The sequence below is a fragment of the Gambusia affinis genome, linkage group LG10 (assembly GCF_019740435.1).
Source record: "Gambusia affinis linkage group LG10, SWU_Gaff_1.0, whole genome shotgun sequence".
NCBI classification, from domain to species: Eukaryota; Metazoa; Chordata; class Actinopteri; order Cyprinodontiformes; family Poeciliidae; genus Gambusia; species Gambusia affinis.
The window spans coordinates 20,563,584-20,635,672 of NC_057877.1; the positions used below are offsets into that span (position 1 = coordinate 20,563,584).

The 72,089-nt window shown below is 37.0% G+C and overlaps 1 protein-coding gene across 1 annotated transcript; it reads right to left on the reverse strand.

The window, feature by feature from the left end:
- Positions 1 to 327: 327 nt before the first annotated feature.
- On the reverse strand, positions 328 to 51,123 carry exoc2 (exocyst complex component 2). The gene is made up of 28 exons (XM_044129703.1): positions 51,053 to 51,123; positions 39,741 to 39,898; positions 37,663 to 37,839; positions 36,777 to 36,900; positions 33,977 to 34,090; positions 32,206 to 32,330; positions 25,814 to 25,894; positions 24,198 to 24,343; positions 22,361 to 22,442; positions 22,148 to 22,250; positions 19,564 to 19,682; positions 15,231 to 15,344; positions 14,865 to 14,989; positions 13,222 to 13,290; positions 12,965 to 13,122; positions 12,743 to 12,864; positions 10,871 to 10,932; positions 9,895 to 9,975; positions 9,673 to 9,732; positions 8,796 to 8,857; positions 8,640 to 8,709; positions 7,586 to 7,702; positions 5,103 to 5,244; positions 1,861 to 1,916; positions 1,631 to 1,753; positions 1,304 to 1,365; positions 931 to 990; positions 328 to 844 (listed from the first exon to the last, which is right to left on the reverse strand). Exons 2-28 carry the CDS (start codon positions 39,856 to 39,858, stop codon positions 751 to 753), a joined length of 2,766 nt encoding a protein of 921 aa, XP_043985638.1. The 5' UTR covers positions 39,859 to 39,898; positions 51,053 to 51,123; the 3' UTR covers positions 328 to 750.
- Between the last annotated feature and the right edge of the window lie 20,966 nt (positions 51,124 to 72,089).

Consider the following 72,089-nt stretch of genomic DNA (forward strand, 5'->3'; position numbering starts at 1 on the left):
AGGGCAACACAGAGGCTGACAAGACAAACAACCATTCACACACACACTCACATCTAGGGAGAATTTAGAGAGACCAATTAACCTGACAGTCATGTTTGTGGACTGTGGGAGGAAGCTGGAGAACCCAGACAGAACCCACGCATGCAAAGGGAGAAAATTAATATGCTGTTTATGCTCATGATAGATATGTGTAAACTTCTAGCTGCACAATATGAAAGACTCATGTTGGAGGAAGGTTAAAGGCAAAGCGATAAAGATGTCACATCTTAGCAACTCGACCTAGAACAGATATTTTCATCTGACAGACCGTTCAACTTCAAACCATTATGGAGTGTAGGTTTCTTTTATTAATGAACATTATGAACTACAGCAACTTTTCATCCTTTAAATAAACCCTGATAGTTTGGTCTGAGAGGAGACATCCAGCCAATGATCCAGTGCTTTCTCAAACACTCAAGATCTCCACATGAACTAATTTATGGTCAGGCATGATTAGCATAACCAACACAGATGGGACTGTCCTGCACAGTAACAATGAAATCCACTCATTTTGTTTCTTCAAGATTAGATTTACAGACATTTGTGTTTATCATAGTAAAGCAGAAATTGAAAGTGATGCAGAGTAAAAGAAAACAGATATGAGTAAACTATAAAGCTACAAGAGAGAAGATAATAGCTGCGGTTTTAGATGAGTGCACACAGGTTATTACAAAAATAATGCAGGGTAGTGGAGAAGAAGGTGGACTTAGATTATCTCTTGATGGGCTGGATGTTGGAAGGCTGGAAGCAGGTGAGCTGGAGCTGCATGCTGCTCTTAAACTTGTTCAGCTGCTCCTCTAGTAACCTGGAGACCAAAACAGACACAAAGTGTGTGAAATCAGTCTGAAAACTGTTACGGATTTACAGAAACGGTTTCAGAATTGAACTCACTTTTTATCAGCCCCGCTGTGCAACTGAGGGAGCGAGTCTAACGCCTGCTTGAAGCTGGCGCTGAAAAAAACAAAACAAACACATTTTATAAAAAAAAAAGTCAAGTCGACTTAAACTTCATTACCAGAGAATACAGTTCAGGGCGAGTCTATGCATGTATCCTGACATGCACACTGACCTACTTACATGAACACACAAGACACACCACACAGCAGGCACACAACAGAACCAGATTACTTTCACTTCCTTTCCAGAACCCACCAACTAACATAAATAGGGATTGTAGGTGAGGGATGTGCGACTGTTAGGATTTATGCCTGTGACATGCACGGCTATAAATCACTGGCTATACATGTTTGAGGGCTGTACTCACTTGCTATCAGGGTTTAGGTATGCGGCCACTGCGTCTCGCAGGGCGCTGAGCTCGAGTCGAGCCTGGATGTGAAGCAGGGAGGGGTAAAGGATGGTGGTGAGAGGTTAGGTTTGAAAAAAACAAACAATAAAAGCCAGAGAACATGAAATCTAGCCATCATGGCCAACTGACAGCAGTTGGCAGATGAACTGAAACGTGGTATTATCAGAAACGACTGGTAGATCCCCCCACAAATGTGGTGTTGACTTATGAGTCAGGGTCTTACTATATGACTGACAAACAGCTAACCCTGTATTTGTGAGAATGGGTGTGTATTTTAGTGTGTACCTGCAGGGCTCCGTTCTTACTGAAGGACGACACACATTGCATAAGGCGACACATCTCGTCCGCTACAGATTCCACAATTCTTGACAATACGCGGGAAACCAGGTCCTTAGAGACGGTGAAGACCTGTTGCAGAAAAAGTTGAGTTTCATAAAGAAGTGGAGACAAAAAAAAAAGAGTTTGTGGTGCATAGGGGAAAGAGGGTCAGTGGGTGTGAGCAAGAGCGTTTGTACCTCAGCGTGGACGGCTATGATGTTTACAAGAGCTTCCTTCAGGTAGTTCCTTACACCTGAGGGAGAAGGTAGTAAAAAGTGAAAATGGGATACATTATGCAAAATATTGCAAAAACAATGAATACAGAAATAAAAATAACATGCAGGAATTAAAACAGATAAATAAGCTTTGATATAAACCATTTTATTGCAGCACTAGCTAGACTCTTTGGGTCAATATTCTGCTGGAAGGTGAAGCTTTACCAAAGTCTAAAGTACAGTCAGGATCAGGTTTTCTTCCAGGACTGCCGTCATTTTAGCTTCAACCATCTTGACATTAACCTTGACCAGTGACCTTGGTCCTGCTTAATGAAAGCAATCCCACATCATAATACTGCACCCTGTCGGACGATGTATTCAGGGTGACTTGCTGTTTTATTTTATTCCAAACACAGAGTTTCACACAGAAGCACAATCATAAATCCTTGTTTGGCATGTTTCTTACATGGCTTGTGGCCGCCTTTCACCATTAGTTTTACTGCAACCTAGATACCAGATCTATGCTGTGCATGACTACTAATTGTCAAAAAAATTCCATCTGAACAGTGGATCTCTTGAACTCCTCCAGAGTTTCCATGGGCCTCTTGGCTGCTTCTATGAGTAATGCACTCTTTTCAAATTCAGATGCACACCTGTGTTTTTAGGGTTAACAGTTTTTTCATTCTCTGTTTTTAGATGATGATTGAATATCCACAGAATATCACAGGACAGAAAGGGTTAGATCACTTTAGGTCATTGTTAGGATAACCAAACCCTACTTTAAACTTCTATACAACTTCATCATTGATCTGTTTTATAGGATCCGTTATATTTTATTTTATTTTGTGGTTTTATTCATATAGTTTTTGTAAACTATGTCCAAAACCACATATTACACTTTTTCTTCCACTTCACATGTATAAGCTGCTTTGCATTGAATCGTCATATTAAAAAAAATCTGTAAAATACATCCTTATTTTAATGTAGTTACTTGTTGTAGTGAGACCAAATGTGTAAAGCTTAAAGAAATATGATTTATTTCGCAAGGTTCTGTATTTAGCAGATTCTTCCCAAGCAAGTAGTGAGACTGAATTTTACTATTTCAAATGATTTAAGCAAATGCTCTTAACAGCTATGCACCACAGGAAGTTGCGGGGACGGTAATGTCACAACTATCTTCTAGCAAAGTAACTCAGTAAAGAAGAACAGAGAAAGGATCAGCACTATCTCAATATCTAAGACCCTGACACCGCTTTTAGCAGTTGTTTTGACATTTTTGTGCTAGGCTTCCTCTGAGGTCAAGATACTAATATATAAACCCCATAACAATGTTCCACTTTGTTATTCAAAAATAGAACAAAAGTCAGAAGAAAAACACACATTGCACTTTGAAAATTGTAGTTGCTGAAGAAGGACAGCTATCAGTTTTAGTAAGAGCTGATGAAAGTAGAATTACTCGATATAGAATCTTACAATGGTGATAATGTTGGTAAATGTTGGTTGAGATGATGATTTGAGTTGTGACATACGCCTATTTTATTTAATTTCTTCCTCATTTGGTGCTTTTCACTAGCAGTTTGGTGAAGCATACCAGTCTGTTCTGCACCAAAGCCCCCCACAACATGAAGCTTGCAAGCTTTCACTTTTCCCTTCACAGGTAACAATGGCCAAGCAATTAAAATTTCCTCTGATCAGAGCAGAGGACATATCTCCATAAATTACTGTATTTAACCTAAAAGCATTCGCAACCTTTTTATGTTACTTTTGCAGTAATGGTTTCTTCTTCTTCGAGTGGCTTTCCAGCTAATGCTGAGGAAAGACAGGATTCACTTTGGAAAACAACTTTCCATTTAACTTCAGCCAGTATCTTCACACTGCCTTATGGTTTGTTCTGAGGCTGATACGTTTCACACTAAAATATTCATATCTGGGACACAAAAGGTGATGTGTTTACAAAGCCATGATGTCATCATGTGGGCTTCCCCAACCTGTTTATATGCATATTAATCTGCGTATGTACAGACTCCTGACTGAGGAAAATTACTTTCTTATTACTAACAATTTTGGTAATCAAACTAACCTAAAATACAAAAAGTTCGGTCTCATTTGTCCTCAGTAAATGGGGAAAAAAGGGTTGTATATTATTTTATACCCTGTATGTTACCTAGTTTTAACTACATTCCTACATTAGACTGTTTCGCTCTGGTTAGGCATGCAGAATTGTTTTGGAAACATTTAATAAAGATTTGTAAATATCAGGTATTCAGTTGACTTACAATAGTTTGTACTGACACAGTTAATAAAAAAAGACCTTAGTTTACATATGGATCCAAATAATCTTACGTTTGAATTACCAGTCCACGTGACCAACTGAGATAATTTAGCTTTGAATGCATTCATTTTTCTCCAAAAGGAGCTAAAACAAGCAGCCAAATATGTAGAAGCAATGCATAAGAAGCTGCAACTGCAATAGTGTTTTTGCCAAATTTTTGTCTTTGAGGAAGATTCAATGCGGTTTGGGGCCAGGGGTTAATGTGCAAATATGGTAGGGTGAAAATATAACATCCAGTGAACTCTGACAGCGAAACAGCCAAATGCAGCAACAGAAAGAAAGTACTGAAACCGGATTTTTAATGCCTTGCAGCACCCCACACGCTTACAGGAGTCCCACACAAAGAGCAACAAGTGAAAGTCTCATATCCTAGAACAGTGGTTTAGTGTCCAAAATGTTCCGCTTTCACATGTGGCCCAGGCATACGAAGTCTTAGAGGCTGCAGAAAACCAGTGCAAAGCTCAAACTTGTCATTAGGAAATTTTGTGTCTGCATCCCACCTGAAAAATTCAATAGACTCATGTTGTCTCATATCCTGTGTTTAAGGTAAACCACGTATTTTACATTCTTATGTCACCTGAGTTTGGAGCTCATCTTGTAACAGAAATGTCAAAGTAAACCTTTGCACACACCCACATCTCCAACATAAAGGCCATGAGAGCTTCAAGCAGAGCAGAAGAATGATGTTTACAGTAAGCCATCAAAGACTTGTACTCCACACATGACACATGTGAACCACAAATCTAAAGATCAGAGCACAGACAACAAGTTCTCAAGCTACATGACTCTTGGCAGCTCATGAATGATGCTGGGTCAGTTGGTGGTTGCTCTGGGTGAATTCCCAACTCTTTTAATCCTGACTTTTATCAAGCCAAAGAAGCTTATCTAATACCTGAAGGTGTCTGGCAGTCTCTCCAGTCGAAGTATCCAGCATACATGCCGGGTTCCAAGGAACCGGCGATTGGATCGGCTCGTCTCTCAATGTAAGCTTCAAAAAGTTTGCTGTCCAACTCCCGAACGGCGTCTAGACTCACCTGCAAGGTTACAGACAGATGGAAATAAAGCACACTGACTATGGATCAATTTTAAAGTTGAAGTTCAGCAATGGAGCAGACAGTATTATCACAAGATCATAAGACAAAAGAAAGCTCAGTAAATGGCAATGATCTGTCGTGGAACATTGACTGCAACCTCTGTAGAGATGTCTAGTTGGATGTGTAGACAGAGACAGAAGTTGGATGATTGTGATGTGATGCGTTTTACAAAGACCTATTTGATATTTTCATGTTTTATAATTTTTAGCCATTGTGTATGTTATGATTTATCATGTTGGCTTCTTTTGGTGCAGAATTATGATATAATGAGACATGACAGTTCAGTCTGAAGATGCTTTGAAAAGAATAGGATATAGATCAGATTTAGTACCACATACTGAAGTGATTGATTCATACTGAATTTGAACTTTCAGAGAAGAAGTCAGATATGGGTCACATATGCCTACTTTGTGAAGGTAGCCATCCCCTCCTTCTGCTCTACAGCAGTGATTCCTCAGTAACTGAAGCCCTGCATGTTTCAGATGCGTCTCTGTTCCAGCACACCTGATACAAATGATTGCATGACCTCCTCTGAATGCCATCAAAAGCTACAGAATCCTGATAATCACCCACTTAAATCAAGTTTGAAGCAGCAGGAATACATCTAAACCATGCAGGACAATGGTTATGGTTGGGAACCACTGTTCTGAAGTTTCACGTATAAAGTATTATACTTTATTTTATGTAGGTACATATAAAATATGTTTTTTGCAGATTGTAAAACGGGTATAAAAAACCCCACACATTAAACTGAAACCAAGCTTAAATGGGAGAACAAATGGGAGATTTGTTTAGATCTGTCTAAACAAATCTCACACACCATTCCTGCCGATTTGAGCTTTGTACTTTGACTGGGCCAAAACAAAACCTGGATCCTTTTTAGTGATTGTGTTGTAGATTTGTTGCTGTAATTAAGATCATTGTTCTGATAATTAACCAGTTTGGACCAAGCTTCAGCTGTTGAACAAACTACTGCTGGAATGCTACAGACTGAATGACTGCAATTTAACTAGAACTGCAAATCAAACCCACATCATCTCTTTTCCACCACTATGCTTGACAGGTGGTATGAGGTGTTTGCCGTTTGGTTTTCTCCAAACATTACACTGCGGTTCATTCAATACAACTTCGCAAACCAAAGTCATCCTACTACATTTTTTTTTAGAAAACATGGACTTTCTCCTTCAAATATTCCAATTTCTTTGTTAGTTTTTCATCACGAGATTTAAGATTTAACCGAGTCCTGCAGAGTCGGAGATATTTTGGTCATTTGTGTCTGTATTGCATGGTCTAACTTTGGGGTGGATTTACTGGAATCGAACAATTTGCACATGTCTAAAATGTTGTCCATCTTCTCAGTGTTTACTGTTCGACTTCAAATAGTTGGGAAGTGGCAACATAATCCTCTTACAGCATTGCTGATATCTATCCATTCTAGGTTTCCATCCTGCCAAAACTGCCCATTAGTGGAGGTCAGATTGATGATGATAAAGTGATGAAAACTTTGCTGCTACTGTTTCATTTTAAATCCCATTGAAGCTGTAAAAGTGTACTTAGTTTTTTGAACAGCCATTGCTTTTTAGCCGTATAGTTTGATAACTAATCTGTGTGAAATGTGTTGTGTTTTGTAACTTGAAGCTTAGATTAATGTTAATTCCTAATTTTTACTTATGAAACAAGTAAAATAATGACATTTTATCTGCAAATGCTTTCTAACGACTAATACGATACTATCAAAAATTATATATGTGACCTGTGGATTTTATGAAGTTATTTTTGATCAGAAATATGCTAATGATGATAACATTCTACACAGAGCAACAATTTTATGCCAGATGCAAGTTGGGATTTTTTTTTCACCAACACTTTCAGAGCTATTTTAACTTTTAAGAGCAGTCTAACACCCAAATCATTTTTACATTTTAATGAGGCTCTAACTTAAGCTTTCAAAGAAAATAATGATCAACTGTTTTTACTGGAAAACCAACCGAACTTTTATTTTCTTTGTGATTCAGCCATTAGTCATTGTGTGCCATTGTGTGACTGTCTGAGTGAGTGAAGAGAAAATGGTGAAAATGAGCTTTAGAGACAATGACATTCACAGTTTTTGATTAAGAGTCATCACTCTGCTGAGAAACAGAACCTTTTTGATCAGAGCTTTGTTGTAACAAACACCTCAGCAAACCACTTGACAGAATAACAGCATGAATGTATGAGTACAGAGCACGTTTGCTGCAGTTGATGCCTATCCTAAACAGGAGCCACAGTTTTGGTTACTGACCCGATTGATCTTCTCTGTCCCTGTCAAGCCGTGCTTCTCGAAGTGGTCGGCCAGGTTCAGGAAGGTGTGCCGTTCCAGGTATTGGCAGTTACTCAGGATGATCAACAGGCGCTGCTCCTATGCACAAAAGAACCCTAAGTTTTAACGTCCATGTTCTAGAAAGAAGCCAAAGACATTTACCGTACTTTACACTAAAATTGGAACATTCTACTCACTTTTCATTCATCTATCTATCCATTTAGTATGTATTTATCTGGACAAAATGAATCGGTACTTATTTTTTAATAATACAAGATTTGTTGTTTTGGATTAATCTTGCATGCAACAAGCAAGATTGTCAACTTAATAAAATCTCCTTCCTTCACTTTGTTTTTAATTTTAATTTCCACAAACACAATAACCTTCCAAAACAGTACAGATGGAGATACAAATTTCTTAAATAATCAAAACTAGTTCTTAGAAACAGAGAGATGACTGAGTGATAAGCTTGTAGTGTGCCAACCACAAAACGTGGTGTCACTTGCAGACCGTTTGTTTTTCATGCTCCAGCAATAAGAGGCTACAGTGGGTTACAGAAACCTGATATCTATTAATGGCTGTCTGGTTTACATCCTCACATGCTTTTTAGCAAGTCGTTCTCAAAACAAAAACATCAAAATACTGTATGAGTGAAACTCTGGTCATTCACCAAAGCTCCGCTGCCAAACTCCCGCTGCTCACATCGGGCTGGGGAAACCCCTTCTGCACCTTGCTCCATTTCCCTTTACCAGAAGCACCCCGTACCCTGCTCTTCCTCCCAGCCGCCTCCCCTGCGTTTTACCCCTCCACCAACAACTCAACCAGGTTACAGGAAACAAGGACGTATCTGCTGCTTGTCCACAACCAGGAAACAGCCTGATAACATTTTGTGGTTCCAGTGACTGAGACATGTGTTTGTCTAGTTGGGTTACACAGCGAGCCCACGCTTGGGTGATGCTACCAGGCGCAGGCTCGCTATAGGACTTGAGGTTATTAAATACAGAATGCTTGGTAAAAACTATAATAATCTGCTTACAGATGTCGGAATGAATCCCTCCTGGATGCTGGAAAACCGATCAGGAGAGGATAGGTCCACTGAAACGTTGCTGAACAGAGAGGAGACATTTCTTTTTCAAAGCAAACCACAAAATGAACTAAAAGACTGAAAAAAAGAAATCTTCAAAATACTCACTGAGATACATCAAAGTCTTCATCCGCTTTCATACTCAGCTGCTCCAAACAGTTTATAAAAACCTAACGTGAACACATGGAGATCCACGTCACTTCCACAATCATCAAAGTTGTGAAATTCAGTCTTATAAGCTTCTATGAATGAAAATGACCGTGTTGTCTTGAAACCAAAAACTGTTGGAAAAAAAAAGATCTGCACATTGAAAAAACAAACAAACAAAAAAAAAAACTGAGGAAAGTTCTGTTTTCATTGTATGGGTTTTGTCTCCATTGTGTCAATTGTGATTTCAAATTAATTCAATATGGTGGAACTGGTCAATACTGTCAACAAAAGTTGATCTGTGTGAACAGCTAAGGGTTGAGAAACATCCATCTCAGCAGTGATTGGCAGAAGCGAGCAGAAAAGACAATAATAATATGGTGTCACGTAGAAGCTTATACTTTATTTTAGATTTTCCATTTTTATCACTTTATAACCATGCTAGGTTATTTATGGGTGCAACCTGCAGGTTGGGTCTATAGGGAATTTCCTTTTTGTAAATTTTTATAAAAAAAAAAAAGACAAAAAAACATCTTCAGTATAAATATTTTGAGAAAGGAAACGATGTCAAGGATTCATGCAGATGTATGTAAATCTATACATGTATGCACAACTGTGGACATACATGACGTAATAAAAACACAAAAATGCTTTTGGCATGTGTGGATTTTGTTCTAGAAGATTCAGAATAATGAAAACTAGAGTGAGGTTTAGCCAAAGCGCACACAGTGATCTGTGGCTCCTATATGGAAAACTTCCTCAAGTCATTCAAGAAATAAGTCTAATAAAAGTAAGCATGTGTTACTGAGGTCTGCAGATGTTTTCTACCACATTTTACCTTCATGATGCTCACGCTGAGCTGTGCTGCCTTGTCCTGGACCTGGTCTAACTGCAGAACCTGACAGATACAGGAATTAAAGTTTAAAGTAACTAAATCAGTGGTTCTAATTAGTCAAGCACAGACATAAATCTGTCAAATGGAACTTTACAGAATAAAGTGACCTTTGACCTTTTGCTTTGAAGGATTTCAAACTTCGCTTTCACTCATTTCAAAACCTACATTGATTTCTCCTGCTTTGATTTCCAGCGGCTCTTTCAGTGACTGCAGCATGTGGACCAGGCACTGTTCAAACTTTGAAGGCTGCAAAAAAATATCAAAGACAAAACATGCGAGAATGACTTAAAATGTTACTTTAAAATGAAAGAGTTGGTACATTATTATGTAAGGGGGAGTCAGTTCTCTTTTCTTCAGCTTGATCTGTGATTTCCACTGACAGTGCTTCACAACAAAATACGCAACAAATAAACCATGATCATCTTGTCTCCTCTACACTATGTGATGTAGATGCTCAAGACAGTTACGATGCTGCAGAGTCAAATTTGACGCTAGGATACGTTGGCCTGTAAGGTGTCAATGCACTGTAGCTGAAAAAAAGCACCTGACAGATACTTGCACTGTTAAGTCCTATGGATGTAAAAAGGATTTATGCATTTTTTTCCTTTATCTTTTGCATTTCTGTAAACTTTATGGACTTAGGACACTAATGTAGATTTTTCCATTACTTAAATAATGAGAGTTAGCCATTTTGTCTTGAGCAGAATAGAAACGTTAGGACATCAACCATAATAAAGTCTATAAAAATAGAAGATAAAATGAGGTATTTCTGGAAGAATTTCGTAAAAGATCAGACAATCACAAACAGGATGATATATTATTCTTATTGGAAGATGATTGTATAAAATCTATTTTTGATTTTGCAAGCAACAAAATGACTTGATTCAATTCAAAGCCCCTGAACTAATCCTAAAAAGAAATGAGATCTGATTTAGATAAGATTAGCTTCTGTTAGATATAATAAATAAATACAATTTTGCAATATTAAAGAACAAACAAACAAAAAAACAAGGTAATGTTTACAAAGTAAAGAAGACTGTACTGAATTAGGGTTGGTTTTACCTAAATGTTTGCGGGAATATATCTTCCACGTTTAGTTGTGTAAGATTGAGCACTGCTTGGTGTGGTAACTCGTTCTTACCAGACTGGTGATTCCCTCGTTATCTACAACCCAATCTTCCTTTTCGGCAAGTCTCTTCACATCTAAACGGGGAAGAAGCATGCAGAAATGACTTCAAACCACTGAACAATTTACCGAACAAAAATCCCTTATTTACAAAGACCGATAATAAACGGAGACAATGTTGTGTATTTCTGGAAAAAAAACAACAAAAAAAAAAAAAAACAGCCGATGTCAAAGAAAATCTACCTTTCTGCAGAGACCTCAGTTTGTTTGGTGTTATGTGACATGGGTGTAAGGAGTTCAGCGAAAACCAGTCACTCTTCTCAAAATGACCATACTTAACCACAAGTGAAACTGAACATGTCTGGTTTTGGTCTCATAACACTTTCTCCATTATAACCCTGGAGGCTGCAGGAGGTAAAAAGATCCTGACCAGCAAGAAAATCAATACAGTGAATTCAGATGGTCTATTAGAAAATAAATGCTGAAGAGTTTTTGGAGATTTCTCTTACTGCTTTACATAAATCAACAGTAATTTTCTTCACTTCTAAGTAACTTCCTTAAATTCTGCCTTGTATTTTGGGTCTACTGTGCACAAGTGTTATATGAAAATGAGAAAAAATTATCAGTTTTTCTTCAAGACTTTCTTGCAATAAAGTGTGCATTTATACAGTGATTTCGCCAGATGTGCAACCTTTATTTTATTTTATTTTAATTGAAATACATTTAGTGGAGAAAAATCCTCCAGTGTTATAAACTAAGTCAATATTGACAAACTAGTTTACAGACAGAGGCCACCAGATTTTTATTCATAGCCTGTAGGGTTCAATTTGTGTTTGGCTCTCTCACAAGGTTCCATTTGAAAGACAAACAGGTCCGCAGCATCGCAGATCTCCAGCCATACTGAACTGTGGGCAGAAAGTGCTTCATCCTCATGAAATCCCATCTCCATTGACTGATAAGGATGCGCAGCTCATTTTTCTTACAAGTGTCCTCAAAAATCATTAATCACTGAGATAATTTGCTGTGATGTTTGTTCTCAACACTCTCATCCTAAACGTTCACTGAGATGAAACCAAGTTGAAGTTCCAGCATTTTCTTCTTTCAGGACACTGGATCATCACTGACCCATTATCCATGGCTGCTGCTTTTAAAAGATTAGTTGTTTTGCACATTTGATTTCTAAGTATTCCATCACATACTCTGAGTCCGCCAATTTGATTTTTATGCTTTTTTTTGTTTCATTCCTCTTTTAAAGACATGTATTTAAAACACTTCAGCATATTTCTTAGTCAACATACAAGAATCCCATTATAATCTTAATGTTTTGTTTGAAACTGATTTGCAAGTTTGTGCTGAAGGACTCCTAAAATATCTGACTTGTCTTAATTGGCGGGTGACTTGTACATGCAATGTTTCCTGCAGTAGTTTTTTTAAATAATTGTTATTTTTATATTCTAATTTGTGAATTTAGACTCATGTAGATAACTAAATGAGTTCATGAATACTGTTCCTTATTTTGATCTTAAAAACATTAAAATAATAATCAAGACATTTCTCAACTTGTTTTGGAGGTACTTATCTAGAATTATATTAGTATTGCTATAATACATTGCATGGTGTGATAATTGTGATTATTAAAAAAGAAAAAAAAATACTGTTCTAAAGTTTTGTTTCAGGGGTTAAAGTAAAGTGCACATGTGGACAGCAGCTGAAGTAAACACTGGAGCAAATTGGCAGCCCATAATTCAGAAAAATCTGCAAAGTGTAATAAAAATAAACTCTGTCCTCTTTCAGAGATGAAGCCGACATGATCACATGCAGATGGTTTAATGTGGAATAGTTCCCCATTCACTTTCCACAGCTTCCACTCAGCGGACAATGTCTCACCTTCTGACGTGTGGAGCAGAGTCACCATCAGGCAGTGGACCCTCAGGTCCAGCAGCAGATCCTGGATCACCTGCAGCAAATCATTCGGGATCTCCAGAGTGGACAGCGCCTCGTGACAACCTCTGGGCAAGACGCACCAACATCATCAGATCAGATGACCACAGCCAGTCATTAACAAAGTGGCGGAGAGGAGGTAGATGTTAAAAAACTTGGAGTGAGAACCTGACAGTGTGGATGATCTGCGTGAACCAGGCTCCAGTCAGCTCTGTCTTGTCCTCCCAGCCTCCATAAACATGAAGCTCTCCTTGCGGTAGAGTGGTGGGCAGCAGAGCGCCACGGATAAGCTTCACAAGCCTGTTTGTCAGCTCCTCAATCATTTTCTACAAAAAAGAAAAACATAACAAACCAATAAAACATGTAGAAGCCAGATAACAGACCTTACAAAAGAAGCTTAAGTCTAAGTGAAATAAGCTTCATACTTTGAAGTCATTCTGTCTCTGTCTGGCGTTCTTCTTGGACTTTTCCACCTGGCCAGATTTCTCTCCAGTCTGAAAGGAAAAAAAAAAACAAACAACAAAAAGAGTTGTCCAGCTTGAAAAGCAGTTAACATAATTTTCTAAGGTAGGTGAGGAGACTTGTAAGATGGTGAAACATTTTCTTTTTTCAAACAAAGATAACCACTAACAGGAAGACTTCATCAGTATGGGAAAATATAGCGTTTTACATAATTTTGCATCTGGAACAGTTTACAGTGTTTCCAAGGATATTACAGAGCCTATTCTGGTCTAGATTTGTAAACATCCTTTGAGGCACAGGTTGGGGAAAAACCTGGTAATGTTATTGTTCCTGGAAACCCTGCAAAAAATGGCAAGCCCGTCACTAGACATGTATCCCTAGCAACATCCTCCAGCTGTCACTGGAGAATCACAAAGCATTCTCACATCAGAGGCGTCACAAATTTACTTAAGAAAACTCAGAATCTACAGGTTTAACACTGAGTGGGTGAAGATTAACACCACACAGCAACCTGAACACACCATGAAACATGGTGGTGGCAGAACCATCTTATGGGAAAGCAAGTCTTTAGCAGGGGCTAGAAAGTTGGTCAGATGGATGAAAAATTTGCAAAAGCAGAAGTTAATTAACTCTGCTGTTATTTTCACATCTCAGTTGTTTGCAGTTTTTTTTATTTCTTGTAAATAGTCTGATGCACCTGGATGTGCAAGATGTACATCCAGGCACATCTTGCACATTTTTCTTGTCTAAATTAACCAGCAAAGCTGCATATTACTTTTGATCCGAATAGGATATTTTTCTCATTGTTATGTTTTGAATTTGTCATTATTGTAGGGTATTTTATTCTTATTTTCATGCATATATTTTATTTTTACATTTAGGTAAATATGCATGTTCCCCTTTACCTTAAGAATTTTTTTTCCACTATGGGAACAATTTTTTTTCATTCTGTTTTAAATATATCTGACTACAATAGGGCTGCACAGTGGCACAGTTGGTAGTACTGTTGCTTTGCAGCAAAAAGGTCTGGTCCTGGGTTCAATTCCCAGCCTGGGGTCTTACTGTATGGAGTTTGCATGTTCTCCCTGTGCATGCGTAGGTTCTCTCCAGGTACTCCGACTTCCTCCCACAGTCCAAAAACATGACTATTAAGTTAATTGGTCTCTCTAAATTCTCCATAGTTGTGAGTGTGAATGGTTGTTTGTCCTTTTTGTCTCTGTGTTACTCTGCGATGGATTGGCAACCTGCCCAGAGTGTACCCTGGAGATAGGCACCAGCACCCCTCCCAGCCCCAATGGGATAAAGGTGTAAGAAAATGGATGGATGATTCAAATATGCAGAAGAGAAAAACTGCAGGTTCTTTGCGGTACTAGCAGAAAATAAATGACACACACGTCCCTAAGCCAACATTTAACATTTTTAATAAACTGTTGACTGATGTTTAAAGACTCAAATTTTGATGCACTTACAGTAATAGTGCTATTTGGTTTTTAAATCTGACCTGCAGATCATGGTCCAGAGCCAAGGTGAAAATGGCCTTGGTGCATCAGTGAAGCAAAACTGATTTTTTAAATTATTCTTTCTCTTCTCACTCTGAAGTGTTTACCTCACTAAAAAGACTTCCATTGACATAGGAGATCCACAGCTTCCAGAAGTTTGGCAGCTGACCGATCACCACGTCTGAGAGTTTCTCCACAAACTGCACTTGCTGTGGGGTTTCAAAGCGCCACGCTGGAGGAAAGAAAAGCTTATTATTCACTAAACTCAAAGTCGTGTCATGATGTGGGTAACTACACAACAAAAACCTTCCTGGAAGACAAACAGTTTTTGTTTGTGGCCTTACTGTACTTGCTGATAAGAGGAGATTCCCCTAAGAACTGTATGTGACAGAAAGTGTTACACACATAAACGTCGGTGTAGCAGCAGGGAAGCCCCTCTGCGGCACCTTGTGTGTGGGTGATTTTACACTCACTGCTGGGCCGCGGCGACCGCAGACTGCCCCCTCTCTTCAGAGAAGCGGAGTGGCCGAGCCTGCCGAGCGCTGCCAGACGGGTATCCCCCTCGAGATCCAGAGCGCCGGCACCCACTGATCCATGCAGAGACGAGAAAAAACAACACGTGCTTTAAATAGCAAATAATCAAATGAGCCATATTCCTAATTCCACATTCCTCGATAAGCTGAGCAGGTTTTCACACCAAACAATCCTTCCCTGTCTTGTCTTTATTTATGTTCCGATCCAGACCCGCAGCTTAGAGATGTCCAAGTTCTGTACAAAGTATGGGGTCTGCAAGTGCAGGGGTGAAGTGGGTTTAAACTCTCCACAATGTCCTCAGTTACATCCAGCAGAAGACATCCACTAGATGGCAACAGAGAGCCATGGAACTGCAACAACGGATGCAGCTTTGAGAGGCAGGCGCACAGTCCTATCTCATGAGGTGACATAACTTTGGTGAAATTAATCTGGAAGAAAGCTTAAAAGTAACAGCAGGAGGGGTGGAAGTTGCAGGACAGGAATGAAAGTGAAAGAGCAGCAGACTCAAGAAGGGAGCAAAGCTGCTGCAGTGAAAATGAAACTCAGGAGAGGTTCGTGCAAACGCTGCAGAACGCCTACATGGAGTTTGTCTAAACGATGGGAGACGGATGACCACATTTCCAAAACATGTGTCTGACACACACATAGAGAGAGAAAAGTACTCCGGTGACTCATAGACTAACTGCAGTGTGTTAGCAAGTATTGAGAAATCCCCCAAACTGAGCAGCAACTGTGGTTTAGATGGCTGTGCACACAACACAGCAGCCTAGAAAATGTAAGGAAATTCTCATTTGAGTCAGACTATCTGTAAACATATCTCTAACACACACACGCACACACACGCATCCACACTCGACCCACATGGAGTAGCACAGAGTCTTTCTTTCATGTTTTCCCTGTCTTCTTACAGGCATAAAGGCTGCTGTTGTTCCAGGTGTTGGCTGTGGATCAATAGGAAACATGGAAGTCTGCAGGACTCAATCTGTGTTTGCACGACAATATTATGTAGTCACTTCTCAAAACGCAGAGGTTAGAAATTGTGTGTGCTAAATATAATGCATGCATGCCTTGTATACTTCCCATTTATGTTTGAAGCGTGAGATCGCTGATGTTCAACTCATTTGTCTCAAAATGTGTCAAAATATTTTTGTCACCTAAACTTTTCTACATTTTAAAATGTCATAGTTGGATGCTTCAATATATGTTATTGACCACAATAAAGAGGTTCACAATTATAAATCAGCAGGAAATTGTATGTTTTAATTAAAAAAAAAAAAATAATTAAATCAGAGTGTAATTGCATATGTATTTACTTTGACACCCCTAAAAACTCAAAAAAGAACTGACATGACTGTGTGACGGAACCGACCAAGAGGCCACGATCGCAACTCTAGCAGAGTTTCAGAGAAACCTTTGCCAGGACAAATAATAGTTTTGCACTTCACTAGCTTGGCTTTTATAAAAGCTGGCTTGAGTATGCATACCCTAAACACACAAGGAAGTGTGAATGCTTTTCGTCTAAGGGGCAAGGAATTAGCTGGGGTTGATGGAAAGATTCATGGAGGTAAATGCAGAATACCTCCACCTACATCTACATCTTTTTCTGCTAGAAGCTGAAAAATATGTAAGACTGGGGTGGAGGCATTAAACTAATAAAAACATCACACATTTTAATGTGATAGACTGACAACCCTTCACCCCCTATCAGAGTCTGAGTATTAGCACACAATTCTTTTTAGGTTTTAATTATTACATGTGAAAATCTCAATAAAAGGCGTTAAAGATAGGAACCGTCATCTTGGCAGAGCAAACTCACATATCATTAAACTACAGGCCAAGATTCCTGATCAGGAGTATTGATGTTGAGTACAGAAATATTGTTTAAGTAGCTCAGTTTATAAATGACTTGGGCCGACTCGAATCAGACGGCAGCAATGGGGTTTGCTGGAAGTGTTTAGTCATATGAAAGCAACTTGTGCTGCTCTGCTTCTTCACATGTCAAAAAACTTTCCCGTTTATTGCTTGATAAAGATGGATGGCTGGATCTTGCATTTAGAACAATTCAGCGAGCGATTAATGGGGCGATACAAACACCAGAACAGCCTTTGGTCTCTAAACTTGACTAAGAAGCAAAGGAGATGGAGAAAATGACTTCAACTACTGTCTTTACAACTGACCCATCAAAGACAAATAATGATCCCCGCCACATGTGATTGAATGTGATTCAAGGCGGAAGAGGAAGCAGCCAGCAGAAGGGATGGTGGAGGCACCGCTCAGTAGAGGGTTGAGGACGGTGTGGGGGGGTGAATGTGGCAAGGTGAGCGAAGCGTGGAGGAAGACTGGGGTCAGGGGTGTGACGTGGATGTGGTTTTGAGATGATGGCCGCTCACGCACTGGCTGGGTGGAGAGACGTTTCAAGAGGTTTCTCACAGTTGAAGAGCGAAAAGAGGAGATGGTACACAGCAACCAGGTGTGTGTGCGCGTGCATGTGTGTGAGAGACAGGAAGAGAGGGGAAAAGATGTAGTGTTAAGCAGGAGAGAAAAGGGACTTATTACCTCAAGTGTTATAATACAGATTCCTATCAACTTAAAACAAAAAAAAAAATCTAAACCAAGAAGAAAATCTTGAAATATTTCATTAAACATAAAAACCTTTATCTAGAATTTCAAATGTGAAAAGATGGAATAAAAATAAATATGTTCAGAGCACCGGCCTCCATGTCAGTGCTCTGACATGGAGGCAATAATCAGATCATCAGACAAAGTCTATAAAGTGAGTGATTCTTATTCATAAGGAATATGTTCACATTAACACCTACCTAACACCTTCATGCTAATCAATAATGTACTTTTTTTTAAATTGAAGACCCCCAAACAAAGCACACTGCAAAGTACACTCAGGTAACTATAATTTTTTTTTTTTAAAACAAAAAACACAGAAGATAGTGGGTCCTTTTACTCATGAGTTTAGGATCCAATTGACTGCATGGTTCCTAGTCAGTAAGTTATACACACACATATTTACAATTAAAATTAATGCATTTTCATGTTGCTTTAAAACTTTAGGCTCTAAGTTGCAGTAAAAGAGGATGTTGCAGCTGTGGTCTTGGCTGGTTTTAAGAACAAATCCTGCATCTTTTTCACTTCAGAGAACAAAACAGGACTGAGTAAACAAAGCAGAGACAAAGACAACACCAAGACGTTGAAAATCACATCTATATTGCAAAGAAGAGCTGTTTCAAGAATTAAAGCATTATCACAACCATCCTAAAATCATCGCCAGTGCTCTGACATGGAGGCAATAATCAGATCATCAAAGTCTATAAAGTGAGTGATCCTGTGAAACTGCAAAAGCGATGCAATCACAAATCTGGATGCATCTAACTTTTGTGCTGGTGCACCTAAGAAAAACATCAAGTGCACTAGCGCAACCAGTTACTCTAGAGTCGAGAGAGGAAGAACTTTAAATCTAAACAAAGTTTGTTATAACCAGAGTTGAACTTACTGTGCATTGTCCTACAGATTTTTTAAATGCCTTTCAGTTAAACCTCATTTAAAAGCTAGATTCTAGAAAAAAGAATATTCCATAATGTGTACAAATTGGAAAGTCAGATATAGGCTTTTCGAATCATTTTTTGAAAAACTCCACAATTTCTAGTATGCAAGTTCATTTTTGTCTGCCATGACATTTAAGGTGAATAGGCAAAAAAATAAACCAAACCCCAAATCAATCAAGCCAGAGCCCCGGAAATCTCTGTTACCCTTAGCATTAGACATGTTTACGTTCCAGTTGGACAATGTGAAGCAACCCCCTCTCTAGCAGTGTTTTTCTGCATGTACGTGTCTGAAGTGTGGTCGGAGAATCGCTGGTCTTCCTGAGCGGACAGTTTCACATCCACATTTTTCTGCCGGCTGATTTTAACAGAGGAACAGCTTAATTGGGGTTAATTGTTCCAATCCATCTGTGAAGCTGTGTGTGAGGCAGAAGGCGTGAGTTTGTGTGTGTGTGGCAACATATCAGGCCCTGAAACCCAAATCCGAAGCCGGCGCTGCCTTGCTTTCATCTTATTCATATGCTGGTGAAAAAATAAACACGCGAACCATGAACAGAACGGGGTTGGGAGGGTGGTGACGAAGCGGGAATGTGGGCAGAGGGCTGGAGTGACGGAGGTGCAGCTGGATTTCCCTTCCTTCTGTTACTTCTAGGCTCAAAAGACATGATTGGAAATGCAAAATATGAGGCTAAGACTAATATTATGTGCCGTTAGTCACCTCTTCCACCGCTGAGGAACTCATCTCTGCAGTTTTGCATCAGCTGCAGGATCCACTTGTGTTGAGCGTAGATACACTGCCAGGCTGGGTCCCCTGGGGCATGTAGGTCTGAAAGGTACCTACAGGGCAAAAACAGACAGGGAAATGAGTAATAGAAAATAAAACTGACTGAAGGAATTATGGATGAATTGTTGTGCTAATCTCCCAATGGATCGCTCCCTAATCTAAAAGGTTCTACCAGCACGTACTCAACATAAGAGCAAAGAAATGTATTTTAATAATGGTAAAATAAGGTAAAGTCAGATTAAATTGTTAAAAGGAACTGGTGAACTATTGACTTTCCAGCCTGATTACCCAAACCTTTGAAGTGTCTTTATGTCTTTATATAGATTTTATAAATAGCCTGCATACTGTTAAAACCTTTAAATGGGGGATAGACAACATTAAGCGTTACAAACAAAATTTTATTTTGTGAGGCCTGATATTGCCATGAACACATATTCAATCAGAAAGAAGCATTCTTTGAAGAGGCATGAAATTGAAAGCTTGGCACCCGTAGTGGTAGATGAAAAAAAAAAAGAATAAGAGATTTAATTTGATTACAAGTAAATGAAACATTTTACAACTAGACCAAAACAAAAATAACTTCACATCAGCTTTATTTGCCAAGCTTGTGCACAAAAACAAGGAATGTGTCTTTGTTTCCACTTTGGTCTCAATGTACACACATAATAAAAAGAAATATAAGAATTTGGTGGGAAATAAAAACTTTTTTTTTTTTTTAGAAAAAGCATTTGGAAAAGTTTTTATTTTTTTATGCTTGAGAATTAGCAATATATTGTTGCGTAATAAGCATTATGGTCAAGACATATTAAACAATACAGACAAATAAAAATCCAGTAAAAAGCCTTATGATCCTGCAATAAAATGACAGATGCTGACACAACTAGTTGTGTCACGCTGTAGGGAAGGAAAAAGGACACAAAATTAAAACAACTAAACTAGTTTTTGTTTTGAACATAGTGACATAAATAAAATAATAACACAAACTTAAACTTAAGGAAATACTAAAACACTTGCATATATATATAACTTATATATATAAGAAAAAAAAAGTGAAATAAGAGTGTATAAATGCCAGTAAAAAAATAAGTATAACTACAATGTAAAAATTAATCCATAAGTAAAATAAGAAAAAATATGATATAATTATAGTTGACATTTTTTATATTAAATAGAAAAAAACAATGAGGAATATATGTAAAGATTTCACTGGAGATAATTTTGTTTCCTGATGTTTCTGTAGATTTCCTACATATGCAGAGTAAATTTTGCAATATTGCATCAAAAGTAGCAAGTAATTTTAGCTACAAGCAGTCTGTCCACAAAATTATAAAAGACTTTGCTTTTGGAAAAGAAATATCCAGTACAGATGTGCAAAAGAAATGATCAGGGCCAGAAAATTTATTTCAGTCTTTTCCCCCTTAAATGACAGCAACATTTTCATTTTAAGCAAAAGTAAAAATATCTTTCTTCCTTATGAAGTAAATTATGTATCTTATCAAAGAAAAAAAGTAAGTTCTTTAACAGTTCTTTCTAATGATAGAATGAAAAATTTAGCAAGCAAAGAATCACACAGTAGATACTATTTTTACAAATAAATAAATAAATAACAAAAATCAAAGACCTATTTGTATTTAGCAAAAATAATTCAAGAGGAAAATTTTTTTCCGTGACTAAAATAAAACAACGTTTTTGTAAATCCATCCATGAATCAGGCATTTAGACTCTTCTTTGATCATCTGAACTCCAGTTCATCCTGGTAATCCTAATTCATCTCTAAGGAGATTTGATTTCCCGGACGTCCATAAAGCGTCCTCTGGGATGTCAGATGATTCCACCTCTGAGATTTGGCCTCATTTCTTGTGCCGTCATCCAGCAAAACCAGCTGCTCGTTTGTTTCTCATTAAGTGGCATCTTTTTAAAAGTTCGAGTGAGACCCACACGAAGAAATGCACCCAGCTCCCACCCTGCACACGAAGAGTAAACAGGAGCTGAGTGGGCGTTAGGAGCTGTGCCTAATGCACCAGGATGAAAGATGTTACCATGTGGTCGGGAGCTGGTCTCTGTGATCCTGACAGGTTGGTACTAACAATAATAAATCGGCACCGACCGCAAGTATGAGCGGACGGTTAGATGGAGGGAAAAAAAGGAGGGAAAGAAAGGCGGAAAAGTTAAGGAAAAATAGAAGCAAAAACAAGAGGACCACGTAAAAGAAAGATGACAAGATTCATGAACAGAAGAAAGTGAGAGGCAAAACAAATAAAAAGTGGACGTGGATAGAGGTTGAAGTTTTAGTAAACAAAGATAAACAGACATAAAAGTAACCAAAATGTGAGCAAGAACAAAATATAAAAGATTTATCATGACTTTGTATTGGATATTTTGAGGTTGAGCACAAAATAATGACTGTTCAAAGCACAAGGGCAAAGCCTTTGTGTAAAAGAAATGAAAGGCTTCAGACACACAGAGACAGACAGATGATGAAGAACAGTCAGCGAGGATTAGACAACTGAAAGGAGACCTGATGTATCTCTTTTGGTCGAGAAGAGTTGACGGCGTCTCCAGCAGTTTTTCCAACAGGAGGTTTCTCAGTGCTTCGACTCTGGTCTCAACCTCAGCGTAAACTGCAGCACAAAATGGAAACAGCTTTTTAACATCAAATTACTTTGCGGCATTTATTTGTTAAGGCAAACCTCCCCCCCCCAGAAAGTGCAGAAAATGTTTTAGAAAAAACCTTTTTTGAAAACTGCAACTTCAGTATTTCCGAAAAGAGATTTGGCTTTCTCGTAGTCATTGATCACCACATCGTAATCTCCCTGGGAGAAAAAAAAAAAAAATCAGTTATAAACGCAGCATTTTGATCCTACTAACTCATTAATCACAACACCCACAGTGCTAAAGTATCTAAAGCTCCACCTTTTGGTTGAAGTCACCCAGTCTGGACCTCAAAACAAATACACAAGATAAACTGAGGACAGACGGAGCCGAAACTGTATGAAAAAAGAGTTGAAACCTGTGTCTTACTGGCACATGTTTTATGCTAAATGTGAATTAAAATAAAGCCAGAAAATGTTTAAACTTTTAGGATCAATCTTCAAACAAAAGTGGTAAATATAAATGACCAGGCGAGGAAGCTTTTATTTCTCTATGGCAGACTTTGGAAACACTAAATACAAAAAACTTAAATGTAGCACAAAAATAAATGCATACATTTTGGAATATTATCTGTTAGCAGTTAAAATTGTTACAAGCGGACAAGCCAGCTCCCAAGGCATTTGATGGTTAGCCGGCTATCTCACCTTCCCCCTTGACTGCTTCATGTAGATTTTGTTCTCATAAAAGGTTCTGCAAAATTACAGAATCTACTAAAAAGATGATCTAGTGTCATGCTAAAGGTGAGTAATCACAATGCAAACAATTTAAATTTCAATCCCAATGTTAAAGAAAATGCACAGTGTTTTCTGAAGGTCTTGTGTTCTTTCGAGTCAAGAGCAAAACATCTGTCAAAAAACATATTACCACATTTTAACTTCCTTAACAGAGCAAGACCAATAAGTAGGGGACAATTCAGCCTTTGTTCAGGAAAATATAACATTTAAAAGTGTCACCTCCTTGTTTGGCAAAACAGTCGTCACAATAACAGTTTCTATACATGGTAATCTCCTTCATCGAAGTGAGTACCTGTGATTCAGTTTTTATTTTATCATTATTATCTAAAAATAATTGTCTATGTTTAGTGTGATGTTTCCATTTGCCTGACAACTTTACTACCGATGACCAAAAAAAGACTCAGTGAAACATTACATAGTTTATCAACACAAACATGGATTTGGCACATAAAAATTATTTTTACAGTGCAAACTTGTATTTCGCTGGGCTGACAAATATTCCAGAATCTTGAATGAAATCACTGTAGTTAATCCCTGGTTCAAATTCTTGGCAACCAGGCCATGTCGGTGTGCACAGGGCCTCAATGGTGTTACTCACTCATGCTCCACACCAGACGCAATCTTTCCATTAATCCACCACAGTTATGCTACTGAAGTATTTTATATGTTCAAACCCTCCTGGGAACCCTCGTGATCTACCAGGAACCCAATGTTTTTAAAACGTCCTTGACAGCTTTGCTAAGAGTTGTTCTTGCATATCTTTGATGACTTTAATGCCTTGTTTAGTAATTGCAGATGTAACAACAAGCAGGTTTCTCATCTGAATGGCAGATCTTAAAGCAGTGGGATCACCACTCCCAGTGAAGACACTTAGAACAAAATGTTAGATGAAACAAGCACCGATATTGGAGGATTTTTTCTAAGGTTGCACAAGACAATATCCTGGAAAGCAATGAAATATATTTAAGGATTTCTTTCTTTTTTAAAGCATTTATTTTAATAACTTGTAATCTCTGTTCTCTAGAGAGAAACTAGGATAAAATTTTCATATATTCTAGAGCAGGTATGCTGAGGGGACACAGCATCAGCATGCTGGTGCTTAAGCAATGATCAGGTGGGTTTAATTTTGCATTTGGCACTTTCTGTCTACATGTTGGGATTTGTCATGTTCGTGTAAAGTACCTTCTGAATGTTACGTTCTATGTTGAGCGGCAGGTTGAAGAGAAACTTGAACCGTTGCAGCACGTTGAGTGCATTGCGTGTGGAGTCAGCCTTGTCTTTCCGTCCGAGGACCTCCTGGAAGAGAGTATCGGCAGTATCACTCGCTCCTGCGAAAAAAGACGGAGTGAGAAAAAGCTATGAGCGAGAGTGAAGGAGGTGGGAGAAAATGAGAAACTGGGATACTGTATAAATAAATGTTAAACGCCACATTTCCCTCATATTCCCGGTCTCTGGTTTTCCTCTTGCTCTGGATGTTATTAGACAGAAAAAAAAGAGGAGTAGGAGCAAGAACTACACTGCTCAGAAGAAAGTGACAACTATCTCTTAGCGTACTTGGTGGGACTTGAGCAGAACTAAGGGGCTTCGTGGGTGGCCTCAGCTGGGCCGTCGGATAGAAAAAAACAAAGTTCTTCTATTCAAAACAAACCCCCACACCCACAACAAAATCCCTGAAGGAAAAACAGCAAAAGGCTGAGTAAAGACTAATATCTAACATTTTTCACTCACCAGTCTCACTTATTAAGGAGCTGACATTTAACAAGGCTGATTTGTGATTGGCTGACTGGTGCTGTGTGTTTGATGCTCAATGTTTTGGAGGGGGGAAGAACGAAGCTCTATTTCTGCCGTGCCATGGGCCTTTACGTCCGGGTTCGGAGGGATGAAAGATATGTCCGGCTAAGAGATTTATTTACTCTTCACTTAGGGAAAAGGGCCAGCTTATTGACCTCACATTAGAGTGGCCTCATTATCATGTATGACCTACAAGGGTGGGACACAGGGTTTGATGAGGGATCAGCTTATTAAAGTGGGGAAGATCAACAGGGCACTGAAAGAACACACACACGCCCAGGTTACAGTTTTCACTTATCACTCCAATTTTCTGGCACAGTCAGTCCGTTTTAGTTCCCTTTGTCTGATCTATTCTGTTCTAGAGTCAAATAGATTTATAAATCTATTCTATTATAGACTAGAATAATGTTATATCCTCCTATTAAATACTTTTATATTGTATAAGGATTCTGAATAGAATAGATGAATCTATCTATTCTATTCAGAACGCAAGAATTCTCAGTTCCAAAAGGTAACTTTAAAAGATCTTTTTTGAGCATGTATGTACTGATTTTATATTTTTTATATTTATATATAGTTAAATTATTGCTGATCTCTCTTGTCGGCAAAACAAATCTGCCTAAAGTCACTTTACCCATAACAGAAATTTATTTTTAAGTGGTTCTCTAATACTTACATTTAAAGGAAAATAGATGAATATAGATACAAATGGCTAAGAATATGTATAAAATTAATAAGCACAATTTAAAACATCAATTTGAAAACAGAGAAAAACAAATTTACTGAACAATAAGGGCAAAATTTCTACATAAATAAAGTGCAACTATAAAAAATATGTGCAACTGTAGGTTAATTTAAAAATGTGTATGTGTACCTGGAGAAAAACTTAAAAAAATAAATAATAGTCTTTGGACCATCTCGACCATCTACCAGGTAGATTCTACCTGGTGTAAATTTTTAAACAATCATCATCAGTTTTGCTCCACAAAATTTAAAATCAAACGTACGATTTAGGATGTTTTCCAGTCGCTGGGTCATCGATCCCTCAACTTTCTCTGTTCCATCCGATTCCAGTCTCTGGTGGATCGCTGGAAGAGTATTAATAATTTTAATGACTGAAAATTATAAACATAATTACAACAGACATATGAAAATTATTTCTGTTTTCTTAACTGCAGTGGGACACATCACCAAAGATTTGGACATTTTTAGCTTCAGGAACTGAAGGTAAAACAACAAACGGGCTCTGCCTCAGTGGTAGATGTGAGATAACCTCACTGGTTCTCCACTCACAAATGCTGCTATTGAAACCATCAGTGACTGTTCCCACACTGCCAGGATGTGACCTTGCACTGGCCTGGATCAAGTCGCCCATCTACAGCCATTAACAGCACAGTTTGGTGGTTTTGGGACATTAAAGCCCTTTGACCAAGAGAGGGTAAATATGAATGTAAAACGTCTCATTTGTTTGAAAAAATAACACGCTTTTATGCCAAAAGTGACTGCGGCAGAGAGGAGAATGAAAGGGGGGCAGGAACCCTCTGATGGCTTGTAGCCATCACTTAGCATGAAGAGCTTCATACCAGAAAGAGAGTTTGAAAAAGGCGGAATGAAGAAAAAAAAAACTAAAAAGGGTGAAAAAAGAGGGAGAGAGTGGTGGGGCTACCCCAGTGAATAAATAAATGGTGTTCAGTAGTGGGCAGCTGGGTGCTGAGAGCTCAGGGCGAGTTTATTGACAGAGTGGCAAAGAGGTTGGGAGGCTTTAAAAGACAATCTCTTGCATACTTGTACAGCGACATCATCGTGAAGAACTATATCTAAAAAATGAAGACGGCAAATAAACATTTACACCAAATAGCTTTTAATTAACTTTAAAAAAAGAAGGAGAAAGGGAAGATTTCCATAAATAAATAAGGCTCAAATCAGACAGACAGAAGCATTACTGAGACACACTGTTCAAACACACTGTGCATAATCAGTAAGGACGTCACTACAAGCCAGCAGTAAATGTGACTGAACGCAGGTTAGGACGGAAATAAGCAGAGATGGTGCGTGTATGCAGGATTGATAGGGCCAAGAACAAAGGATGACACACACACTGCAGGTCTGCTTCATGTCTCCAGACTGCCCTTTGCCCCACTGCCAGCTGCCTGTCCTCTCCCACCGAGAGGCCTGATGACGTTACAGTTAAGCTAAACATCAGGTCAAGATCCGGAGAACACACGAAGGCAGGTCCTGAGGAAGAGCCGCAGCTCCTACTCCGCTTCCTGGAACCGTTCAGGGAGGGGGGAAAAAAAGAAAAAAAGAGAATAAAAATAAAAATACAGTGTCCCTGGTTTCTAAAGCTGGAGATGTTTTGACTCCTGCTGGGGCTGGGGACGCGGCGAACAGGCCCTGGGAATCTTTCATTTTTGGACCACGGTAGCTGTTCCGTTTCCTGCATCACTGGGAGACTTCCTTTTCACACAACAATGAAAAACCTCAAATTTCAACATTTTAGCAGAAATAACCCGCCCCTCCCTCACAGCCTGTCACTCATTCAATCAGCCAGAGAGAGAATGTCTCAGAAGAATCGGCCCAGCTCGTCTCTCAGGCTCCGCGATCAAACAGTGTGCAGGGATAAAATGCTCCACAAAATTCTGAGACATTTTCCTTAAAGCGAAAATATTGATCATATTAAAATATAAGAACATTAATAGAGAAAAAGATGAAATCGATTGAAAATTACAAGTGCATCATCTGAGAAACATTTAGGCCTAAATTATCTCCTCCATAGCTCTTAAACTCTTTTTTTTTTTTTTGTAAAAAAATCTAAAACACACTTTTTACCAAGGTTTTGGTTTTCATAAATAGAAGAAAGATTTTGCAAATAATCAATATTGTTTTATGCAATAATTGAGCTTTTGCTATCCAATATTGATTTCCCATTTTGTTTGAGATCAAACCTCCTAAAAAAGTGAGAATTACCTGCTGTTTCCAATTCATTTATTTTTTTAAAGAAAATAATACTGCCGATTTCTTGGTAAATATAGTATTTTAGAGTCAAACAAAAAAAAAGGAATTCAAGATTAGAAAATTATTCTTAGTTTTTATCTAATTATTAAATAACAAAAAACAAGAGGACCAGTCAAAGCTAATTAAAGGAAATTGCCAGATTTTGATCACAGGTCAGCTGACTGGTGTATCACCATTTATTCTGTTTCACAGAATGCAATTCTGTTAGAGAGTATTCAGTATAGAACTATCCAGTTGAGGTTTGAACAAATATTTGATTTTAAACTACGGTAGAGATGATCAAATGCAGTCTTGACTCAATAAAATAAAAGTTATATAGCATTAAATTGCTACCAGCCCGCAGTAATTGTTTCCAAAATTGTTTACAAATAGTTTGTATCTGGTCACCATTCTTTTTTCAACTGACAACTTGGGATAACTTATTATTGTATTGTTTATCATTATTGTGATGCTTTTCTAACAGGATACAAATCGTTATTTATTGTGATAGCAAAAAACCTAATGAGGTCTGCAGACCCCAAAACTAACAGCCTTGTTTGGATTATTTAGACTACCTTTCCACTAATAGGTCTATGAGAGCATCAATAAATATTAATATCTTGGAAAACATGATTAAATGCTGCTCTTAAGTGCTATTTATCAATGTACTATGTAAAAATGCTAAGGGTATACTGACTTGATCACCAAAATGCTGCCACATAAATGATTTAAAAGTGAAGGAACGATCAAGGATATCTTCTCTAACATGTCAGCAGAACATAGTTTATACAAGTACTAGTAAATAGCATTATATATTAATTTAATGAGACATTTAAGTTTATATTTACAACACATTATGAAAATGTGATGTTGGTTTCAAAATATGCAATGTTTTCCATGTTTTATATCCTCTGTACACATAAATACAAACCATGTAGAACAAAGTACTTGCAAACTATCCCAAAACAGCAAGGCATTTTGCAGATCTCTTTGTTTCTAAAATACAAAAGCCAGATTTTATAATAAATGACTATTTTAATTGTTAGAAATATCTAAAGTGAACTTAAGAGAAAAACAGCTAAAAGCCCTTAAATGAGAATTTTAAAAAAAGTTCAGAAGAAGAAAACCTCAGAGTGTCGCTGTTGCTCTGAACTTTTTCCATCCGTCTCATTTCTTTACACAGGTTTGGCTTCTCGTCCTTCTTTCCACCTTGCATGCTGTATTAAAAATAACCCTAGACTTCAATTAAAGTCATCAATAAAACTTGATGAACATTTAAGCGTGCGAGCTGAAAGTAAACAAGAGGGGAGACTAGAATGTCACATGGTGACTGAGAGCGTCTGCAGACACAGCAGCAACTTCCAAAGCAGCACATTCTGAAGTGCAAGAATTTCTAAAAATCTCAAAAGCTGCCTCTCAGGTAAGCTTCATCTGGTCTGGCTCAGAACAACAACAACGTGCCAAGCTCCTCAGAGACACAAAGAAGGGATTCACAGTCGCTCAGACAGCTGTGCTTAGTAGCCCTGTAGTGGTTCACTGCAGGGGCCGAGTCCAACTGGCTGGCTCACAGGCTGCATGCTCTGTGAGTTGGTTTGGCCAACCGTACTCTGTGTAAAGAATATATCCCTGACCCAACTACCCATTCTGTGTGGCTGCCTCATTTTTCAAGACACAGAACTGAACCTTGGCCTGAAAAGGATGCCGAGGGGCAGTAATGAGTCACAGCGAGAAGACATGGGGTCTAGAGGTTTGAAAATTAACCTTCAAGTCATGCTGCTGATTCAAATATGAGACAATGTTTATCTTTATGAGGGGAAAAGAATAAAACCCTTTGACACATGGATGTAATATAGCATTTGAGGAAAGGGATTTTACAGCTACAGTGTTTGATGCTGTACCGTTGTCAAGATAATGCTTCTTTAGTCTGCCCTGCTGTTGTTAGGAGCTGCTGATGAATAAATAAACTCATAAAGAGTGAAAGCAAGTTTAGTTAGGATGCAGAAAAAGTTCAAAAACAGAATAATGTGAAAACCTTTTATGACCTGATGCAAAACACTTGGAGAGAGAGAAAAAAAAATGTTTTTAATGTTTTATGTATTCACACAAGTAGACATACCAAAATTCAAGGCATGTTTCTTGCAACTGGCAACACAAATGCAAAATAAGTTTCAATAGTGACAAAGCATACAAGCGCTGAGGATCTAAGGATAATTTCCTCAGAATTGTTCAGAATAATTAACACATTTATAAGTAGTCATACACTTTCTCCTGATGCAACTTACATAATGCTTATATTAACACTGCTGAAAAAAAGAAGAGGGCAGAATTTAAAATAAAAGAATGTTTAACTCAAAATTAGTTTCAGTTTAATGTTTTTAGTTTCTAAGTTTTATTGGAAAATAGAAAAAAAATCACTAAACCCTAAAATTATCCATCAACCATCTCATTCTTACCTTATATGTAAAAATGCAAAAAAATTTCCACAGGTTTAAGGAACTTCTAAATGAGGTTAAATTGTATTAAGCTATATTCACCTATCACACTGGTGACTATTATGTTCTATAGTGTTACATTTTTGTACACATCTTTTAAGTAAATCCATTTTAAAATCCTCACAGCAGTGGGAAAAACAAAATGCACTCTTGGAGTTTAGAGAAGATTGAAAAGTGAAAACAGCAGCCGAGATTTCTAGTTAGAGGACTTGAATAAGTGATTTGTGGTTGATGCAGGTGATATTTGGTCTGAATGGTACTGTTGTGGCCCATCAGTTTGAGAAGGCTTATAAACCATTATATAAACTGAGTGAGATTGAGATTATTCACAATGGAAAACATCTAAGAGGGCTGCCAGCCTCCATGATTGAATGTTTCAGCAACTTCTCCCCAATGTCAGACCATGCAATAGTCTGCAAAAAATTTTAAAAATCCATAAGCTCCATGCCAATCTTTAAAAATATCAGTTAGCAATGTAAATTTTAAAGTTAATAAGAGCATAAATAGAAAAAGATGGAACAAAGACAGTTTGTTTAGAAGGGCCAAAGGAAAACCTCTCTGCAACTATAAATGTAATGCACTGACGATTGGTCATACTGTATCAAATTAAAACCAAACCAAACACCAGCATGTCATCATTAAATTCTGATGATTTCAGCTCGTTTTGCAGTCATCTATGAAGGTGTCTGGAAATTAAATTATTTCAAAGTCAAATGTGAGGCAGGTTAGCCTGTCCAGTTTGGACAACGGAAGCTTGGTCCAAATTGGGCCATGGAAGCAGGGAGAAAAAGGTTGTAAAGAAGAGGTCGTTGGAATTACCCCACAATGATGTGGGAAAATGATAAAGTCACACAGGAAATGACTACCGACAGTGACTGGTACTGAAGGTGATTCTAAGCGCTGAGCTGTTGGATGTATTTCGTTTTTCCATCCACAGCTTTTCCATTTCAGCCTTATATTAATTGACTAACAAATGACAATATGGAATCTGTCACTTTAAATCATTTTAGAACCTGGCAAACATCAGATCATTTTTATTATGTCCTAATACATAAAACCTTAGAGCTGAAAGAGGGTATACGTTCTACCAGCCATGAGTGTAAGTCCATTTGGCCCACAGGTCAATGTAGTGCACACATGGTGCGCTGCTTCCTGCAACCCCTCCAGACTGTACACTTCCCATTGGGGCAGTGGGCACACAGTAGCCACGCTCAGTCTGAACGAGAGAATGACTCTGCATTGTTCCCATTGGTCATATTGGCTCCATTATCAGCTCTATCAGTCCTAATACTCTGGCTCGCATTGTGTTGGGCTGCTCCGTTTATTTAGATTCAGTCACTAACAATGAAAACATTGCCTCTCCTCCAACCGGAGCACAAACATACGGAAAGCAATAATAATAAAGATGGAGGCAGAAAAGTGTACATATAAATAGTAAGGGGAAGTAACTGAGTGGCTGTGGCGGGAGCAGAGCGTAAACAGACAAAAGCATGAATGATGAAGTGAACAATTGATTCGAGGTACCTGGCAGAGCGACAGCAGCCCAACTCTGCCACCTTGAAATCTTTTTGGCATCTGAGGGTCAGTGAGTGTGAAAGGCGTGTTTGTGCTTTTCTTACTACTTCTCAGAGCCGAGTGAGGCTGACAGGTGAGAGCTGATCTCATTTTGATGGAGGTGATTTAACTGTGTTGTGGTTGGCTGCTGGAACTGTAACGCAGAGAGGAGGGTTTTCACCCACCGTCCAAATGAGCCTCTTTAATCAACCGCTGCTAAACCACATGTGGTGGTGGGAAGGGGGAATTAAAACGGCCCAACTTGTACATTTACCCCCAAATTAGGACCTTATTTCTGAGGCCAAATATGAAGTGAGGGAGTAAAGGTTTGCGCACGTTTAGGATCATTTCTTTTTTACCTGCCAGAGCGTCCTGAGCCTCAAAGAATGTGCTGAGGCCTCCTTTCACATAGGCCAGGCTTCCCTCGTTTTTCTTAGTTGCTTGCTTCTTCAGGTTATTGGCTGCGATCTTCAGCTGCTCAAATCTGCAACAAAAAAAAAAAAAAAAAAAAAATCAACAAAAACAACTAATAATTATCGGTTTATTGCAAGATATAAACAAAAGAGCCAAACAATGACTTGAATTTGTTTCTTATTCATGCCTGTTTGCATTTCTTACACACTATTTCGGGACGCATAGTTTGAGATTTTACTTGTGTGAGTACGTGTGTCTGTGTGTCAGTGTCCTGAGTGAGGTTTCCTCTGCAGGAAGAAACAGTCACCCAGTGAGGTCCAAACAGAGGCCCCTGGTCATGCTGGATCCTCGGGGTCTGGGTTACTGGAAGGCTAAGCAGGGGGGAGAGGAAGCCAGGAGTGTCCAAAATAACTCTCCTCTGCCCCAACAGTCTTTAGGGTCAACAGGCTACCTCGTCTACACGCCGCTCTGATCTCTGAAGAACCAGCTGACAATGTGGGGAGAAACTCAAAGGGAATTGGTAAAAGAAAAAAAAAAAAAAAACAACAACAAAAAAAGCAAAAAAACAATGCAACTATGTTTTTGTTTTCTTCAGCAGGAATTCCTGGCATATTTTCTTTACCAGTCAAGTAAGTGAATGTAGAAATCATTTCCAACAGTATATTGAATTGTTTCTTCCTTTTTAAATAATCTATTATTATTATTAATGGCAAAATGTCAGAAACTTGTAAAAAAAAAAAAAAGTAAATGGTACATGTAATATAAAATATATACAGAGAGACATAATAAAATTTAAAGCCATATAGTTAATGGATAATCAAGATAAGCAATCATGAAAATGCTTTTCTCATGAGCACCGTCTCTTTTAACTGTACATCATTCTTTGATGATTTTATACAACATCTAGTTTCCATTTATTGGGTTTTTGATTTCCATTTGGACGTGTTGACCATTATGAAATATGACAGATTAGGATCCATAAAAAACTAAATAACCGAGTAGAAAGTAGAAACTGGAGTCACATAACTATGTTTCCTTACAGTAAACTATGAGTAGATAATTTAATTTAACTAGTTTTGGGAAGTCTGTGCAAAATCCATCATTAGAAATGGCTTCCATTAAAAGCGGAAAAAGTCATCCATTAAACAACTAAACCTGCAAATATATGAAATGAGGAAGGAAACTGTGAGACACATTTGTGTCTTATATAGCTAAATCCCCACAATAGTTTCAGAATGATCTGTCTTTTGAACATCTCTGGAATCACAAGTTTGGTCAGATTTTAGTAAAATTATCATTTATTATTTAATATAAATAATACAGGTGCATAGTGCAGTAATTTAATGCTTTTACTGTAAATACATCCAAACTGTATCGAAAAACATATTAGCAAAATCCCAAAGTTAAAATACTACACTGCCAAATTCTGAGAAATTATTACGCTTCCTCCTCTAAATACGCTGTATTTTTGTTACTTGTGGCATTTGTCACTTGAATCTAACAAAATTGAGAAAATGCATTTTTTGACTACTTGCACTATGTTGTGAAAAAAAGTATTAAAAAAGACGTAACAGTTGTAACCAATGGATGCAAAACATTCCAGATTTTACTTCTGTCTCAACGAAAAACTCACACCTCAAGTGCATGACCAGTAAAAGGAGACCGTCTTTCCGCTGTATGAGATGGTTGCTTAAACAGACATAACAATAGACCTACCCGGTGCCTGCGTGGTTCTCTATAAGGTACCAGGAGGCAGAGAAGTTCTCACTGGTGAAGTCTCCACTCATTCCAGGAAATATCTGCTCCATGTCTTTCTGTGGGACTTTGCCCCTAGAAGAAAAAACATTAAAGAATATAAATGCAAGAGAAAACTGTATGGACAGCTGAGTATTGTTGAGGAGAACTGAATTACAAGTATGCTAGTTGTAAAGCTGCATCTTTTTAATGTGACTTTATTGTCCAGCAGGGGGCAGCGTGTAGCCAGGAAGCACAGGCCTAGGAGAGCCTGGCGTGGGAAGTGCAGTGTGACGCCTGGATACCCCTGGAGGACCCAGTACTCATTAGGGAAGCTTGATCTCTACTAATGACCTGTGGGCTACACAAACCAACATCCCCAGCATCACCACCCACCCTGCAGTTACACACACACGCATATAAAGAAGGAAATATCTCACATTAGAGTTAAGCGTTTAATTATGTGAAGAAAATTATAACCATCTACCACCACGGTGATGTTTGCGCACAAATACATACAAAACCAGATGTTCCTCCTGTGGACGGGAGTGCCAGGGTTCCTGCTCTTCTCCCACTTCAACATATATTTAATTTTTTCAGTTGATTTTCAGCTCATTTACACTTCCAAGTGAAAATATTTACTCTGGATTGGACTTACATCTTTCTGAAGCTCTTAGTCTAATAAAAAATAATAAATGTCTGTAAAATTTTAAATGACCAGAAATGTTGCCGTATGTATTCTAATATCTTTTACTCCTGAATGGTGGAACTGATACCAAGAGAATATTTGTTTAATTGTACATGTTTATGACAAAAATGTCTTCCATCAAGCAGAACTCAAATTGAAACTATTTTAAGGAATAAAAACAAAGCAGAACAGAGGATCTGGCTTTTCCTCATACAATGTTCCTCAGAAATCAACATTTTATGGTGTTTGAAAATCTCACAGCTGGACTTCATGCACAGCCACACAGACAAACAGCATCCATAACACCTTTCAATTGGACAAATCCAATGATGTCCAATTGAAAGAATTCTAATGTAGAATTCTTGCTACATTAGAATTCTAATGTAGCAAGAAGATTTTACATTTCTGAAATGAGTTTAGCTTTGACATAATGAAGATTTTAGCAATGCACTCATCAGATTTCGGATTTTCTCTGAAGTCTGACCTGCTGATTTTGATTCTTTCCCTAGGAAACTATACCACACACAAACATATTTATGTAAACTGTTTTGACTCAACAGTTAAAATATAACAAACACTGAGCATAAAAGTAAACCTCAGCACAGATTTTTTTTCGACTGAGGTTGTTTTGAATCCAACAGAAAATGCACACATCAAAGCATTTCTCCCTGACCTCTATGATATTCTCAAAAAACTGAGCATATAGAAGAATATGTTGTTAGTTGATTCACAAAATTAAAAAAATGTGGGAGCTTTCAGATTTTATATATTTTTGTATTTTTAAGTAATATGATTTATTTAAAATAAAAGCTTATTAAGCAAAAATTGGCAGTCATTGCCTGTTAAACAGCTTTCTTAAGAAAATTACAGAACATAGAAGTTTTGAATAGAAAGCTTAAAACATGTCTTTTTAATTTGGTATTTTACTAATTTAAGTCATTAAGATGCATAATTCAAATGCATTCCTATTCTTACCTTAAAGTAAATTTATCTTTAGTCTTATTGTTTAGTTTGGCTTCATCTTAATTTTAAATATTTGTATTTACTATGATGATTTGATTTATTCACTTTTATTTAGTAAAAATTTTACACCTGTTCTTAAAAGGTCAAAATAGATTTAAATTTATTTCTACTTTAATTTTGTTTATATCCCTAATCTTTCTTTTTATCATCGTTATGTGTAGTATACACAATGTTTTCATGTAAAGAAGAGATGATCTGTAATTATGCTTCTGATACAAATAAAAGATTTTTTTAAAAAGCAATACCGTAAAAAAACATTTAAAATATAAATGTAGCTTAGGGTGTGATTAAATCTTAATAAAATATTTAGGCTTCAACCCTTAATTCAGGAGCGGGTTTAAATTTTGTGCATTAAGTGTTTCTATCAGAGATCGCAGCATTTGTAAGCAATACCTCACAAGTGGAAGTTATAAGTGACCTGTCTTTTTTTAAAGCTGCTAAATACTTACAGCAGCAAACCTTAAAAGTGAGATCACTGCAGAAAAATGTAAACAACCTATCGGACTCTTTTTGAATGCCTTCATGTTACATATCAACCAGAGATAGCTTTAATCTGACTGAAAGGCAAACACGGAGACACGCTGCGGTGAATGTTTAATGCATCTCTGGGAGCCAGTCAATGGAGCAGCCTGTTTATGGGGGTCTTGTCTCTGGCCACGAGCGGTCACTTGCCCCCAGACCCTCTAAGTCAAACAAATACTGAGCCAGAAATGTCAGAACTTGACAAGACAAACTATAAGTTACAAGCTCTGCCCTCCCTGGCCGACGCGTGGGAGCCATCAGCACACTGCCTGCTCCGCGAGGCGCTGTAAGTGTGACGTTTTCTCCCAGAGTCCTTTCCAAATGTCTCTTTATCATCCTCCTCTTTACTTTATACACAATTATTTTGTTTCCACTCCCTGCGCGGAGCAGTTCAGCCTCTGCCATGCTGGTATAATATTTCAAATGGCAGCATATGGGGAGAGTTTGGGTCTGTTTAGAGATGTAACCCATGACTCAGTGACTTGAGAGCCCTCATGTTTATGGCAGTGAGATGGCATGTGTGCATTTTTGTATGTTTGCGATCCGTACTTGTCCATCTCGATGCCCAGTGGATTGCTGGGACGCAAAGAGAAGGGGGAGATTCCTTTGTTGCGATTCGTCCTCATGTCGTAGTTCACCTCATCCACCCACACGGCGGACTGTTCCAGGATACCTGCAGGACAGGCGGGACACAGTCAGAACACATCCCAGATGGGCTCACACATAAACACACCTGCTCTCATTTATTTTACAAGCATGCAAACAGTAAATAAGTCAACCGTGGGTTCATGTATCCATTATGTTTTTCTATATTTTAATACCAAATAAAATACAGCATTTTTATACGGCTTGTGCAACTGAAACTGCGTCATAAAAGACCAAATGCAAGAATTATATTAATTAAACGTAGCTTAAAAAATTTGCATAAAAAAGACTTTGAAACAATAATATGAAGTGATGAGTGACAAAGCAAGAAAATCCCTGAAATCTTAAGGGAAAACTAATTTATTGAAGTTGTTAAAATCTTGTAAACTGGAGGGAATTTTTTTTTAAAAAATAGGATAATTTTTTAAATTTTTAACAAAAACTCTTGAAATGTTGCACCTACTTATTTTCAGTCTCCTAACACAAATAAATAAAAACCCAGACCAAGAAAATGCCTTTAAAAGTAAAATTATTTGTTAGAGTGAATGTTTAATTGTGAAGGTCTCAGAAGTTTTTAAGAGAGGAGGAGCTGCACAGTTTGGCAGCTCAGGAGGGGGAATCTGTCATCAATTAGTCTTGCAATCCACCAACCTGGGCTCAAGCCACTGTTGAAAGATAGCCAGAAGAATCTAAATTTAAAGTTTACTTCAAGCCATACATACATCATCAATAACTGCAGCGCTCATGGGCACTTCATGGGTTCGTTGACCTTTTCCCTTCCGAGTCTTACCAATCCTCTCTGGCCTGAGCAGTTTAAATGAGACGGTCGAGGTCCCGAGACCTCCGGACTTTGTGGTGACGATGATTTCTCCCTTGTCATCTTTGGCAGGCCCCACACGGCACACTATTTTGCTGGCCGACATCCACTCTGCTGTCAGCATGCAGTTATGGCCGCAGATGGACAGACCTGAGATGGAGAGGGAAAGAAAAAGGTGAAAGATACATACAGACACACACACACACGCACACCCCCACACTGGGGGGAACAAATAAACATTTGCAATGCAAGCACACATGCACAGGAATACAAATATGGAGCAGTGTAGAAGAGCTTGCTCAGACAGCGCTGTCGTCTATCAGCAAGTTTAGTCAAACTGTCACCAGAGGTCGAAGCTCAAGCCGGGGTCACAGCTGGCGTGGGTGGCCTTGATCTTCCTCCAACTCACTCAACTGCTTAAACTTAATGTGAGTGACTCCTCAGTGCTAAGTGGCTCATTACTGGCACAATGTGCACTCTGCCCCGACATCTGTCAGCCTCTTCTTAGAACCTCACAAAGCCTTCGTGAGGCAGGGAGAACTTGGGCATTTTCAGCAGAGGAGATCTGGTAGCGCTTGGCATGTATGTCATCCAGCTAAAGGAGATCAACAAATAGCCCATAAAACCGTAAATAATTTGCCCATTAGAGCCCCATTTCCTGCATCTGTTCTACATAGGCCACTTTGTTTGAATACATAAGCACTCACACACATTTGTGCATATCTAATTGTCCTAGTCAAGGCCCCAGGGACTTGGATGGTCAAGAATAGACTTGTATTGCTGGCCAGGGAGCTAGCAGCCTGATGAAGAGAAGTCTGTGGGTCCTTTGAACGGCCATCAGAGTTTTTACAGGAACTGGCAAATATGATAGAAAATATTGGCAAAGACAAAGTGTGATGTTAAAATCATCTAATGAGAGCAAGATGTTTCAAGCTCAAGTTTGGCTTGAGCTTGAAAGTCATTTGACTTTTTTCTTTTAAGCCTCAGTTTTTCTATGTTCATAAATAGAAAAAAAGTTATACATTATGTTAAAATGTGAATTCTGGTCTTGAGTGTTAACAAGACATATTATATTCTGGATGACACTCCCTCAGTCCATGGTGGAGTAAAACTGGCTTCCAGCAGTTTACAGTTAATGAGAAGCTTCAGACCTGGTGGTTCCTGGGTTATTTCTGAAAATCCTGACAAACCTCCTTCCAAACTGAGGGTGACAGTTTGGAAAATGTGTACTCATGTCATTTGAACTGATATTCTTTGAATAACATGTTTCCCAAACTTTATAAGTCTACCGTTCTTCTTAACCGAGATCATTGGACTTTCTCACTGATCTAAATACTGGTAAAGCCAATGAACATTATAAATAAATTTGTTTATATGCTAACGAAGACAAACTACCAGTGAGACATGGTTGTGTCAAAGTAAAACACATTTAAAGATCTTTAGCATTCAAGATCAAAAATCTGATTGATTCAAAAATCTGGTGAGTGAAAAATATATTTTGGCTAGTATAATTAATATCAACAGTGGTAATTTGAATCTTATCAGTTTAGAGTTTAAAAATAGTTTTTAATGGTTAATTTGGTAATGAGGTAGAAAAGTGCTCTTTTTTGTTTTTATACTTTAAGAAAGTTAAAATATTTTTAGAATTCTCTGTTGACTTGTGTTACATTTTATAATCGCATGACAAACTCAAATCACTTATTTTTGCAGGTTTCACAAATTATTAGTAACTTTTTATTACTATGCGCCAACTTTTCTCTGTCATATCAAAACACTGCAATTGTTGAAAGACTGAATATCTTTCACCTGTTAGCTCCACATACTTGAATTTAAAGACCTTTAAGAACAAATATTTACTTAATTTAAATAACACCTATGTATATTTCACCAAGAGACAATAAGACAAAACACCTGAATGGCCATTAATCTCCACATTCCAAAAGTCAACTCCCATGAAAATTAAATCAATATATATATATAAAAAAATGAACAAAAATACAAACTATGACTCTACTGGCACTGAAATGTTCAGTTAGTTCTAAAGGTCTTACCAATGAGATCAGCAGGGCCTGTGCCCAGGTTCTCTCCACGAATGGTGACTTTGGTCCATGCTGGTCCCTCCTTTGGTGAGATGCCTGTGACTAGTGGTGGCGGGCGTGCTCGTGACATTTTGACCTGAGTCGCAGTGCAGCTCTGGATCAATCAGCAACTGGACAAGCACAACATACAATGGTAAGAATTGGATGGCATCCGAAATGCAGCCTTCTCGCAGAACATTACAGAATGTCCTGTTGGTCCATTTAAGTTAGAGAAAAGAACTCAACAACCAAACTAATTGAATTTGTTGCATACTTTGCTTCTATACAAACATTAGATCAACAAATATATTCCCAAATGTCCATTGAAAAGTTGCATTACTGTAAAAGTGTGTGTTCAAATTTACACTGGATTACCCTGCATTGAAGTCAGATTCCTTACAATTTGTCACATCTTTAGTTTGTTAGTAATTGGGAAAAAGGAACAATCTGAAATTGTATATCTTTTACTTGGCATCTCTAATCTGGACAAACTTTGAAAACAAATTCAGTTTCAAACTCTAATCTAAATATGTTTGGAGGCCTTTTTTAAAATGTTTGAACAAGTATGGGTTTAGTTGTGGTTATCTGTCAGCAATAAAAAAAAGTAAATGAAAAGTGGAATCAACCCAAAATTTAACATTGTAATATAAGATAAAGGACATAATTTAAACATAAAACCAATGAAAAAAGACTTTATATTATTAAAGGACAAGGGTTTTATCTTTTAGAAAATGGAATAATTAATAAGACTTTTAAAACTTATACTAGTCTCATTTCTTTTTTATTATTTCCATGTTCCATAAAAACTCAAATAAGGAATCATAGGAGGTTAATTTTTTACAATACAATGTACAATATTAGTAATAACACAAACCATTTTATAAATTCAACAAGAATTTTTACCTAGTACTCATGCCAGATATTTAGACTTTTTACCAAAATATGATCAGAATTTGGCTCAAAGTTCATTTCCGTCTCCAAACAATGTATGCATTGCAAAAGTTATCTCTCAAATATTAGCAAACACAGAGAAAGCGGCCAAGAATGAAACAGACAGAGAGCAGAGAGGATTGGAAGAATGTAAACCTCACAGCGCAGGATAAATAAACCTGGTCTGCCCAATCATTCCTCATAAGCCCACACAATACTGTACACATTCTGGTACCAAAGAAGGAGCAACCATGCAAATCACTTCATGTTGGGGAGAGAGAAGGGTTTCGCATAAAAAAAAAAAAAAATATGAAAGGAAGCATTTCAGCTGAGCATATGTTTGCTAATAAATTACTGCCAGGTCTCTGACCAAGCTCAGCTTCGTTAAGCAACCTGAGCTGGGCTTCCGCCCTTTCGCTCTGCAGCCAGAACACGTTCACCTCAAACAATGCAGGAGTTCACACAGACCGGACCCTTAGCTTGTCCATGGTGGTAACTTTCTGCACAGACTCAAAAATTAAGAATACGCAAGAAATATGAAATTTCACAGTCCAATACTAATGTGGTTGTATGTGAGAGGCCTGAACTGATCAATAAGAAGCTCCAAACAGCTCACAGATATGTAGATTTGAAATTTTCAACAAAATTTGTCTAAATTTACATTAAAGCGACATTTTCAGAAAAAAGGAAGATATCCATATTCCCAAATTTAGTTCTGTGTCATCAATAACTAGAGAAAAGAGAAACTTCCACTCTGATACACACAGAAAGCCGATTCTTGTGTTGGCAACTTTCAAGCTTTAGAGTCGGGACTTGCAGCAGTATTCAGATATTGAAACCATTAAATTATTCCAATAAAAACAAGGGACAATACAATGATAACTGCTGCTTCTAACAACCACCAAGGTTGAAAACAAATGGACTCAAAAGCACAGTTTCTCCTTGGAAGGCGGTTGAGAGGAAATAGGTTTTAAATTCATCACCATATCCTAAACACGCTTTTAAAAGATAGAAAAATGTAGGCAAATACGACAGGTTTTTCCTATTTTCTAATTTCAAAACATATTTGGCTGAATGGTGACATGAAGTGGCAGCTATTATGCTTGACCAGCATCTGGTGGAAGTGCCAAACTTAAGCACCAAGAGGTGGTGCTGTCGATAATCTTCAGTTTGAAGGTGATTGGCAAGCAACAAGGACTCTGTCCTGACTGTGCAATTTTACAAGAATTTGTACTCCATTATTGATTTTTGGAATGATATTATCTAAAACTCAGTATCTTGTGACTTTTTTTCAGGGTTAGTAAGGTATTTAAAAGGAGGCCAAATGGAATTCAAAAGTTGGAAAAAGTTGTTTAAAATGATACTACAAGATACCTCTGCAGTGTTTTATCCTCTTGTGCTTTCAACTTCTATGAATGATGCTGAATTACATATCACAGAATTATTGATTTTTACATTCATAGAAAAAAACCTAGACAAAATTCTGTTTAATATTATATTTTCAAATTTCTGAAAAAGAAAGAAATGAAATCCTTCTCAAGATCTAAATTTGTGCATCTAAATAAAATTGATTTGATTAACACTGAAAAAACACAACACAGAATCATAATGCTTCTATGTATCCTTAAGTATAACACAACATACTTCAACCTGTCATTCATCGCAACTGTTTACAAAGTGAGAATCTGTTTTATCTCCCAGAACCAGCTTATGTTTATATAGACCATATCTAGACTTTTGTGTCAAGAAATTCCCCAAAATTACTTATGACCAGTACAGAAGATGTATAACAATGTTTTGTAAGATGTTGAAATTAAAATATATTTGAATACATTTAAGGTGCTAAACAAAAATTAAGAAATGTTATTTTTACTTTAACTAGAAAAGAACTAAAACAAAAAAAAGCACACAGTTTATTAAAAAGGTATAAAATTATGCATATGTGGTTGAGAGGATTAAAAAATAGAGCAAACTACAACTTCTATGGCACTTCATTTAAAAGAACAATACTGAAAAAAAAAAGCCAATCAGAAACACAGATGCATCAAAGTAAGCAAAACTGTAGTGACCCAAAAATTTAGCAGAATAGGAACCTGTCCGAGGAATGTTCTGGAACAGCTCCTTCTCTCCTGGACCACACCAACATCCCAAAGCTAAAGACAAACCTCCAGAGGGATTTACCTCGCGCTGTTGCTGCTGCCCTGCGCTTGTTAAGAGGAAATGGAGGGGCTCTGAATCTGACATGATGAAGATAAGAGGTCAACAGGCCTAAAACAAGAGCCTGGTATATCCTTCATCAATCCCACATGTTTGGAGCGGGAGTGGCGAGGAGAGGGGGTGGGGGGGATGAGATTCAGATTCTACTTCCAGGAGTATTTCTGTCCTATATAGTACACATGAACACACACGCCCTCACACACATAGACAGACACTGGGCAAAATGACAGCTCAGCGAGGTTTGCGTGCGAGGGGCCCGGGCTGGAGTTGTGTGGTCTGTGCGTATGCGAGCGTGAGGAAGAATCTGAAGAGAGTTCTGAGCAGTGCGTGTGTGTGCATGAATGTGTGTAGATGTGTGCGTGTGTGTGGTCTGGGTGTGTGGTCTCTGGCGCGGGCCTGGGGAGAGCCTGCTGACGGCTGGGATGAGAAAAGAGCCGCTGTGTTTACTTTACTCTGGGGGCTGCTCATGGACACGGGAACACTGCCCAGACCCTTCTCTGCAACATCCAGCAAGCACACACCCACACACACACGTGTGGAACATCACGCACGCTCACACAAGGAACCAAGTCGCAAGTAATGGGACTCCTCATGTCATGCATCACCACAAATACCCTGCTAACACGGTCAGAGAAATTGTAACTTTATTCAAACGGACGCTTAACTGCAAACTCTTTTTTTTCTTGCTCTAGAACAAGATGAAAAGGAAAAGAATCCCAACTGGAACCGTTTAAGGGGGCAGCATCTTCCTACAAAGGGATAAAATGACGAGCCTCTAGGGGGCATTAGAAGATGATAAACCACTTTGTTCCAACATGTGTCAAGCCCCAACTTTTTTTGTTGGCTAAATTTAATCATAGATTGTTTGTAGCTTCCTTTTTACAGCCGAAATCCCTCAGTCATGATGCTGCCACTCTCCCATGTATCACTCTTTACTTTCCTTTGAAGGTCACATACATCAGAGTTGCCTCTAATTATACAGCAGCTGTTAGAGAAAACTATGCAAAATATTTTTTAAATAGAAATTGTTTATATTGTTGAGTAGAGGAGTAATGTCTTTTTAACTTACATCTAGGATGTAAAAAACATTTTTGTTGAGGTTATGTCAACATAAAATCTTTGAACATCTATTTAAAAAATAAGAAAAAAGATTCGACAACTATAATGGCAAAAAATTACACATTTTCTCTACTCATTTTTTTATAAGTACATTAATTCAATGCCAAATTAAGCTATGAGTTGAAATATTGAAGATAACTTAATCTACGTATCATTTGTAAAGAAAACTATTGTTTTGATTATTCCCTTTACAAAAGGATTTAGAGCTTTTGTTTTTTACATAATCTTCAAAAAAATATCAGTAACAGTTCACGTTGTTGAATCACAGTGTGCTTTAAAGAGTGTGACTGAAACAATTCATAATTACAAAAAAATGAAAGGTTTACAAATTTTTTATTTAAATAACTTATCATAGCCAATCCAGACCTGTAAAGAGTGCATCTGCATCCATATCTAAAAGATAGATCAACTTATTAGCCAATTACTAGATTTTTGCTGGATCTTTTTTTATCGTTGTTTTTTTATTATGCAACAATGCTCAGACCATTCAGCCAAAGATAGAAATAGATTTTTGTTGATTGGCTTTTAACTAATGATCAAAAACTGGAAAACTTGAACCTTTTAGTTTCCATTAAATAGATCAAAACAGAAAACCTGCACTTCTTTCAGTTTGGAGATGCCTAAACAATCCACATGTTTCTTTGTATTCTGTTTTACCTTAAGTAAAAAGCAAACAAAAACGAGGAATATGCATTTCCGTCAAAATCAAGAAAAAAATATGACATTCTCTATTTTGTATTAAATTCAAAATGACAATTTCTATCAAAGTGCCAGTGATTTCTGTTAAGCTTAGTGTTTCTTGAACTAAAGTCATGTTAAAATGAATAAGTTTATATGTGTTACAGACCTTTGAATGACAATCAGAATCAGCAGGTCACTCTTCAAAACCAAACAAAATAAGGCCACCAAAATCCTGAATCATGTAGTTCAAGCCCACACAATCTTTTCTTCATAGAAGCACTACCAAGCCTAATGCTTTGCAGGGAGGATCAGAAGAGTATTTGATAAAAAGAGCAAACGGCAAATCGAGAATCCAGTTTTGACATCTGTTTGCTTCTTCTACTCTCACACACATTTAAGTTCTGAATAATAAACTAACTTGATTATCTCAGATTGTCTTGATTATCTGAAACTGTTGCTTCCCACGAGATGCATGATAAAATTAGACAAAATTAGTGCATCTCCTTTTAGTTCTTGAACATGAAGAATGTGCTACATTCAGTGCATTAAAAATACAAATGCTACTAAAGCAATAAGATATTTTTAGTTGGTTTTAGCATTTTCCCTTCCATTTCATTTTTTTTTTTAGATAGAGAAACATGTGCATAAACAATCATTATGCATAAATAAAACTCTTGCATGGATTAGATTATAGATTTAGTAAAACCTGGCAACAATAAGAAAGATTTTTCTTCTCTTAGACTCTCAATGCAATTCTAACCGCTTCATATTTTCCTCTGGCTATACCAACTCCTAGCAACAATGAAAAGAATATAAATATTGTTGTAAGTGAAGCATCAGATAATGTCTTCAGGATTTATCTGAATGACAATGATTCAAATTATTCTAACATAAAAACATGAAAAACTGTAAGCACACAAATAAACAAATTTATCTAAACTAGCTGACTCCCTAAATTCGCAACACATACAACCCAGTGCCCCGCGACGATGTCATGAATAAGGCGTTCAAATTTTGGATCATTTAGCCCTCAGAGCTAAAAGGTGACTCACATATGGCAATGATTGGCATAAATTTGTGCTGGAGTGTGAGTGTAAGCGAGTGTGTGATGGGTTCAGCGGGCACAAAGGGACCCATTTAAAACAGCTCATCACCCTCAATCCATCCCCCTCTAAGCACCATACACACACACACCATTTTGCTCTGTGCTCCCCATCATTACATAAACACTAGATTCCATCAAAGATCCCGTCGACTCCTCTGAATGCACAGAGGCAACCAAACATCTCCCAGCCTAGGATGACTGGGCCGACCCTAAACAATCTTCTTTACTGTTCGCTCACAACCACGCCGCTCTAAGATGTGGACGGCCTAATGTAGCTGATAGCCAGAAATTGACCATAATATGTGTGAATTGTATCAGATTCCATATAAATGGGCTCCATTAAAACGGACTGTGCAGAGTCTGTTTGGAAACTTGTCCAGAGACTGCTGACCGTTTCCACAATGAGTCAGCATCTCCTCTGCAGAGCAGCCAGCCTGAAAGTTCATGGAGACTCTTCATGAAGACAAACTGATCAGATGTTTGCCTCTGGCTCCCCATCCTACCAGCATCATATTTACCCACAGGCTCTGTTATGTTTGGGGCTATCTGTTTGTTTGTTTGTCGGTCTCCAGCGCTTCACTGAGTTAGGCTTAATGAAGAGAAGTCGCCAATTTCCCAGATAAAAACAATCTTGAAACAATAAACAGAAATATGAAGAATAGGTCTGCAACTGTAAGAAAATGTTTTCAGAGGATTAGGAGGCTGGAGACAGGCGGCTCTGCCTGGTGACAAGGCTCAGTGGAGCAATCTGAACCTTGGTGAGCCGGGCTGGAACGTTGCTATCCCGGTTGGTTTATGTAAAAAGACAATAAAAATACAAGCGTGAGAAACATCCAGAGTCAAAACAGAAGCAATGTTATTAATAATGGAGCAGAAATTCAATATGTTACAGCAAAAATCTGTACTTCACAACTACATATAAAATCTAACAAAAGAATAAATATTTAAATTGATAGGGTTATTACTTTCTTTTATTGATAGGGTTTTAATTGATTTAGAAGTATTTTTTCAAAGGATGCTTGAATATTATTCAAATAATTTATTATTAATAAAACTCTCTTTCCTGCTTTTCTGGAATAAATTTAGTCTCAAACTGGTATTACAGTTTAACTGAATTAAGTTCATATTGAATAAAAGCACCAAAAATACATTTGTTTCTTACTTTTCTTGTGCAACTTTCTCAAAATTTATTTGACTACTAAGCAAATTAAAGAAAATGTGAATTAATCTCCTATTTAAAAAAATGACCTTTAAATTTTACATAATTTGCTCAGTGAAAGTACAACTGGATAATGTTCTAGGAACTTTCTCTTTTTTTAACTTATGAATTCCTTTTTCCCTGGGTTTTTAGAGCCACACTTCAAAAAGGTAAAGACATGAGAACATGTCCTTCAAATAAAACATGTAAGATATGCTTAATTTAAATGATCTTAAGTTAACAAATGAAAACAATTAACTAAAACGTCCCCATATCTACAGTCAGAGCAATAAGAGAAAGGATTAAAACCAAGAAATGAGTTGATGGATTAAAACCCTTTCATCAAGACATCAATTAGTGACTTGGAACTGTGACAAAAAAAAAAAAAACACTGGAGAAGGACCAGTTTATCTTCCCACCATGTGCAGTGAGCAGGTAAGGGATGTAGCATAATTTCTAGAGATGTAACAAAAGTGCAGTGAAGAGAGGCATCTTGGAGTCACCAAGTCTCCATAGTAACCGATAAATTAAAGCAACATGCTAGCTGGTTGTTTGCCAGAAGAAGTTTTAATTTCCCTACTGCTACAAACTTAACCCTCCTGTTATGTTCATTTCTGGGATACAGCAATAATGTTCGTGGGTCAATTTGACCCTGTGAGTGTTTAATCATGCAATAGTGTCAGAAACCAAAAGATTTCTCCAAAATATTTTTGTATCTGATTTTTAACTCTGATACTAACCATTTCAATCAATATTTGCACAATGATGTTTTTTTTTAACTTCTCACAAATAAAGGATCAATGGCAACAACTTACTCATTTACTCATTTGGACATTAAAAAATGGAATTTACATTTTTTATGTCCACTGAAAAAAACCTAGACACAAAAAACAATAATTTTCTCAAAATGGATCTTTTGTAAAAAAATTTATATTACATTTAGGTTTTTTTCTTTCAATGGGTGATCTTTATAATTGAACTTGAGACATGTAAACTGTTCTGGGTCAAATTGACCGACTGATTAAAATCAAGGCAAATGAGTCATGCAGAGAGTATTAATGTTTTCCCCACTTCTACCGAGTGTCACTCAGTGTGGGTGGAGTTAGCCCACGGGAACAGAAAAGGTTCCCGTCAAAAGTTGTATGAACACCTGCTTTGTTGCAGTTTCCTAGTGAAGTAAAGAGAACAGTGAGAAAGTGGGATTGTGTGCATGCACGTGTGCATCTATGTGTGTGGTGTGATGTGTATGTGTGGTGAAATGTGGTTCATAGCTGCAAGGAAACATATAGAATTGGACATTTTTTAAAATCTTTTTTACCCTTCAACTCGACTGCCGTGTCAAATTGACCCGAACAGTATCTATGTAAAAAGTAGACGCAGGGGGTGGTGCAAATGTGTAAAAAGAATACAGTTTCAATTCATATGTGGAGTGCGCCTATTAAGACAAATAGAAAAAGTTTCATGCAAAAAAAAAATACTTCCAACTATTTTTTAAAAATGTTTAAACTTTAAAACGAGTCAATTTGACCTGCAACATAACAGGAGGGTTAAATATGTATAGTTTGATAGACTCTACTTGGACTTTTACTGAATGCGATCCTTGAAGAGATTAAACAAATTTAATCAGCTCAGCAATTTTAGATGAGACTTGTGTAAAGCAGGATGAATGTGAAAAAACACCTGATGGACATTGTGAAATAGAGTAGAGGGGCCGTGATGCTCAGAGTCTGTTTCTCTCACAAGCATTCTAGAAATATTTTTCGAGCGCATGGCATCAGGAGCTCTTCAAAACAACACATTGTAAATGAAAATCAGATGGGATTCTTATTGGATATCTTAAGATTAATAACCCAAACCATACGGCAGAATCTTGAAAGAAAGCCTACTGAAATTCTGTGGGATGTGTTGTTATCCTGCTGGGAAAATGGATGCAATTAAAACCAGGGATGTCAATAACCACAGCATTGGCAATTTAAAGCACAAATAAATACAGGGTTCTAAATTTTGTTGGGTGAAATTGTGATGCTTCAATAAACTTATTTTTAAGTTGTGAATAAGTTTCTAAGTTTCAGACTTCTGTTTCTCTGTCTGTAAATTCAAGGTTCACTGTAACAGAGGAACCACAGAGTGGAGACCAGTGGCCTGCTAAGGCTTTTAGCTGGGTTGAGGCTACCAGGTGGGGCACACCGCAAAGAGTGTAGGGGGCGGATAAAGAGTTAGGGTGATCTTGGTTAGTAAATAGGGCTTGGCCTGACCCCCGTCACTCAATTCACCCCAGCCTCAGCGGAGCAGTGTCACTGAGGAAAGCCTTAGAAAATACAGCCCACCACATTCCACCAAAACAAACAAGCAGGGCCACCCAAATTTTTCAATTAAAGCCCCAGGAGGGGACAGGAAATGGATCAGTGTAGCCTTGCCCCTGTGTTTCCCCCTTCCCTCCTCTGACTTAGGAGAAGTGGAGGAGAAGGTGAGACAAAGTGCTCTAAGTGTGGCCCTGCTAGCATGGATATAAACACAAATCACAGACATTTGTAGGACACAACCCCAGCTTGCTGTGAACTTGTCAATCATCTGCTCTATTTCACTCTCAAGTCCAATCAATCTGTTGAGCAAACACACATGCTGAAGTACTGTTTTCCCTGGACAAACCTACTTAAGAGCCTATGCTACAGCAATATTTGACTAAGCAACACAAAAAGGGATTAAAGAAGCGCAAAACGTGTTGAGACTGAAAACACTACACTTAATGAGCCTGAAAAAAGAGACAAGACTTTATACAATAACAGAGACTCTTAATCAAAAAAATTAAAAGAAGCAAGATCACAGAAAAAACATAGCTGTTTTCCAAAGAGGGCATTGATACGCAGCTTCTAAAATGGTCAATAAACTTTAAATTAAGTTTTTTTTCTGTTGCAAAAAAAACAACATTTTCACAAGTTCTATTTTAATAAGCATGATTAAGCCATGCAATGTAAAAATTGCTTATACGATCATAAAAGATTAAATTACGATACAGTATGTATACACATATGAAGAGACTTGTTTAGCAGGACATTTACTAAACAGATTTATCAGTGACCAAAATAATCAGTCGCCGGGAGAACTTTTAAAATTCAGCATGAAGGAATCTTTAACAATCGCTGTACCACATAACAATTAAATTTACGTTTAATGGTTTTATCTTATCATGCACAATTGAGACTAAAGAGATTTAATAAATTGGTTTGTCCAGGTACAAAGGTACCTGAACAAACCATATCCATATCCAAAAAATATGCATGTTAGGTTATTTTATCTATTAAAGGTTAACAGGTTAACTACATATTTATCATTTATTGTCAACAGTAAAATAGAAAAACTTAAATTTATTTTTAGGATAGCGTTTCACCTAAAACTAGTGTTAGTACGTCCAGATGAGATAACTCCAGTGAGACGCTTACGTGTGTTATGGATTGTCAGCTGAGTTGTAATCTGTCCAGCCTTGTTGCAGTCATCTAGAAATGCCTAGATGACTTATGTCTTAGCAAGTGGAAATGACTTAGCAAGCACCCCGCCGAATTTATCATGGATCGTCCACAGAACGTGAGAAGCAATCGATATGTTCTTTAAAAAAGAAACGGCCCCTGGACATTAAAAGTTTATAGAATTTGAACAGAGTTTGGCATAGCTAACGCTCCTGTCATAAACTTTTAGCGATAGGACAGTTAGAACACTGCTATTTCATTACTTACAAACACTGATATCTTATAGTCACCTCAGTTTAGGATATCAAGATAATTCATGGGCGATTTTAAATTAAAAACATGAAAAACAGCCTCTTTGTTGATTATTTTGAGGGCTAACGTTAGCCTAAGCTAACATCCGCTAGACGAAGCTAGTGGGTCAAATCCATGTCAAAAAAGAGAGTCAAGTAATGTCATTCGCCTTGGCTGAAATCCTACTAAAATTTATAGTCCTCTAAATCGCGTGATACAATCCTTATCATCACATTATAAGAAAAGAAGGACAAAATATTGCAGAGAAATAGAAACTCACAGCTCAAAGAGGCTTGTCTGCAGAGACTGCTTCCTGTTTTCTGTAACAACTTCCGGCCAGAGCCTTCAAAATAAAACGCGTGGAAAATTTTGACCATTATGATTTTTGTAATACATATTTGGACGAATCAATTAAATAAATGCAGCAAAACTGACTAAAATCATCTATATTTATTCACTTTATTATTCCCTTTATCTGTGATTAAGTAAGGGATCAGATAATACATTTTTATTACACAGTTTGCGGTCTACAATCGGTATGAAACTGATGTGTTTTATTGCCAAATGTTGACTAAGAATTTTTTTTATATCAAATTTAAGACTGCAGATTCTGTGAAATGTCATATTAATTTGAAAGAATTTTTTAAATTTGTTCTTTGCCTCAAATACACATTCAAATGGTTAAACTAAACCACTTTATGTAATCTTATGACAAATGTAAAGCATCTTGTCAGAATAGTCTTTGCAACAACAACAAATAAAGACAACCTGCATTTTTCTTAGGAGAATCTTACGTAGTGGGAGCTTGCTTGAACAATCCTGAAGGCAGTGGGAGCTCTGCTCTTTCCTTGTCTCTCTTTTCACGGTGCATCACTGAGGTATTTCCACTTGTTCTGGGAAAGTCGCAGCATCATTAGAAATGCAACAGAGACCACCCAGGCTCACACTGGAGCACCAATACCATTACATTTATCTCACCAAATTGTGCAGAGCAGAAAGAATTTCTGTGATAAGGCAAGGCCCAGTCCCCAAGGACACCATATTGTCCAATTAGACGGGGTAATCTGATAATTGAGGGATCAAACTGTGACTTGGGAGCTTGCACAGATGCTGATGTCACACAGAGGCTGTTTGTCTACATAAACACCTACTTAACAGCAATGACGATGGAAGATTTTGATCTTATTCTCAGTGGTATAGCCATTGCCAGTGAATGAGAGCATCAGTGGTACATCACATATATCTTGTGGCCAGGCAACAATCTAATGTTGGTATATTTTACTGTATACTCATACCCATTGAACCTGTCCACTTCTAATTTTCCTACAAACAAAGGCTGTGATCGGACTTATTGGCATTTTATTTATAAACGCCTGTTCTGTGAGAACCTCCTAGGTTTTTTTTGTTATTTTTTTTTGCAAAGATCATTACTGAACAAACAGAATCATGAAGACCAAAGAACACACATAATTACAAACACCTCACACAGCACTGTTCAATGCACTATCTAAATATGGAAATAGTGTGGAACAACTCCAAGCCTATTAGATTGTTCACTTAAGCTGTTCACTTAAGAGCATAAATCAGTGCTCTTAAGCAAAGTTATGGAACCAATAGTTCCATAACTTTGCAGGAGCTGCAGAGATTTACTGCTCAGGTGCTAGAATGTTTTCATTGAACAACTATTAGACTTGTACTTTTCAGCTTGGATTGGAGGTAGAGTGGCAAAAATATAGCTGTTGCTGGAAGAGAGTCATTAAAAGTCAAAAAAGGGAGACATCAAAATTGTAGAAAACTGTGCTTTGGTCAAGCAAAAATGCCCTGTCTTACATCTTGAACATACCACCTCCACAATGAAACAATGTGGCGGCAGTCTTTCTTCATCTGTAACAGAGAAGCTGATCAACATTGATGAAAAGATGAGTAGAGGTCAACACAGGGCAGTCTTAGAAAACCCATTACAGACTGAAAAATTATAAAGACTGCAGCAGGGCCACAACCCTAAACATATAGCCAGAGCACTTCCTTCCTGCACAAAGCAATGGTTTATATAAACACAACTTTTACAATTTCTGCTTATTTTAAGCAGCCATTTAAGAGAAAACATTTGAATTCATGTTCTAGTGTTTTTCAGACAGCTTGGGTTTTCTGGACAGGTGTCCAGGTGGTGCTATAATGGGCAATGATGGCAATTTAAGTTGTTACCATGACCTCCCTCACCCCTGTCTAATCCATGTCCCGTAATGGCACATGCTGGGCTGGCACCGTTGCTCATCCCTCAGTCCTATTGTTCATTGTTTGTCTCCTCTAGTTTTTCCCATGGGCCCCTGGCCAGTGAGAGGAAAAGGTCACTGTAAATATTGCTCTGAAATCCCTCCTCCCACCTCTTGCCGGTCCTGAAGATGGAACAGACGAGCAGTGGGTGAGCACTTCCTTCCTGCACAGGGCATAGCAACTGTAACACATCAAACAAGCAGGAGTCCTTCAGTGTCAAAGATGGCTGCTGGGAGATCACATGCTCTGTGTTTACATTGTATTAACCTGGGGGGTCCCAACCTTGGTAAAGAAAATTACAGTGTCATATTATGTACAGATTTTCTATCGTGTTGGTCGTTAATTATGTATTATTTCTGTCAATTACCCAGTATGAAACCAGTTACAATCTGTTTTATGTGTACCACAAAAATTTTAAAAATGTATTCCTAGGAGACTTACTATTGCAGAGGAACGCTGACCCAAGCATGGCTAATCTCTTGCCCCTTAGCGCTGCTGTTAATATAAGACGAGAGGATTTTAAATAAACCTCTGATATTTAGGTTTGTTTTGTTTCTGAGTGCTGTTTTATCTGCAGTAGCTCTCTTTTCCTGGAGAATCTGGACTCAGGAAATCCAGGCCTGTGCCTGGCTTAGTTTGGAAAATCACCCAGATGAACAAAATGCAGGATTTAAGGAGGACAGACTGAATGCTAGTACATTGCTTGCCTCAAAGGAAGAATAATGCTATGAACATGTATGGTCTTCAAAGTACATTTAGTAGATATCCTAATTTAGTAGTAGTCTGGTTGCAACACCGTGTAGCTTTTTTGGAAGGTTAGTAGCTTTTCTAAGTGTTAAGTCTTTTTTTGTATATAAAAGCAAAAGCAACCTGAAAATCTTTCATAATACCATACCACAAAGAGTCAAACTAATTCTGGTCCAGAGTTGAAGATAAACATGGGCTGTTGTCTGGGGCCCCAAAATCCCACATTGTTTTCCATATTGTCATGAAAAACAATGTGGCCTGATACAGAGGTATTCTGTTTTGCTTTTTTGCACAAGTTTCATGTTAAGGTAATGAAAAGTAATATCAGTCATGTAAAAAGATAAGTACCCAAAACTGTCACTTATCATTTCACAACCTAAATTCGTTACTTCTTTATGTTGAACTTATATAAATTAAATTTCATGATTCTGAAATATATAGTGTCAAAATGGGTTCCTCCAATAATACCTCAAGAATAACATAAAATACCACAGAGGCAAATGTGCGGTCAAGATTGCTAACTGTATCATGTACGTAGGTAAAGTGAAAAACTGCATTCTGTAAAAGAGCAGGAATAAGGAGACAAGTAAAAGGATGTTGCTATTTCTTGTAAAGATAAAAGCTGTTTGTAACACAACCACTGTGAATATACAATAAGAATTGCAAAAGAAAAAAAATGTTGAAGTGGGACTGAGCTACATTAAATCTGGTGGATAAATTGATGACCTTCCTATGGGGATCTATCCCTCCAAAAACCACTGGGAGTTTTTCTGTATATTCCTCAGAATTTAAGTGAAAGGTCAAATGAGAATGTATACTATAGTATGTGAATGTCCGATTCATTGCATAGTAATTAGAGTTAGAGTTAATTTGATTGCTATGATTTCTATACCTTTTAGATCATAAATAGTAGAGCCTATTTTATGCTACTCCTTCAAGTAATAATAATTGTATCTCAGACACTGCAAACATCAACACCCATAATTAACTGAACCAAGATCAAATGAATCACTCAGAAAATATTTTGGAAAGAGATAAACTACTTGATATAGTATAATTTTTAATTATAGAAAAAATTATAAAATAATTATAAAAATGACCATAAAATGTAAGTGATGCCAGTTTTTCATCATTTCCCATCGGCCCCAAATTTTCAAACTCCACCTCTGGCCGACAATATCTATACAGAGGTAAATGTTGTTGTTTGCTTTTGGTTGTTCAGTTTGTATTTAATGGTATTTCAATGTTCTGTGTTTTCTACATTAAATTTGAACACAATTTTCAACATAACTTAATAAAATGCTAGCAATATGCTGTGACAGTGAAAACCTGTGCTTTTTATTATAATGCTGTGCTTAAATTATAATACTGCCTGATGTAGAAATGGATCGAGGAAAAGCAATAATATGGTGTTATTTCTATTTCTATAAAATATCCAAGGTATTTATTTTATTGTACCAAATATTCTTTTTAAAATAATTCTTTTGCAGCTGCAGCACTTAAAATGACCAACAGCTAATTTGCCTGTGTTGGTTTATGCAGATGTTACATTTAAAAGCAGTTTTATGTCAGATTTCATCAAAATGCTAAAGACTTCTAATAACAACACAAATCTAAATGTTATTGTCTGCCAAACCTACACTCCAAACTTTAGAAATCAAATAATAAAGCAGACTGGAGTCTCAGGCCGGCCAGCAAAGACTGAAAGGATCTGGGAGAATTTTAGCAGGGATGTGAGAGATTTTGAGAAAGAAAATGGGAGGGTCAGAGAGGGTATAAAGGGGCATTTTCCCAAATATGTTCAGGCTTTTACCACCCAGGTTACCATAACATGTTCCCTGCCTTCTCATAACAGCTCTCCCTCAGCCCCCACAGGCCAGACAACAGGCTACTGTGTCTCAGGAGGCGCAGTCCGGATCAGTTCTGGAGACTTTGGAGAAACACTCTGGGAAAAAAAAGGGGGGCTTTACAAGCAAAATAGGAGGCAAACAAAACATGGTAAAGATGACTCTGAATTAGTGCTTCTTAGATATCTTTTTTTTTCTACATGTTTGGTATGTAGATGGAGTTTGTTGCTCATCCCCCTTAAAATGGAAAAGAAACTGATTTCCTGCATCTTGGCAAGCTGAAGCCATGGAAGCGTAATTTGATGTGGCAGGCTGGAGAATTTTCAGACCTTTATTTTTGTTTATAAACAGGTGGAGGTGGTTAGAGTGGAAGGTTATTTATGTTTTGGATTTGGTTCAGGCTAGTCATAATTAGCAGGAGAGCAGGAAAGAAAACAGCCACTGACAGAATGATGTCATTCACTCTGCTTCCTTTTCTTATTGGGTTTACTAACATCATGATGCTGTTCTATCACATCCTTTAGGGCATGTGCATTGCTGGTGTATCATTTAATCCACTCCTATTTAGGTTATTATATTATTCTTACTACATTGTTGATTGCAAATAGACATAAGATATAAATTATGGAATTTAAATGCCTAGGTGACTTTCAATAATTCATTCAAAATACATTTATAGTGTTCCTGCATAAAAAAAACATTTCTTAAGATTTAAATAAAAGAGGCTGGCAAAGTGAAACAAACACTTTATAGTTTCATTAAATGCTGTGTTTTCTAAAAAACGTGAGAACTATAATTTTGGATTGTACTTAACCCACTAATTGGGACAATACGGAATTAATATAAAACTCGTATATTAAAATGAGCACATGACATTAAGTGAAAATAAAATAAAATCATGTGAAAGGAAGAGAAGGTCTTAACTTCCCTGAGCCTTCTGAAGCTACACATGAGTTTTCTATCCCGTGGATTTGCATGTGAGCATTCAGCACACTGAGGAGAAACTCAATGAACATTAACTGGACTTATTGTGAAGCACATTGGCTCTCAAACCTATGATTTAATAATATGTTCTCATTTCCGTTGGTGAATTGGTGACAGCGATGATCCAGCCCCTTACTGGACTGAGTCCTGATTATTTTTCTCCATAAAAAAAACCCAAAAAGAAACTGAAGCTCATTAAAGACCAGGAGGGGGCGCCCAAGAATGTCATTTAAGATCTTTATGCAGATGTTGGGACAAACACAATATTGGACTCTGTGATGGGGAAAATTTGTGACTGATGACCTCCTAAAAACAAATTAACAACAACATTGATCAAAGTTGTTTACTTTTTGCTGTGGAGCTGGATATAAGGTAGATTAATCTGAAGTTGTTAATGAATGAATGAATTTATTCTTTAATAAATAATAATAATAATAATAATAATAATAATAATAATAATAATAATAATAATAATAATAATAATAATAATAATAATAATAATAATAATAATAATAAGAGTATTGAATAAAGTAATATCTATTTGATTTACACCCTAATCACATGGAACACATGTTGAATTCTAGGCTCCTCAAGAGTAGTTGATCCTCTAACAAAACCCTGAATCTCAAAAATCTGCAAACAACTCAGTTTGTCATGAAACATTTGTTTGGTGACAAGCAAATGTTTGTTTGTCACCAAAACATTTCATAGTCAATCCAACTTTTTCTCAATCTTGGTTTTTTTCCTGGTCCCAAAGCGATTGGCACCAGAGCACCAATCGCTTTGGTGCATTTCTCAGAACAGAATTGAAACGCTCAAAACTACGTGATCAATCTTCAAATCATTCTGTCACTTTTACACATAAAAAAATCATTTTCTCAACAAGTTGTGAATGCTTTCGTACATCCATAAAAGTCTTTATATTTTTAATTTTCATGTTGATCAATCTGTATTATATGGGTCTCTGTTGAACAGCTTGAAACTCCACAACCTCAGCAGAAAGCTTGAACAAGTTCTCATAATATATACATTTCCACTTGTTTTTTTCTAAATATGTCCTGAATTGGGAAAATTCTCTCAGGTATATCCTGATTTTTTTCTATGTATGTTGATGTTCTAAGCATTAGTCAACCAATGATCAACAAGTTTTCTGAAAAAACTCTAAAGCACACTCCAGCAGAGAGAACATGACTCCCTAAGTTCATATTGTTCAGAACAATGTTCAGGCAATATATGTTGATAAAAAGGTGCATCATTTGAGTTTCTATTTAGTGCTGTGCATCAGCATGACATTATTATGGAACTAATACACTATGTTTAATTTATTTTACCACATTCCATGGAAGGGGTGTCAAACTCCAGTCCTCAAAGGCCGCTATCCTGCAGTTTTTAGATGTGCCACAGGTACAAAATGCTAGAATGAAATGGCTTAATTACCCCCTTCTCTAAAAGTTGCAGGACAGTGGCCCTCCAGGACTGGAGTTTGAGACCTGTGTTTTAAGGTATGCAACTAAGATCTGAAAGTTAGAACATTGCATTTTCCAGCTTGGTCCTGTACTGATGTTCCTATGTCTGGAGCATCTCCTTAACCAGAAATCAGCATGCAAGTCTTTGAAACTTTAACACAAGTATAGATTAGATAGCTGAAACACAACACATTGTTACATTTCTGTGGAAAGAATAAGGATATGGATGGGGACAGAAAGGAAGAGGACGAGAAGTGAGGCTGTGTAGGAGGCAAAACAGAGGATGAAGATATATAACAAATTTCCATCACTCCAACATCATCAGACAATGATTTGCAATCCACAACAAAATGCTGATGGAGTTTCTCTCACCCTACTTTCCTTAACCCCATTAAATATTTTTTAATGTGTTTAAGTTAAGTTTAAGTAAATTTAATGGAGTTAAGTGTATATAAGTCATAAGTGTATAACTTATGTGTTAAGTCATATTGGCACTTACTAAAGTGTATGACCACCAACCACACGCACAGATGACAATTCTGGCTACCAGGGATGCAGTGTGTGATGATATCACAGCAGAGGCTGGATAAGACACTTTATAAGATTATCACACACACTGCAGTGTAGGAGAAGATATTCCTTGTGATATAGATGACAGTTTGTGGGCCAAAAGTCAGAAATTTAAGGAGGTTTAGGATGACAACATTCTTATCGTCTGAAATGTTGAACCAAAGAACCAAAGTGACTGAAAAAAATACAATGTTGAAATACTCAGGGACATTCTTAGTAAATGCAGGAAGAAATGTAAAACAAAATATAAGAAGCTATAAACAATCACTAAAAAAATATAAATCCAAATTGACTTCACTGTCATTCCTTTTTGGATAGATTGTTTGGAGTTGATCATAAGTAGAAACTATAAATTAGTTGCAAAGTTTTCATTTGAAATGTCAGCTGGTCAGCTGAAACAGGCCTGAGACTGGGGTGGAGATTCATCTTTCATGAGTACTATGACCACAAATATATAGCACTTCTAGGATGCAATATTTACATCAAAACATGATCATGTGATAGAAGCAGTAAATCTATTTCAGAATTTGTGGAAAAATTTTAAACTTGATGTTCATAGTGACTCACTGTCCAACATGGCTGAACCTGAGCTATTTTGCTTGAAAAAAAAGGAAACACTTCAGTCTCTAGATGTAAAGACAGAGACAAAAACAAAAAGATTAAATTACAGAAAAATGTATAAGTGGTTCTATAAAATACCTACTTGGGGGCATTATTACAATAAAAAAGTTAAAAAATCACAAGTTTTACAATTATGCACTACTTTGTGCTAATCAGTTATAACAAATTTAGTTGAAAATACACTGATGTGTGAAAAAAATATATAAAAAAGTGTAAGGCAGTGTACAGTGAGGATTATCTGCCCAGGAACAACAGAGGCAAGGCAAAACAAAAACAACAACCTACCTGAAACAAATACATTTCTGAGTAACTTTTTGCATACAAGATCCTGGTTGAGAGAGTATGTGTGTGTATACATAAATACATTATCTGTTTGCATCACCCACACTGTATGTGTGGGTGGTGAGTTGAAGCTGGGGGGGCTGTTTGTAGTGAAAACAGTGAGAAAGAAGACACAAAGAGGAAACTAAAAACAGACTGCTCTTTGAAGTGGAGAATGGACAATTCCACCCAAACCAGCCATACATTGGTATATCTGCCATCATATTTGATTAATAGTGAAGATAATGTGTGAACATAAAGGCCATACATTGTGGTATTGATGGCCTGAAGGCACTGAGAAATTTCCTGTGTCTTAAGTGGATGAGGTGGTGGTGCATACAGTAAGGGAAACAGCATATGTGAAGTTCAGCGAGAGGCGTGTTGCAGCTATAGGATCGTGCAGAAAGGTGCCTTCAGTGCAAATTGAGGTCAGTTTCAGCCGAGTGGCCCTTTCAGCTTTGATCCTTCAGCCGAATGGGATAAAAGACATCCTGCTTCCCTTGTTAAGGAGAACCGGGAGTCGGGTGGAGAAGTTGTGCGCGTGCGTGTGCAGGGGTGTGCTTGCGTGCGTGCGTGTTTGAGTGTGGTTTAATGGCAAAAAAATCTTTTATCTTTCATTACACAAAGATAATCTATTTTCATCTCTCACCTCTCCAGTGGTATACTCCTCTAATTATCCCCCACCCTAACTTTTTCAGCTTGTATAAACCCTAATGGGCATTATTATTATCCTTGCTTTGTCTATCTGTTCTTCCCTGTCTCCTCTCTCTATTCTGTCCTATTGCTTTGCAGTGTATTCAAAATCTGAACTTTGATCCTCCCACGAACTGTTCGACTCTGGACCTGAGGCCCGAAGCAATTAGCTGTTTGCACGCATTTCTGCTTTCACATGTGATTTGTTTCAATCACAGTTTTGATTTGATTTATTTATTTCAAACAACATTTAAAAAATATATATATATATTTGTTTGGACTTGATTTATTCTGGTACAGTAAAATATAGGCCAGGAGAAAACAGTACTGAAAAACAAAACAACCAAAGTACGGTTTTGTACTTTTAATAATTTTGCAATTCTTTAACAGATAAAGTTTAGTGTAGATTTCATCCAAACTATACATGTCAATTCTAAGCTTGTCCAAATTTAATGTATAATCAGTTGGTTTATGAAATGCTATACTCAGAGACATTAGCTACTTTTTTATAGTTAAAAGCAAAATTGACATTTCTACCCTCTAAGTTATATTTGAAAAGACCCAGTAAAATTCTGTACCATGTTATTATGATGGCTTAAAACCTATTTTATCAAATGATGGCAATAAGGAAGTGGAGAGTTTTGTTTTTTTTGTTTTTTTTTCGGAGAGACACTGTCCTCCCTCTACCTGTTTTTGTGAAATGTCGGTCAGCTTTTTATAATTGCAGACTGAGGGGGGAAATTTATTTACCTGGTCTTCTCATGAAGTTAACTGTAAACAAATTTTATTCAACCAGGCCATTGTTTTCAAGATAATGTTTTTAAGAGAGCTAGCATGTCTGTTGTTAAATAAACAGTCTAGTATAGACTAATAAAACTGACAATCAAGCTAATAACTTAGCTAATATGTTTTATTCTGCAAGTTACTTCACAAGCAAGAAATTGGCATCAAATCAATGCTCTTCATCGAAATTCAGTTTTATGTCAGTAATCAAACACAATTCATTATATATTTGTTCTACCAGACCTTGATTGTTTTAAAAACCAAAGTCTGATGGGACTTAAGTGTTTTAGCTGAGGTCAAATTAAAATGTAATCTTTAATCGCAATACTTCAGCATAAAGTGAACTTCTTGAATATGTCATTGATTAAATTTTTGAGCTGCAACCTGAAATGATAGCATGATGATATAAAGAATTTCTTTATTTTTACCATCAATTTTCTTCTGCCAATAAAGTTTTCTATGATTGTTGAGAGTAACTTTAACTCAACTGTCATGAGGACAAGGTGTCCTTTTGGGCCCATTGTCTAACATGTAAAGTTATGTACTATAGTAAAATAACTATATTTTACTGGATGGGGGAAATCCTCAGATTTATTGGGATTATATTAATATTCTCTTCTAATTGCACAAAATATAATGTGTCAGCTGCATGTTTCATGGGTTTAACAGTACATAATCTAAAAATCCACAGACTTTCATTATTAATTCAGAACTCTGCTTTCATTTTCTCCTCTCTATTAATTTGTACATCAACCTTTGCCTATTTGTAATAGTCTCCTATAACAGTGGTGCATGGTCAGTTCAACAACATTCTAAGCACATTTTTGTTTCAATTAATCATATTATTTGTTTCCACCCAGTGGCATAAACATTTGGTTATATTTGTAGGAAGACTTTGTTACAAATCACTATAATAGCTTATTGGCAACAAGGAATTTCACTAATTTTAGTTTTGTCATATTTTTGTTTAGAACTTGAAATGAGCAGCACATACTGTATTTTGTGTTTCTGTTTACTTCAATTGTCAGATTATGTCAAAACACATGACTGTGTGTTCATCTGGCCACTCCTGCCCTTTTGTAATGTTCTCCTGTGTCAGAGGGCTTATTATGGGCAGCGCATAATAAGATTGGTTTTCTTTTCTTTTTCATTGTCAGGGAATAATGGGGAATGTTTGTCTACAAAAGACAGCACTGTCATAGTGAATTCTTCAGCCCAAATCAGTACAAGTAAAGGAAATGTGGTTATGCACGGTAACCTCCAAAATTATTATGAGCCAACAGAAGCTTGCTGGTAGTTGTTTTGGTCTCATAGTTGAAGATATTAAGGGCAAACACCGATAAAATGGAATAAATTGAAATGTAAAACCATCAATAAACATAGTAAAATAAAATGAAATGTGACATTTGAGCATTTTAACCACATTTCTTAATAAATCATAAAAACCACATACATTGAAATACCAAAGACATTTAATCTGATGAACAGCGATGAGGTACATTCTTTCAAATTGATATGTTTGGACCAAATTGCAATAAAAAATGAAATACCCAGAGTCTGTTGTGAAAGTTCTGTTTAACATCAATAGTGGCTTATATTAGTCATTTTTAAACATATTGGCATCAGTCCCATAAGTAGAAGTGGGCTGATAATGACAACTGATGCTTTGTTCTGTCCTCATTTGTATTTGCTTTTAGGGATATTAGGGGTCGGCCATGTGATATTTGTTTGGACATGTGACAGTGATAGTAACATGGTGCAGGATGGTGGAATCTTCAACTGAAGCAGAGAAGCAATTTCAGAAAGTGATGGGTTTTTTTTTTATTGTTTTGAAAGGAATGAGAAATATATGTAATATGTAAGTGGTAAACATAGATTATTGACAGCAAAAAACACAACAGCCATTTTATTCTTCAATAGAATTTTCATATCAGACCATCACAAGTTGAATAGTTGTCTTTTTTCAGAGCAAAAACATATTTACTGTACATGCACATTAACCTAACAACTAAGAAATTGCCCAAAAGTTTTTGCTTTTTATTAAATATTTTTTATTATTATCTGTATGTTCATGACGAGTTGTAGGAAATACTCAGATTTTATTAGATTGTTAATATGCAGGAATAGAATATAAAATAATAACTGGGTATTATTAGTGGACAGTCTCTTGTGCAAAAAAGAAAGTAAAAAGCACTATTGTTTGATTTTTTAGCAACAGTTGTTATTTCTCATTTTGACTTCTTCCTTTTTCTTTGACTTTCTGGTCCTGACAAAATGACTTCAAAGAATTTCTTCTCACTAGAAAACAAAACAAAACCCCCATGCTCCATATGTCTTGCCATATGGAGCATATATGGCAAGACAGAAGTAGGGACTCAAACACAATAGAACTCAGGAACAAAGAGGTAGTAATGGAGGACCACTTTCCTGTGTTTGACACAGGACAAGCGAAGGCAAAGTGGGCCTGCGTGTTCCTCATTTATTTATTCTGGTCAGAGTACTGTTAATAAGTGTGGAAACAAAGAGAAAGAGAAACGTCAATGCAGGAAAAAAGTACATATAGTCAATCCATCAGACATGGAAAATAAGATGTACAGCAATATGTCAGAGCCTGGAATGAGATGTGCGTGTTCTTCCTGAGGAGTGGGAGGATGCAAATGACGTCAGTGTAATGAAACAGAGCTACAAACAAATCTTAAAGAGATAATCTGGCCTGATGTGACATTATGAGAATAACTGGCAGCCTTTCAGCCTGAGTGTGTGTGGGAACAAAGACAATCTTTAAATCAGTAAACACTGCGTCAATAAGAAAGTAAGAGAGCAGGATGCTTTCTCTGGGAGGACTAAGAAAATACCAGAGCGAATGTTCAATCACCTGATTGTGAAAACACAAACCTGCACAGTAATGATGACTCAGGGACTGAATTACAACAAAAAATGTGAAGTATTCAATTTTGAAATAAGTTCTATAACAAGGCATGATTGGTTTCAATGGAACAATTACTGTACAGACAAAGGTCAATATAAATTACAGGTCTGCCCAAATTTTGAAAATGGACCAACCCTTCAAGAGAAACAGGTGGATCCCTCACACCCTAACAGACAAAACACAGCTTCAATTGACTCATGATCTATTTTTTCACATTCAGTCGTCCAGCAGTTTTAGAAAAGGGAGACGAATTCAGAAGCTACGTTGCATAATGAGGCAAGTCAGAACAGCAGGCGATCGCTCCAGCCTTGTAAAATAATCTACTCTGACAACCTCATCACAAAAAACACCTCACTCACTCAACTGAGGAACAAGCTGTTCCCTATCATGAGTTGCTGCTAGGTTAAGTATGAAATGAACAAGGAACAAGATGTTCTTTGGTTTAATTAAGCGATAAAAATGTTTAATCATCTGATGAAAAAAAAATCCAAATATAATGCATTTAAATCACACACCATTAAACTTATGGAGTAATTATTATTATCTTCCGCTATATCTGGGTCCTGCCCCCTGACCTCTGAAGCCAAGGAAGAGCAGAGAAATGCAGACCTCCCTTTCTCCACCCAGTTGGACCAGCTCCTCTAGGGGAATCCCAATTAAACCAAGTTTATAGGAAACAGGACATTCAGAAAATATTTTACTTGCTTATCTTCTTAATTCTCCACAGTGAACAAATCGGCAGATAAATATTAATCAAAATAACATTTTTACCAGCTGCAAAAATGTCTACACTTTATTCATAGCATAATGTTGCTTTAAATTACTACTCATAATGAATGAGTATTAATAAGAAACGTCATATAAACTACCTACACTCCTGTATCTTATCTCCAACAGACAACATCTACTTTTGGAAATCAATAGCATTTACAATAGCTTCCCATAATTGAAATGACTGCAATGATGAGTATTTTTTCTCTTTGTTACACAATAGCTTCAGACTATTGTGTTTTTCTTCATTAAAGAATCCTTGCGTTCTTATGCAAACACAGTGCAGCCACTTCCTATCAGAGTAATTGGTTGTCTGATATAATTTTATTTCTTTTATAGACTGGTTGCTGTTCACTTGTTTGCAATATATATATATATATATATATATATTACTGATTCAGTTGGGGAATTAATATTTTTCACTGAACAGTGGAAAATACCATGAGTGGCCAGTGGGCATCTTATTAGTTATAACAATTTGCAATGATGGAAAAAAATAACCGTTAAATAGCACAGCAGTCTTATACACAGTAGTGAAAACATTCAGAAAGTTTGCATAAATCTCTTGGGCAATTATTGAATCTGTGTGTTTTATTGCAGGAAATGTACTTTGAATGCAGCACGCCCTGAGTAGCTATTCTAGGTGTTCCAGTGAAAACTTCTTCCTGATTCCCTAAACTGTGATCATTCTGATTACTGTTGCCTGCAGGAGAGACACTGCTGGCTCGGAAGTACTGTACAACGGTCTGGGTACCTATAGTTAATTAGCAGGCATCAAAAAAATTCCATGACCTGCTAAGAAGTCAATTAAATTCTTCTGAGAATACATGATGTTGATCAAAATTAATATTTGTTTGAGGAAAATATGTAAGTCCTTGCTTTGATGAAATTCCTGTAACAATAAAACATCAAATACATTAAATCACTTACTAAAAGTTATTAGAAACATAAGGTTTACTTATCTTTTAGAGGCCATTTTGATATGTATTCTTCTTCTTGGTATAAAAGAGTCTCCGTCATCTGGCAGGGAGGAAGAGGTAAAAAGATTTGTCTATAAATCAGTGCAAGAATTATCAAGTCAAAGATCAGACAACACATCTAAAAAGAAATGACATTCACATGTAAATTAGATGTCTAAATTTACCTAGTCATCTTGTAAATATCAATCATTGTCAACAGGAGCCAACAATGACAAATGGCAGTTGTATGCATTGGAATAAGGAAAAAAAATAGAAGAAAATTCCCAGCTTTATCTCTTATTCTGCATTTAATTACCTTCAGCACCCTCCCAACCAACTTCCTATTTGCTTCTGCAGCAGGAAATGGAATGTGATTCATTTTCATCTTTTATTACATTTCATAAGTACACCTCTCAGTATTTGTATAGATTAATGATCCTATTTATCCGATAATGAGTTTAGCAGCAGCAGAAAACTTTGCAGCTTCACATATGCACACACTCATACATTAAAGTACAGAGGCACAAAAAAGGCAGAGAAACACTCACACAAGTTATCAAGTATAGTTGGGAATTCTGCATTCTACAAAAGAGATTTGCGTAAATGCGTTTGGTTTACACAAACACTCACGGAGTGACGTATAAGCGCTTTCTTTTCTTTCAACACACAAAGGCCGCCCATGGTCTGTGCGTAAGGCAAGAGGTTTTTCTTAAATGTCTAGCATCCCATCAGACCTGTTTCAGTTCGTAATGAAGCGGCGGTTGGATTGTTATCAGAGAGCCAAACAAAGACTGGATTGAGTCATGATTGTACCTCGGAAAGATGCCCATTAGCATGGGATCAGGCTGCACAGCTCGCATGCCAGGTGTAAACTGTCGGCAAGACAAAAAAAATACCATTAGAGTTTTATTTCCTGGATAAAGTCTTAAAAATCAGTCAGATAAATGTTTTACACAATGATTCAATGTGCCCTGTGGTTTAATGTTACAAATAAACACCACAAATCACAACACATTGTTATATTGTTGTTTTACTTTCATAGTGCAAATCTGTCAAGGCTAAATGTCATAAATAAGGGATGAAATATGATTTACACTTAAGGTGTTTGAAATCAAACATATGACTTCTACATATTTTAAAGCTATAACCAGCACAGCTAAGGTCACAATAACCCTGTCCAGACTTTGATTGAATCTATTTGGAATATCTAATGGACAGATCTCATTAAACATGTTTATTTTGATTTAAAAACTATAGTTGAGGGCTGACAGGGCTATTTTTCAACCCTTAAGAATTTTTGTTTCACTAAATTGCTTGCTTGATGTTTGAACCACCTGGCGAGATACAAATAAAATCAGTTCTGGTGAGGAAAGGACCAGGTTTACTTAAACCTCAAAAAATTATTTCTAGGTGTTTGGAGTCAAGTCTCATCACATATGCAGGCTTAATAAATATAAACAAGCATATAAATCTCACTGAAGTATATAAAAGGCTACACTTTGGTGTATAAAATGACATGATTGAGACAACTCAATTTAATGCAACAAAATAAGACAAGGAACAACAACAGAGAGCATGGCAGTAATCCTATAGATGTTGTGATGCAATGCTGCATAATACTGTGCAATGAGACATGATACAATACAAAACAATGCAATGCGAAAAAATATCAGTTCAAAAAGGCAATATCATGCAGTTAAGTACACCATGATATTGGGCAATGCAAACAACATGCACAATGCAACACAAAAAGATGTGCTATAGTATACCCCAACAAATAACAGTAAAGTGCAAGACAGTTCAATACACAATACTCTGAAATTCAGCCTATTATAATGTGGTAAGGTGTGATGAGATAGAATACACTAATACAGCATTTAATACAATGTAAAATGCAATACAGTATAATATGATGTGAGGCAACGTTGCAACAAAAAATTATGTAGTTATGATGTGATGCAGTATTGTTACATATCATATTGTACAGTATCGCTGTATAATGTTGTGCAATTTAACATGGTCTAGTATAATACAATCTGATCACAATATTGAACACAATTTGAGCAAATGAAATGCACAGCCTAATCTACCACTACCACACAAAGCACCAAGCTAAAGTCTCAGCAGAGAGGCTGTGTGGTCCTGCAGTCTCCTGCCATTAGTTTGTTTACAGAAGTTGAAGCTGTGAGCTAGTGAGTGCCTTGTGCCTTAGGCCGGCATTCCATTACAGTGGCTCATGCAAGCATGCACAGGCACACTCTGCAATGCTGTTGTCTTTCAATACAATACATGCAATCCAGACAGTGCCAAACCAGTGCCACCTATTTCAGTTTATCTTGTGTAAAACCTCATCCTACTCCACCATGTATATAGTTCCTCTTTAACTGCTATTTTTCCTATGCATCCATATTCCAGAGATCCTTTGTCCTTCACTTTGAATATAATCTACCTAATCAAATTCAATCAAACCACTAAAACAGAGAACAGCCTTGGTGAAAGCATGAATGAAAAGTAGAGGCTTTGTCATTGAGGTCGTGTAAACTCCAGGTGATAGCTGTTTCACACTGAAATGAGCTGTTACTAGTACATTTGAATGTACAGGTGAGATGTCTCTGGCTGATAGTATTGGTGTGACACTAATAGTGGGCTTGTGTGCGTGGTATACAAATGAGTAATCATCGGATTGCTGCAGCCAACTGCCACACAGAAGTTCACCTCGAAACAGGTTCACTCCCAGAGGTAATGACATTTTCGTGTGATTGATGAGATGACACATGTGTAATTACTTACGGTGTGGGAGGCTAATTTAAAGTTTTTAAAGTATGGTGAAAATGGACAAATATGCAGAAATCTTGTACAAAAGGTCAAGCTTAAATCAGTTGGGCGAAATCCTAAGAGCCACTTTGTCTGAAACACGTCTCACGTACCTGACTTTCAGCTGACAAAGAAAGGAATGTATGTTGATTCTGAGCACATATATGAACTGAAATACACTGAAATAGTAGTAATTATGTGAGGTCAAAGGTTTTTTGAGATTGTACTGAAAAGGCAGTCCTGGCAATAAAGTGGCTGATAAGATTGCTGGTATGATTTCATTTTAAAAGGCAAATGTCGTTGCTACATATCAGTATGAGTTCCTTATATTGACATAGGCCTTGGTTTTCAAAAGAAACACACCTGAGCCGGTGGTGAACATGTTATATCTTGTTTAAACAGATTTTATAGTTGATAGACAACCTGTACCCGCCTAGAAACAAGAAACACTTTCAAAGCTGATTTTTCTTTGTTCTTGAAGTTGGACATCAGTTTCACTGCTCTAGACTAGACCAAACTTTTAGATCAACATATCAAAGTTGCTAAGTATGGTGGGGGAGCTGTGACTTTGATCCAAACATGGACAGGATAATGATCCAAAACATTAGATCAACTCAACAGACAAATTGGTTCACCAGATACAAAACACACCTCCTTACATGCTTTTTTCAGTCACTAGGCCTAAATCCTATATCAAACCTATAGGGTAATCTGAAGTGAGTGTTACAGCTGACTCAGGATTCTGGGTGATCCAAGTAGATTTTGCAGAAGTATGATAAAAGATCTCTCTCTCTCCGTCTGTACGCACCAACTTTGATTCATTTTATAAAATGCTAGCATCAAATGCTGTATTATTTGTACAAGGAGATAATTTCTAAGATTAAGAGCAGCATATGTGCCACCAAAATATTTGAAAACTATTGGGATTTTTTCTTTTGGTAAATGACACGTAAAATAAATTATATTTCCTTAAGCATATCTGTTGTGATGTAATGCTGTCAACAACAACAACAACAACAACAACAACAACAACAACAACAACAACAACAACAACAACAACAACAACAACAACAACAACAACAACAACAACCAAACAAAACAAAAACCAAACAGATTTTTAGAAATTTTACAATTTTGTTTTATCACAAGTGCAAATAAATACCACCAGTGGCTACATAACATAGTTCAATGTAAGTTTGGATAGTTTTTTTCACTTTTCTTTTGATTTCCAAGAGCTGTTGGCCACCTTCCTTCACTATGAAACAATAATAAAACTGTCAATTTATTCATGTCAAGGTGAATGCTTAGTCATTTGTACAAAGCTCAAAGTTGGACAGTGTGCAAACACACCATGGACTAATGGCTCCAAAAGCAGTTGGAATTGGGTTTCTCTGAATTCTCTTTGCACCCTAAGATGTCTGAGGTTGTTGAACACATAAGAAACAATCTCTCTAATTGCTGCAGATTACATTAAGCAGGCTTGTTAAGTTTTTGGATTTAATTTCTTTGACTCATGTGTGCAGATTTGTTGGTAAGTATTTATCTTTAACTTTATTCTCTAATAAAATTATTACTTCAGTCAGTGTGTCTTTAAATTGTATTAAATGTTAAACTAACACTACTACTGCTACAAGCTATGATGCTTATATATGTGTTTCCAAGTTGGTACCATTCCTTTAGAAATGATTTATTGTGCATGTTACGTATTCTAATTACATTATAGAGATACAGTTTATTGTGTCAATAAATCAACCTAATTAAACTTCAATTTCAAAGTCCAAACGGTAGGGTTTATCTCGAGAATACCAGTGAATTCAAAACTCATGATGCAAAATTTATTTCAAATACTCATATTGATATTTCATTTAAGTTGGCACCTTGAAAGAGCAATCCAAAAAAAAGGTTGAGAAGTTATGTGTAGTTTTTTTTTAGCAAATCAAAAATATTAAAATCAAACAGCATCATAAAGACCAAAAAACAGATGAGAATTTCACAAACAATGTTGTGGAAAGTTTAGAGTAGGATTAGCCTATAAATTATTGTCCCAATAATTCTTCTTAAAACAGAAATCTTGTTTTAAGTTTTCCACAAGCCATAACAAAGACAGTGATATGAGAACAAAATCCTGACCACACACCACACCATCCTTACAATGAATAAATTAAATATTAAATAACAAATTATCTAATTGTTCTTTAGGATTAATAGACCATTTTCAAACTGAATTGAACTGAAATTTATTTATGAAAATCATGCTGTGCTTTTATTTTGCAGACACAGGGAAGCTGGTGTCTTGATGGAATGATGGAAAATTGGATGGAGTTAAAGATAGAGCTACACTGGAAGAAAAATGGTCACAGTCTGCAAAAGTTATGAAAATGGGACAATTGTTTACCTTTCAGCGGAACAATGACACTAAGCATACAGCTAGAGCCACAATATAATGGTTTAGATCAAAGCATATTAATTTTTAGAAGAACTTAGGCAAAGACCAGACCTAAATTTGTTTGAGAATCTGTGTAAAGAATGTCCAATTTGACTGTGCTTTAGCTTTTTGGCAAAGATGACTAAACAAAACTATTTATATTGCAAAGCTGGTAAAAAAAACAAAAAAAAAAAACAAAAAAAACTTTACCTCCAAAATAGTTACACCCATAAATTTAGTAAAACGTCATTCAAGAAACTATTGACTCAAGTTGGCTGAATTTAAATGCACCCCAAAGTATTTTAGATTTTTATTTGTACAGGGGGAATGTGAAAACTGCATAAATTTCTCAACTTTAGAGTTATAAACTACTTTGTGTGGTAACTAAATACCTTAATAACAGACATTTAGACTTCTGGTTGTAATGTGTCCTGTAAGAAGTCATGGTTCTCTAATGAACAAATGTGGAGTGCCCTCTATGGGATGGGAGTCAGTCTCTGCCTTCAGAGAAGAAACTTGAGTATCTTGGTTTCTCATTCATGAGTGATGGTAGGATGGAACGAGAGATGGACAGAGTTACTGAGTTACTGAGTTACTGAGTTATCAGTAACTCAGGTGCTGCTCTGATCCAGTGTGGTGAAAAAAGAGCTAAGCTGTCAGCAAACATCTCAGTTTACCTGTCCATGCACATTTTGACCCTGACCTCTGGTCATGAGATATATATTGTAGCTAAAAGAATTAGATCCTGGATTAAAGTGGCTGGAATTAGCTTCCTCTAGGTGACGGCGGGACTCAAAAAGAGTAATTTAAGGTGGGACAGGCATCTGATCAGGATGTTTGCTCTCTCTGTGTAGGTTTGCAAGGCATGTCCTATTGGAAGGAAACAATGGGCAGGAGGGATGTCTGGCTATCCCTGTGGATGTGTTGTCCCCACAATAATTGGAAGACAACAAATAAATAATTGGACTGTTTCTATGTGCAAAAATATGACAATGCATAATGATTATGAATAATTGCAAGACACTCACCTTGCAAGAGCCAAGAAATTTGTTGACTTTGCCTTATGAGAGTGTTTTATATTTCACAAAAAACTCAAGTGTAGTATAGGCAATA

Excerpts from the sequence above, each read along its gene's own strand:
- exoc2 (XM_044129703.1), bottom strand. The coding sequence starts at position 39,858 with ATGTCACGAGCACGCCCGCCACCACTAGTCACAGGCATCTCACCAAAG. Across the intron at positions 34,091-36,776 it reads CTGGGCATCGAGATGGACAA|GGGCAAAGTCCCACAGAAAG; the intron begins GTACGGATCGCA and ends TTTTTCTTCTAG. Across the intron at positions 12,865-12,964 it reads CAGATCATCCACACTGTCAG|AGGTTGTCACGAGGCGCTGT; the intron begins GTTCTCACTCCA and ends CGTCTTGCCCAG.